Consider the following 72,089-nt stretch of genomic DNA (forward strand, 5'->3'; position numbering starts at 1 on the left):
AGGACAACAGTGAAGATACAGCCCTGGTAGAGTGGTGGGTCTGCCAGGATCACACAGGAGCAAACTAGGGGAGAGAGAGAGAGAGAGAGAGAGAGAGAGAGAGAGAGAGAGAGAGAGAGAGAGAGAGAGAGAGAGAGAGAGAGATCCTAAACATGGCCCACCAAACCTCTAGGACATCATCCCTGCTCTGAGCAGCCAGTACACTAAAAGGACTGTAGGGCTGGGCCCACTATGAAACACAATGCCCCCTTATTGATCCACAGGGCTACGGGGGACAGCACTGGAGACAGAGTGGGAATTGTGCCCAGTCTGACACCCCATCCACCACCGCCACCAGAGCGAAAAATGAAGGGAGCACAGCAGAAAAACAAGGGGAGCAAAACAAAGAAGGACCCGAGGAATCCCAAAAATGGACATTGGAATCAATGGGCAAGTGTGGCATTTCACCAGGTCAGATTGGAAATCATTCGGAAGGGTCAGCAGACAGACTTGGAACTATCCATAGGATTAGAGGTTTTATGGTTCTGTTTTTTAATCATTTTATTGGGGGCTCTACAGCTCTTATCACAATCCATACATACATACGTTGTGTCAAGCACATTTGTATGTTGTCATCATTATTTTCAAAACATCTTTCTACTTGAGCCCTTGGTATCAGCCCCTCGTTTATTCCCTCCCTCCCCAGCCCCACTTCCCTCATTAACCCTTAATAATTTATAAATTATTATTATTTTCATATCTTACACTGACTGCTGTCTCACTTCATCCACTTTTCTGTTGTCCGTCCTCCTAGGAGGGGGTTATATGTAGACCATTGTGATAGGTACCCTTTTTATCCCCCCACCTTTTCCTTACCCTTCTGGTATCACTACTCTCATTTTTGGTTCCGAGGGGTTTTTCTGTCCGGGATTCCCTGTGTTGCAAGTTCTTATTTGTACCAGTATCCATGCTCTGGTGTAGCTAGATTTATAAGGTAGATTGGGTTCATGATATTGGGGGTGGGGAGAGTGACATTAAAGGACTAGAGGAAATTTGTATATTTTATCGGTGCTATACTGCAACCTGACTAACCCATCTCTTTCTTATCACCCCTCTGTGAGGGGATGTCTAATTGTCTACAGATGGACTTTGGGTTTTCACTCCACACTCTCCCTCATTCATAATGATATGATTTTTTGTTCTGGATCTTTGATGCCTGAAACCTGTTCCCATCAACACCTCATAAACACACAGCCTGGTGTGCTTCTTCTAGGTGAGCTTTTATTTTCTCAACTAGATGCCTACTTGTTTTTCTTCAAGTCTTGAAGACCCCAGATGCTATAACTTTTGATAGCTGGGCACCATCAGCTTTCTTCACCGCATTTGCGTATACACCCATTTTATCTTCAGCGAGCATGTCAGGAAGGTGAGTATCACAGAATGCCGCATTATTAGAGGGAGTACTTAAGTAGAGCTCCAATGTCCATCTGCTATCTTACCACAATATATAAATATATGTGCATAGATATATTTTCCCATCGTCCTATATAAATATATTTACATATGTACATGCCTATATTTAGACCTCTATAAATGTCCTTTGCCTCCTAGTTTTTTCCCTCTATTACCTTTTACTTTCCTCTGGTCCTACTATCATGTTTCACCTTGATTCGGCTTTTATTAATTCCTCTTGGCTACATTGCACTTGATCAAACCCCATAGGCATCCTACACACCCTCACCATCGATTTTAGATCACTTGTTATTTCCTTGACCCTAGGTTTGTTAGCTCCCCCTTTCTTTTCCTTGTCTTCCCCTCTCCTGTGTCCTCCCAGAACTGTCTGTGCATTGATTTCCTCTCTGGATTGTTTATCATGCCTATATTATCTAGACAGACATGGAAAAACAAAAATAACCGCAAAAACAGAACAAGAACAACAAATTTAAAAACATCAACAAAAAATAAAAACTATATAAATAGTTTCAGTACTGTTTGTTGACATTTATGAATGTTTTCCAGTCGAGTCTGATAGGGTGCTCAACCTTCCCCATGGTCTATTTTTGGGATTCCTCTGAGACTTCATTTCTTTGCTTCCCTTGAAGCTCTGTTGCCATTCCCTTAGTGTTTTGCAGGTGTAGTAGGGTCAGATCAGGTACAATTCCCAGACTGTGTCTCCAGTGTTGTACCCTGTAGCACTATGGGTCTGTTAAGGACATCGTGTATCATGGTAAGATGGGCCCTATGGTCCTCTGTACATTGGCTGCTCACAGTCAAAATATCGTTTTCAGGGATTGTCAGGCCAGGCTATGTTCCATTCTCTCTTTCTCTCTCCTTATTTTTAGTTTGCTCCTGTGTGCTCTGGTCTGATGTACTCACCTACCCAAGCTGTAACTTCTGTGCTGTCTTTGGGGATAGGGGTGGGGACACAATCCACATAGCTTGGATTGGGACCTGCCTCACAGACCTCTCTGTTGGTTCACTGCTTCATGCCAGTATGTTGTATTCACATATTGGTGCACCAGTTGAGGTCTGGTTCTTCTCTACCTCACCTGTGGAGATATAAACAAAACCCTCCCCGAGGGTGGGTAAGTGCCCTGTTCCCCACTACCCATGTATATTCCCCCTCTTTCTTTTCCCCCTCCTTTTTAGTTGGCTGCCATATAAATCCCTGGATTGGGTTTGGCTTCTGCTGTACTACCTGGACCTCACCCCAGAAATGTATGCATATAGTAGCTTTTCCCCAATGTCCGCTCTGCTTTTTAAGCATACCTCACTGGACGCATGTGTACTTGTTCTTTTGTGCTTAGCTTACTTCACTTAGTATAATTTCCTCCGATTCTTCCCATGAGGCATTGTGCGTCATGTGTTCATCACTGCTTTTTAGGGATGCATAGTGATCCATTGTAAATATGTACCAGTTTTTTAATCCATATGTCCATTGATGGAAATTTAGGTTGTTTCCAACTCCTTGTGATTGTGAACTGTGCCATGATGAACAATGGAGCACAGATGTCTGGCCATGGTTTGTTTTTATCCCTTCTGGATATATGCCCAAAGGGGCATTGCTGGGTCCTATAATAGTTTGATTTTCATCCGTTTTAGATATTGCCAAATTTATTTCCATAATGGCTGTACATACCTAAAGGTCTACAAACAGTGGGTGAGAGTTCATATCTCACCACAGCCCCTCCAAAATTTGTTACTTTCTGATATATTTTTTTAAACATTTTATTAGAGGCTCATACAACTCTTATTACAATCCATACATATACATACATCAAGTGTATAAAGCACATCTGTACATTCTTTGCCCTAATCATTTTCAAAGCATTTGCTCTCCACTTAAGCCCTTTGCATCAGGTCCTCTTTTTTTTTTTTCCCTCCCTCGCCGTTCCCCACTCCCTCATGAGCCCTTGATAATTTATAGATTATTATTTTGTCATATCTTATCCTATCCAGCGTCTCCCTTCACCCCTTTTCTGTTGTCCGTCCCCCAGGGAGGAGGTCACATGTGACATGTGACTTTCTGGTATTTTTAATTGGGCTATCTTTGAGGGTGTTGGGTGATATTCCATAGTTGTCTTAATTTGCATTTCTCTTCTGGCTAATGATTAGGAACCTATTCTCATATGTTTATTGGCCATTCGGATTTCATACTCTGTGAAACCTATATTCAGGTCTTTTGCCCACCTCCTCAATGGGCAATTAGTTTTTTTCTTTTTAGAAGCTAGCAGACTACTGTAGATTTTAGTAATAAGGCTTTTATCTGATGTGTCATTGTAAAAGATGTTTTCCAAGCCTGTGGGCTCTCTTATTACTCTCTTGGCAAATTCTTTCAATGCACACAGGTGTCTTATCTTCAGTATATCCCACTTGTTAATTTATGCCTCCTCTGTGTTTGTGTCCTTTCTTATTTCTGATAGCTTATGCATTCCTCTGCCAAAGTACTCAGATTTGTCTCCATTCCCTCATTGATGACTGTAATATTTTGGGGTTTTACTTCAAGGTCTGTGATCCACCTTGAATTTATTCTTGTGCATGGGGTGAGGTAAGGGTCTTGCTTCATTTTATCTGCAGGTAGATATCCATCTTTTCCAGCACCACTTGTGGAAGATGGCATCCACTTCCCACATATTTTTGTGGTACTTATCAAAGATCAGTTCCCTGTATGCTGATGATTTTATTTCTGAGGTTTCAGTTATTTTCCATTGATCTGAGTATTTACCACTATACCGGTACCACACTGTTTTGACCATGGTGGCTGTATCTGTGGAGGTGCTTGGGGTCCATCTGGGATAGTCTGGAGAGGAATTGTTTATCCAAGTATTTGTCCATGTCTTCCAAGTTGTCTAATTCATTGGAGTACAGGTCTTTGTAATTCTATATAATTATACTTCTAATTTCATTAGAGTCTGTTGTAATATCCTGTTTCATCCCTCTTCCTTGCTATTGAAAAATTTTCCTACCTTTCTTTGGTTAGGATTGCCTGTGATTTGTCAATTAGGTTAATTCTCTCAAAGAACAAACTTTTGGCTACATTTATGTTTTCAATGGTTTCCCTCTAATGGATCTCAGCCCTGATTTTTATTATTTCTTTTATTTTTTCTATTAGTAGGATGGCCCTGTTGACTCTGCTTTAATTGCTGTTAGGTTTCTGCCATTATATCATCATCAGTCTCTATTCATTTTTAATATGTGCTTATATTGCTATCAAACATCCTCTGATAACTGCCTATGTTGTGTCCCAAAGGTTTGGTAAGCTGTATTCTCATTCTCTTTGGTTTCTAAAAACTTCTGAATTTCATCTCTGATCTGTGTCAGTACGCACTCCATTTTCAATAGAGTTATTTATCCTCCAATTGTTTGCCCTTATTTTCTTAATTGTCCTTTTATTAATTTCCAGCCTTATGGAAGAGTGGTTGGGGAGGGAAGTCTGTATACTTTCCATGTGCTTGAATTTACACAGACTCGATTGTGTCCCAGCATGTGGTCTGTTTTCGAGTATGTGCCATGTAGGCTTGAAAAGAATGTGAATACTTTGCATTTGGGTGGAGAACTCTGAAAGTATCTATCAGGTAAATTTGTCTCATTGTCAAGTTTAGATTTGTAGCCTTTTTGCTAAGTTTCTTTTACTTTTGTCTACCTTTCTCAGAGAGCAGTCTATTGAAGTAGCATACTATGATTGTTGAGTCTGTGGTTTCTTTTTTCATCATTCGGAGCATTTGATGGATAAATTTGCATGTCTCTTGTTGGGTGCGTACATATGTATTGTGCTCACTGATTTTTGGTCTATTGTTCCCATGAGCATTATATAGTGCCCGTCTTTATCTCTTTTATTGTTTGCACCTTGAGATCAGTATTGTCTGAGATTAGGATTGCAACCCTGCAGTGTTTTTTAATTGCCATTGGATTGGTATAATTTTATCCAGCCTTTGATTCGCTGCCTATTTTTGTCTATAATCTTGAGATGTCTCCTGTAAGCAGATCAATGGGTTGTGTTTACTAAGCCAGTTTTGTAGCCCATGTCTTTTAATGCCTGAGTCCAGTCCATTGATTTTCAGGGTTATTACATCCATCTGTGACTCTATAATGTCATCTTGTATCTTTGTGTGGGGTGTTTTCACACCTCCCTTTATTAATGGCTTGTGCAGGTGTGTGTTTGTGTGTGGCTCATTCTTGCCTTCTTCCCACTGTTTAACCAATGCTATTTTGGGGGCTGTTTTAGTGTTTTTGACCTCTCAGTGGTTAATTTCTATGTGGCAGTTTCTTATTTGTGCTCAGTGAGTATTGTTCTTCTGCCCATACTGGGTTGGCAAGGATTTTTTTGTAGGGCTGGGTTTCTTTTATTTTAGTCTTTGAGTGTTCTCTTGTCTGGCAAGACTCTTACATATCCATCTATCTTTATAGATAATTTGGCTGGATAGAGTATTCTTGGGTTTGCATTATTTTCTTTCAAATTTTGGAATATGTTACTTCACTCTCTCCTCTTCTTCATAGTGTTTGCTGATAAGTCTGACCATATTCTTATTTGGGTGTTTTATAGTTGACTGCTATATTTCCTCTAGTTGTTCTTATTATTTTCTCATTTTCCTCACAGTCGTATACTTTTAACTATTATTGACTTTGGAGACCTCTTTTTGGGATTCAGTCTAGCTGATGTACTCTCGGCCTCCTTAATTGTTGTCTGGTTTTCAATCATTAAACTGGGGAACTTTTCCTCTGTGAATTCTCTCGCTTTTTTTGCAGTTGATTTCTTTGTTGTATTTTGTTCTGATAGTCCAATTATTTTCATGTTGTTCTCTCCATAGCACCAGGCATGGTTATCAGACTTTCTTCAACTTCTCTGATTATCTAATTTGATTGGTTTTCCCATCTGTTGAAGTCTCCCTGGTTATCCTATAGGTCATTTGTGTTATTTTCTTCCTCCTCAAATCCGTTGGCAATGTCTGTGAATTTGCTACTGGCTTTTGTTACCTTGTCCTTTAACCCTTGTATTTTCCTTTTGGCGCAATGCCTTTATATCTTCTATCATGTCATCCTTTCTCTATATTGCTTTCCTCATATACTGTATGAATCTAAGCAGCATTCTGAAGATTTCCTTTTGTGTCAGGTCAACATCTGCCTCTTCCATGCCTGCCATTAGGTTTAGGTCATCCCCTGACATTGGATTTGGTTTCTCCTGTTTTCTTTTCAAGGTGGTTGAGGCAGATTTCTGTTTGCATGTCATTTTGGAGGAAGTTGGTATAATTTTCCCAGGAAGTCAAAGAGCCCTGGCCTCTCTTTTTGGGAGGTTGGTATGAATGCTTCTGTGGGCTGCCTGTAGATAACTGCCCTTAGGGGTTGTTCTTCACCTTTGTCACACTGGGTTTTCCCTCTCACCCTAGTCTATTGGGAATCTAGTTTTTGGAGGGAGCTTAGATGGCCATTTCAATTTTCAGGCTCTGAATTCAGCCTTCATTGTGCTCTAATAGCTCTCAGGCTTCCGTAGGGGCCAGTTCACAGCTGGGCAGGCCGTGGTCTGAAAGAAAGTGCTGCTGGGGCACCTAGTTTGAGGGTTGGGTTGTGGGGGTATGTTCCTAGCTAGGGGAATGTGGACAGAAGAGCAGGTGGAAATAAGGGTCCAGCTACATTTGTTAGCATGCAACTCCACTGCACAAAGCTCAAAGAGATGGGGGATTATGAAGGGAAAATGTAGAAGGAAGAATGCTGGTCTACCAATTGGCAGTGGAAGGACCCTATGTGACCTTTGGGTCACCAAACCACAGCTACACAAACCTCTTCAGGATGGCTGGTGGTCCTGGCACACTGTGGCCAGGCATGAGCCCCTGCGGGATGGCTGGTGGTCCTGGCACACTGTGGCCAGGCATGAGCCCCTGCGGGATGGCTGGTGGTCCTGGGTGCTTTGAAAGGGGACCAAGCCTCTGCCAGGGAGCAGGCATGCCTGGGGTGCTGCAGCTGGGAGAGGAGTTTCTGCTCAGGACCTGGCTGGCCTGGGGCACTGCTAAAGAGTTGCAATTCTCTGCTGGGCATCTGCCGGTCCTGAGGCACTGCAAAAGGGGTGTGAGCCTGTGTCATGTGGCTGGAGGACCTGGGGCCTCAGGAATCCACAGTGAGTGCAGGTGATAGGGTTGAAGTCAGCTCCTGGTTCAGGAACATTCTCTGGGCTACTGCAGGAAACAACCAATAACCTCAGAAACCCCACTTGGCACTCAAAATACTCCTCTCACTGATCTCCATAGAGCTTCCAGCATGAGCTGCCTATAAGTTTGCCATCTTGCCTCAACTCCAGGGTTGGGTTTTTAAAATTTTTATTTAATTTTTATTTTTTCTCCTTTTTCCCTTTTTCCCCTTTTCTCATGTATATTCATATAGAATAGGTAGGACAACAAATCCCCAGGTGAAGCAACAGTCTGATGGCTCTGAGAGCACATGGGAGAGGAAAAGGGAGGGGAAAAGGAATGAGGAGACAAGCCCAGAGACAAAGGAACAATAAGAAATCTAAAAATTATGGCAAGGATGGCATAGAATTTCTAATGGAATCTGATCAAATGCAATGTAGCTAAAAGAAAGTACTAAGAGTCTAATAAAGGTCAAACCTGATAGTCAGACAGGATCAAAGGAAAATAAATAGATGAAAGAACTAGGAGGAAAAAGACATTACAGAGACATATAATTAGGCATGTATATATGCAATTACATTAACATATAATGATAGAGATATATGTCTCTCTCTGTGTTTTAAATGTTAAGCATTAAGGTAGCAGATGGTTATTGGGTCTCTACGCAAGTACTCCTTCCATGCAATAACACTTTGTTCTAATAACCTGGCATTCTGTGATGCTCGCCTTCCTGACATGATCACTGAAGTCCCAATGGGTGCCTACGCAAATGTGGTGAAGTAAGCTGATGTTGCCTAGTTATTTAAAAATATAGCATCTGGGGTCTTAAATGCTTGAAGCTAAAGAAGCGGCCATGTAGCCAGGAACAAATGAAGCCCATATAAAAAAGCACGCCAGCCTGTGTGATCATGAGGTTTTGACAGGATAATATACTAGGTATCAGAAGACCCAAAATGAACAAATATATCAATGCAAATGATAGGGGTCAGTGTGGAGACCCAAAGCCAATTTGTAGACAATTAGACATTTCCTTACAGAAGGGTCACAGGAAAGAATGCGACAGCCAGGGCACAACACAGCACCGATGGAACACACATTTTTCTAATTTTGTAATGCTTCCTCCTACCCCCTATCATGACCTTAGGTCTACCTTAAAAAGCTGGCTTTTTAAGTACAGAGTGTGTACCCAAGATATAGATAAGGGCTCTGGACAAATGGAGTCCAGCAGAGATAAACCCCTCAGGAACAGCAATGGGAGTAGCAATACCATGAGGGTAGGGGAAGGTGGGGGCAGAATGGAGAGAAATGGAGAACCAACTACAATGATACACCCCAACTCCACCCCAACCACAATAACATGGATAAACAGAGTCAATGTACAGTGTAGGATATGAAAATAATCATAATTTATCAGGGGTTCATGAGGTTTGGAGGGTGGTGAAGGGAGGAAAAAGAGCAGCTGATACCAAGGGTTCAAGCAGAAAGAAAATATTTTGAAAATGATGAAGGTAACATATGCAAAGGTACTTGATACAATTGATGTATGGATTGTTATAAAAGCTGTAAGAGCCCCAGTAAAATGATTTATTTATAATAAAAAAGGAAATACAATTGCATATCAATAATTAAGGAACAACACAAATAAGAAATCAGCATCCAGATTGGAGAAAGTCCCAATAACAACTGCCCCATGCAAATGACACAGATATTTTGAAAAATTTACTGTGTTTTCTGGGGATACTAGAGAAAAACCCAGAAACACCCATGGGCACTCTCACTTATATAGGAAAGAACTTTATATAGAAGAGCAGTTTAATATTGAGAAAACATCCCAACCCAGTCCAGATCAAGTCCATAAGTCCAATATTAGCCCATATGTCCAATACCAATTTATAAAGTCTTCTTGAGACTCATGAAACACATGCAATGATGCCGAATGCAGAAAGATTACAGGCCAATGGGTGGAAAATCTTATTAATTCAGTGGCATTGTAAGCATCTCAGCACTGGCAGGGGGTTCCACGTGGATTCTCCAGGTCCAGGACTCTCACTGCCATGAGCATAGTTCCATGTGATTGTCAGTAGCGAGTCTCTCAGGGAGAGAGTAGAAAAGTGTCTCCTGCCTGCAAGGAGGAATTTTTGAATTCCCAGAATCCTCAGGGAAAGGCCATGGCCACATAGAGGGCTCATTGCCTATATTTTGATTGACAGGCTAGACTCTACCCCTACACTCTTAATCCTCAAAGCAACACCAGATTATGTAACTACCACACTTACTGACTAAGAACAAATACCACAGATTTAATATGAATTACAGTTCAAAGTAAAGAAAAAAAATTCTCACAATTGGACCAATAGACAACGTCAGTCTGGATAGACAAGGAAACATATTCATAAACACTTGTATGTGATAAGAATGAATTTTAAATAAAAGAGCAGTTGAATATTAAGAAAACACACCAGCCCAGTCCAGATCAAGTCCATAAGTCCGATATTAGCCCATATGTCTGATACCAACCTATAAAGTCCTCTTCAGACTCACAAAACACATGCAATGATGCTGAACACAGGATGATCACAGGCCAGTGGGTGCAAAATTTTGTGGATCCAGTGGCAGTAGAAGCATCCCAGTGCTGACAGGGGTCTCCACTTAGCTCATCCAGTTCCTAGGGCATGGGGTATATCAGCATAGTGCCTTGTGTCTTGTCAATAGAGCATCTCTCCAGAGAGTCAGTATGTGAGTCTGGGTACTTTAGAGAAACAAAGCCACAGAAACTCATGTATAAGACAGAGTTTTATATAAAGGTTAAGTGCACATCAAGAAAACATCCCAACCCAATGCTGCCCAAGCCCACAAATGCAACAATAACCCATATGTCCGATACCAATCCACCAAGTTCTTCTCCATCTCACAAAACACACGCAGTGATGCTGACTCCAGGAGGAAAGTCAAATCAGTGAACATGTAAGCATCTCAGTGCTGGGAGGGGTTTCCACAAGACTACTCTAGCACCCATCCCACTGTGCCTTTGATATTCTTCACTCTGGGCATTTCTCAATTTAGGACAGTTGTCTGTTCCTGACGTATTCTTCCATAAATAGTCCTATATTTTATCATGTAATTAATTCAATTCTTCACTAGCCTATGGAAGAAATATTGATCTGCCCATGTCAAGCTTTGACCCTCTTTTCTGCTTTATCTTTTATATAGTGTGCATAACGATATCACACTGTGCCCTTTTCTTTGTATAATCTTATTGATCCCATCATCCTCTCTCACTAGGATGGATATTCTTGAGGGAGAGTTCAGGTCAAAGATTTGTTTCTTGTCCTTAAAAGCTAACACAAAGCCAGCACTCAAAAATATTTGCTAAATTCTAATAATCCAAAATGAGTTGCAAATTAAGTTTTTTAAAAATAAATCATTTTATTGGGGCTTTTACAACTCATATCAATCCACACATAAATTGCATCAAGGATACTTGTGCATACGTTGCTGTGGGAAGCCGCAGCTCTCGCTGCCATTACAAGATGGTGTGGGGCAGTCAGGGCGGTGGCCCAGTTAAGTGGTAAACAACCACTTAGAGCATGCGCACTGCTTAGATGACGTAGTCATAACTCCACCCTGGAGTATGCTAATAAGGGTTCTGGCGAACGCACCAATCAATGCACAGCACGTCCCCATAGAGCGCATATAAGCAGCAGTAGTTTGGGGCTTCGGGGTCTTTTTCCGCATCTGCAAATCGAACCCGCATTAAACGCCTGTGGAAGAATCCTGTTGTGGCGCGTCCTTCTTGCTGGTGAGACTGAGCGCGCGACACGTTGCCATGATCATTTTCAAAACATTTTCTTTCTACTTGAGTCTTTGATATCAGCAACTCCTTTTCCCCTTCCTCCCTACCTCCCACCTACACAAACCCTTGATAAATTTTAAGTTATTATTATTTTCATATCTTACACACTCCGCTGTCTCCCTTCACCCATGTTTCTATATTTTGCTCTCCTCAGGGTGGAGGGCAGTTATAGGTAAATCATTGCAATCAGTTCCCCTTTTCGCCTTCTTCTCCTCTCACCTTCTCCCTACCCTCATGACATCACTATCTATTCCCAGTACTGTTCCTTAAGGGATTCTGTGTGTGGGGAGCTCCACTCTAACTGGATTTTTAAGGTGGAACTGGTGTAAGATAGTAGGGGGAGGAAGCATTAAAGAACTAGACGAATGTGTGTTTTGTTCTCGGTGCTATACTGCACCCTGTCTAAGTTATCTCTTCTTTGTGACCCTTCTGTGAGGGATGTCCAATTGTCTACAGATGGGCTTTGGGTCTCCACTCTGTTAACCCTTGTTCACATTGATATGATTGTTTGCTTTGGGCTCTCTGATGCCTGATCTGATCAATTCCTTGTGATCACACAGGCTGGTATACTTTTTCCATGTAGACTTTGTTGCTTCCCTGCTAGAAGGCAGCTTGTTTAACTTCAAGCCTTTAAGATCCCAAACATTATATCTTGTAATAGCTGGGCACCAAGGCTTTCTTCACCACATTAGCTTAAGCACTCATTTGTCAAATTCAGTTTTAAAACCAATTTTTTGTGCACTACTTTACCTAAAACTCTTCTTAAAAGAAAAAATATCCAAGCTATGCTTCTAATCTTTTTTATATTTAATTACTATATTAATTTATTATGGATTTTATGCTTAATATAGAAAATATAATGAATAATTTACATTTCAAGTGAATAAGAATTAATATCTGGAAGAAGACTTTAAATATATATTACTTAATGACAACACATTATCTATAATTCCTCTAAAACAAAATAGAAACATTCTCTTCATCTTTGAAAATGTATCCATTTTATCCATCATTGTAAAAACAGTCTGAATTGTTGGTTCTTTATTTGTAAGGACATGTTCATGCTAGTGAATATCTGCTAATCATTGGGTGCTTGAATATGAAGTTGAGCAAGTATAAATTTGGGAAACATATTCTGGAAGTCTAACCTAGAAACAACCCCCCAAAAAAATCTTTAGACTATGGAGAAAATATTTTATTTATATGAGGAATACCAGGGTGGGGGGCAGGTATACTGGAATTTTTGTTCAAAGCTCAGTGTTTATTTTTATTTTTTACAAAACAGCCTTATCACCTTCAAACCTCTCTCCATTACACTTAATACATATGTAAAATCTGCAATTCCATTCTTGGAAATAATTTTCAAACTCATTTGTTTGGATGGCTTTGGGGGAAAGGTCAGTCCCCACAACTAATAGTGGGTTCGATAGGCGTAATTGTATGGTTTCGATATATAAAGATTATAAAAAACGTCATAGAGAGCATGAGATAGAAGAGCGAATAAAGTAATTGAGTCAGACACATTTCATGGTACTCACCTCAGCCTCACTTAGTAGTCCATGTGGAGAGGGGGGAGACCAATGGGCAGGAGAGATGGGGAGGGGAAGGAGGACAAGGGGAAAGGAAAAAAGGGAGCGAGATCTGAGGGAAAGTGGATGGGAAGAGCAGAGGGGGAGGATTGGGAGCCGGAGGAGGGAGTTTAAGGCTTATATGTCTTTGGGAGGTGTACAAGGCCCCTAATTACTAAAGACATACGTCACAGGAAGGGACTGCACTATAGGTTATAGAGCAATGAGAAGCGGGACTATCTGGGGGTGCACATGCAATAGGAAGGGGAAGGATTAAGGGTACACATGTGACAAGAAGGGAAGAGCCTAGATTCAGGATGGCAGCCTAACTTTGGATGTCACTGAGCATGTTTGACCTGCTCTCTGGCTCACTATAGAAACCAATATCAGTAGGATGTAAACTAAGGTGACCGGATTTTAACATTGGTAAAGCGGGACACCATTGATGGGGGGTGGGGGTGGTGGTGTTCTTGATGAAAAATTTGGTCTATATGGAGCAACAAAAATTTTCATAGAACACAAAAATAGTATTGTAATATTTTTTAAAATTTCGACATAAGTAGAATTTACAAATATAATATAATAAAAGTTATATATAGTATTATTTTATTCTTTGGCATATTTCTCATTTGAGTGAATATTTTAGTAGATTACTGTTGATGTTTAAAAGGTCATGAAATTTTTCAGAAGAATTTGTTAAATTATATTTCACACACAAAATGGCTTTCAAAGTCTCAACGCTTAATTGTGATTTTTCTGATGTCCACACTTCATTTGCCATAGAAAAAAATGCGTTCAGTTGCAACATTAGTTCCTGGTAAGGACAGCATGTATTCCACAATTTTAGTGCATTATTGTATGGAACGTGGTTTGTTTAAAAATGATGAAATAGTTTTAACCATTTGTTCTCTATTGTGATTTTTGTTGATGCCCAAGATTTAACCTTTTCCTTATCAATATGTATTTTTTAATAATGATACATCATTAAAAAGAAATATTATATGGGAAATTGTAAGTAATATGATCAAATGATTTTTGCACATCATTCCAATTAAGTTCTTGTTTTAATGTAACCCAATGAAAATATTCAATATCATTGTAATGTACCTACCATTCACTCTTCTAAATAATCCATACAGTTACTATAGAACTTTTTAATGTGATTCATGATATCTGCACGATTTATTGCACCTTGTTCTTCTAGCTGGCTTATACTATTATGGATAGTTAATGGAAGAAAATTATTTTCTAACCACTCTCAACACTGAAATTTTAAATTATTAACTTAATTTGCTACTTCAAGTACTGAAATTTTGTCACCTTCAATAAATTTTATAGCATTTTGGAAAAGAGTTGCTTGATTGTGTACAAACTCTAGCCAAATTTTTGAAGATTCGTTTTCAAAAACTCTTCTAAAATTCTAGGACATTTATCCTTTGGTAGAAAGTAGGATTTCAAAGGATTGTATGTTTTCAAAATTCTTTCGACATTTGGCAAAAGAGCTAACCAGCGCGTTTTACTGTATCCAAGTATTTTCTGATATTCTGCAGTTTCACAAAATTCTTTAAGCATTTCAATGCACACAGTGTATATATAGAAATAAGAATATATTTTAATAACAATATTTTCCACATCTACGGGCAACAAAGCAGCAGTTGTTTGAATGGCGTTATGTATTATGTGTGCTACACAACCAACACCAATAATGTTTTGATAAGGTTTTAGTTTAATTTATAAAAAATATTATTTGTAACTCTTCTCGCTTTTCCTCCAAAATGTGCGTTTGTGTTGTCTGTACAATATGCAATCATTTTATGTTTTAAATTGTTTTATTTCCCAACATATTATTAATGGAAATGAAAATTATTTCAGAAGTTTCACTGGACACAGAAACGAAATATAAAATTCTAATTTTTATTCCAGTTACCGAATAAAAAATTCTAATAATAGTAGGAAATAACTTTATATCCTTATGATTAGATGCATCAGAATATACGGATATAATATTAATTTTTCGAGTTTTTTATTTAATTCTGAAAATGCATATGGAAAGCACATTACACACAATTGCCTCGGATTTTGTTCTAGCACAGGCAAATTTTTTGTTGATTAACTTTTTGACAACTTGTGATGCAAAGTCCATAGATCTGAAGGAATGATTGTGATTAATAGCATGAAAAGACATAAGTCCTTCTGCTAATGCTAATTTCTTTTCTTCGTTTCCATAAGTTGTTTTCTGAAAAAAAAATCATGTATTTTTGAGAAAGATGCAGCAGTATTTAAATATCTTTTATGTTCCTGTGTCTCCAAGTGCTTTGAAATATCATTCTTCCCGTCATGCGAGATAGAAAATTCACCATTACATTTCTCACATTTTACCATGTAATTGCTTTTTTTTTTTTAATAAAAGGAAATTCGCTTCTTTGATCATCATTGAATTTGCATCCTCTTTTCTGACTCATTATGTTAAAAATCTAAAAAAATAATTTTAAATTATATGATAAATTATGTACATATTGCTTAAAAACACAGCAAGTAGGAACATAATTACATGAATATATTTTATTGTTAGTTTAGAAATTAAATTAATTTGATTGCTATAAAGTAACTATATTTTAAAAATTATTTTAATTTAAATCCTATATTTCTTTCTAAATAATAACAATAATAATTTGTATTAATTTTTCTCTGAATTTGCCATTAATGTAAGTTGTGTCACTTTCAAGGCTGGCACTATACTTTTTGCGGCCACTATAAAATCTAAATAATATGAGCACTGTCTGCTAAATTCAAGAAAATTTATGTATTTATGAGATAAATACATAAATTACTTACCTAACTTATCTGAAGCTGATATGTTGATATCACTTGTTTAACTAGCACTAGCAAGCAGTATGATGTGTATCATCTGACAGATGGTTACAAAATGTTATCGTCGTTGTCAATGCCAAAAAATGCCATTCTTCATTAAGTCCAAACAATGGTGGTCGAATTCTAACAACTGATCAGCAATACAAATTTTGATAAGCAGTTCTCAATAATCAGTTATCAACAATTATTTGTAATTATTAAAGTTTAACATTATAAAATTAACAAAAATAATATAAAACTCATATCCTGGCGAAAAAGCCACATGGCAGCCGAAAACCGTATATTCTGTTCCCGTTCTCCCACCGTTCTCTAGCTTGTTGTACATTCATTCCAAAAATCGGGACTTTGTTAAAATGCCGCGAGACGCGGGACAAATTGTTAAAACGCAGGACTGTCCCGCCCAAAGCGGAACATTTGATCACTTTAGTGTAAATCCCACCTACAGAGACCAAACTGATGGTCGTGAGCCTTTAGGAAGAAGTAGCCCATTGTCCTTAACAGCTGGGAGTGGACTCCACTTGTGGTGGGACCAGACAGAAGTCTGTCAACTGATGTCTTCAGGGAGGATACTTGACAATCATTTACCGTTAATTGCAAGCAGTGTCCTAAGGCTAACATATATTTCAGGGAGATGACTTGGGAGAAATCTTTCTGTTTCCTACAGATGGCTGACAGCACCTCCCTCATTTTTTATTTCTTCTTCTTCACCTCTTCTACATCATCAAATCGCTGTCCTTTCATGTCTCTCTTCATTTCTCATCCTGGCTTATAAAGTCATATATAATTAAACTCTACCTGAATTTTCAACTTTGTCTTCATTCTTCTTTGTTAATCATTATCAAGACCCAATTCAAGAACCATCTTCTAAAAAACCTTCTTCAGATTTCCCTAATGAGAATCAATTGGATGGGACCAACCAAACTTTCTCCTGTGAGAATTAAGTATTCTCATCTTTCTCCATCACAACCATATGATCTATAAAACCTTTCCCTTGAGAGTGGAGACAGGATTTTTATTTGTCTTCTCATAATGCTATGCACAATGAATTCATACACAACACTTGATTAATATATTATACAGCTAATAAAATAGACTTGTCAACTACTTTCTCATTAATGTGGGGTAACAACATGTCATTCTTATTTATACACTGTAGTACCTGTCAAGCAAAGAGACATGTTGTTGCAGTGAAGTCCCATTGAGTCAGTTCCAACTCATAATGATGCAACAAATAACAGAACATTGCCAGATCCAGCTCCATTCTCATAATTTTTATTATATTTTAGCCAATGCTACATTCATTTTGTCAATCCATCTTGTTGCTGCCCTTCTACTCTTCCAAGGATGATATACTTTTCCACAGATGGTCTTTCCTGATAACATATCAAAATGTGAGCCAAATATCACCATGTTCTCTAGAAGAGAACATTTTAACTGTACTTCTTCCAAGACAGATGTATTTGTTTTTCTGTGTGATGGTTAGGATTATTGTGCCAACATGGCTCCTGTACGAACATAGGGGCAGTGGATAGCCTATAAATCAGGTTGCAGCTTGATTGGAGAGCAATTGAGATGAATGATTCTCTAGAGGCTGACCCCTCTCTCTGCTTGCTTTACCTTCCTGTTGGAGAGTCACACAGCTGAGCACTACCAGAGTTTTGTAATAGATCCAAAGACTCTGCACCCACCAGCCTGTGATCTTCTTGCATTCTCCATCATTGCATGTAGCTGTGTGAGTCTGAAGAGGGATTTATGGACTAGTTTCATACTTATGGACTTGATTTGGACTGGGCTGGGATGTTTTCTTGATATCCAAATACTCCTTGATATCAAGCTCTTTTTTTACATATACACGAGTGTCACTGGATTTGTTTTTCTAGGCAACCCAGCCTAAAACATTCTTGCAGTCGATGGAACTTTCAAAAATTTTCACCAACATCATAATTCATAGGAAGCAAAGCTATGGATAAAGGTAAAATCATAGCTGTGTACGTATGTAAATACATTGATTCATAAAAATAGAAGTATTGACCTAGTAACATATATTTATATGGCAATACACCGAGGCAGTGGATGGACTTTGTGCCTCTGCTCATACCCTCCCTCAATGCAAGAACACTTTGTTCTAACTGGCAATCTGTGATGCTCACCTTCCAGGCACAATTGCTGAAGACAAAAGTGGTGCATAAGCAAAAGTGGTGAAGAAAGTGGATGGTGCTCGACTATAAAAAGATACAGCCTCTGGAGTCTTAAAGACTTGAAGTTAAACAGGCAGAGAAGCAACAAGCCCACATGGAAGAAGTACATCAGCCTGTGCAATCATGAGGTGTCATTGGGAGCAGGTAACAGGCATCACAAGACCACAAATAAACAAACAAAAAGCATATTGTTGAGAACGAGGGAGGTCTAAGCAGAGTCCCAAAACCCATCTGTAGACAATGGGACATCCCTTCCCAAAGGGGTCACAAGGAAGGGAAGAATCAACCAGGGCACAGTAAAGCACTGATGAAACACCCAATATTACTCTGGTTCCTTGAGCTCCCTCATGCCCCACTATCATGACCCCAGTACCACATTTCACTGGGGGCTAGACGGGAGCATGTGCACAGGTACACAGGAATGGTACTAGTGATACAAGAACAGTAGGGGAAAGATGGGGAGGGGAGGGGAGAAAGGGGGTGCCGATCACAATGATAGACACATAACCACACATACGCCCTCCAGGGGGATGAACAACACAAACCGTGGGAAAAACGAGAGAGCAGTCAGTGTAAGATATGAAAATAATCATAATTTATAATTAATCAAGGAGTCACAAGGGTGGGGAGCTGAGGGAGGTAAAAAAAAGAGGAGATGATACCAAGTGCTCAATAGAAAATAAATGTCTAGAAAATAATAATGGCAACATATGTAAAAATATACTTGATACAATTGATTTATGGATTGTTATAAGAGCCCCCAATAAAATTATCTTGTAATGAAAAAATCATCATAATTCATATGTATCATTCCCCTTCTTATCTCCCTTATTCATTGTTCAGCCATCTCATGTGCATGAGGCTTTTGATAATGTGGTGGCCTTGTCCTAGCACACCTAGAACTCAAATGCATTTTGTTCTTTAACACTTCAAAGAGGATTGTATAGCAGATTTGTCCAAGAAGTCATTTTCTTTCTGTACTGCTATTTCTATTAGCATTGATTGTGGATTTAAGCCACACAAATATTTGTTAACTTTAATCTTTATTCTTTTTCATCATATTGTCTCTTGGTCCATTTATGAGGATATTTGCCTTTTTTAATATTAATTTGTAATTCATGTTGAAAGATATAGTCTTTTATCTTTATTACTAAGTGTTACAAGTCCTCTTGTTAAGCAAGGTTATGCCATTTGCATACTCGGGTTGTTATAAGCCTTTTTTCCAATTTTAATACTTTTTTCCACCAAGTTAAAAGGTTTTTTATTAGAGGTGGATGGGGGTTCGAGTAAGGAGTGGTCCTGGGAGTGGATGGATCCCACACGGCAGAGGTTGAGAGTTGAGGATATCACAGTAAAAAGGAGCAGGTCATGAACCAAGCCACCATCCCCAAGGGGGCTCAACACCGAAGAAACACTGGGCTAAATTATGAAAACTGTGCATTGACAAAGTACAGCAAGATGTGGGTAATTCAGCCTATGGACCAGCACACACTGAGCAAGGCTCCTTTGTTGAAAGAAGGCTGGAAAGTGATGAGCTGGGCACATGTCCCGGGTTCTCTCTCGCTAATGGTGCAGGGCTGTTCCCAGTGCGAAAAAGCAGAACAGCTAATTTACCAACCTGCACTGTGAATTTCCTTTCATGGGCACAGCCAGATGCTCTCCACTGATGTCCAAGACCAGAGACTGTGCCTCTCCCCGAATCTTTTCTCTACTTCTTGTATCTCTATTCTTTTCTCAGACAGCTCTACCAAAATTGTGGCCGACTTGGCACCTAGAACACATCCCTTTCACTCAATGTTCTGGAAAGGATAAGGAGTTAATCATTGGTTCCCTTAACACAGTGAATAGCAACCAGTTGAAGCTCCATCAGAGTTCCAGCAGCCAGCTGAAGGGATCCCGGCAACACGTCCATCTCTCATAGGGCAATATTTGGGTCTCCCGGACTTGAAAGAGCTGAAGGTAGCCATGTTTTTGCTGCTATCTGAGTCCAAAGCAGCTTGGAAATCCCACCTCTTCAGAAACAGTGAAGAGAGACACAAGTCTCTGTTGATACAAGAATGACACAGGAATAGCAGCAAACACAGGTGAAGCAGAGAGCAGCTACCTTTAAGTGGAAGCTCAAGTCAAGCTGGTGACAGGTTTGTGCCCAGGATGACAGAAAATTTGGGCACAACCAAAAGACAGGAAGCGGGGTCAAGAGTCCAGATAGGAATGCAGTCTGGCAGCCACAGCCAGTTCAGAGGCACTGACGGGCGTCCAGTCCAGGGCCACCACATTTTGCTGGGGCTGGTACTTCACTGCTTACTTTCTCAACTTACAAATTGTTTAAGTATGGCGAAAGTATACAATCCTGATGTACACATTTCTTGATTTTAAACTATGTGTAATTATCTGATTCTATTCAAAGAGCAGTCTTTTTGTATATGTACAGCTTCCACAAGAGCCCAGTTAAGTGTTCTGGATTTCCCATTTTTACAATGCCATCCATGGTTTTTTATGGTCCACACAGTCCAATCTGTCATCAGCAATGCTATCTCTGGGTCCATGTCTTCTTCTGAATCAAGAGTGAACATTTGGGCACGTCTCTGCTGAAGTTTTGCTGCAAACATTTTAAATTACTTTCAATATTTTATTTACCTGGCGGCCCTCAAGACTTGAAGGACTTCCAGTGTCTCACAACTCTCTCACGGGAGTGAGTTGCACTGAGCCATTTGTACTGCTTCATAATTTAACTGTTCATTTTTTTGCGTTATATATTTATCCGTATAAATTATATCTATATCTATAATTATCAGCAATCTGGTTTTGCCTCTCTAGAGAACCCTGTCTAACACATTACCTATTTGTCCAGTTGTGAAAAGTTTGGTTTTCTTTACATTGAATGTAATCCATACTGAAGGCTGTAATCCTTGATCTTCATCAGCAAGTGTTTCAAAACACTGGAAAGCAAGTTTGTTTCATCTGCATAGTGAAGGTTGTTAATGAGTCTTTCTCTAATCCTGATGCCACATTCTTCTTCATATAAACCAGCTTCTCTGGTTATTTGCTCAGTATAGAGATCAAATAAGTATGGTGAGTGGGTACAACCCTGATGCACACATTTCCTGATTTTAAACCATGAAATTCTGTTCTCTTGTTATGTTCTCTTTAGTCCCTCATTGTCTTCTCAAAACTGATTGTTGATCCATGCAGAAATTCCACGAGCATAAGGAAGTATTCTGGAATTTCCATGATTCTCAAGGTTACTCATACTTTGTTATGATCCACACAGTCAAATGCCTTGACATAATTAATGAAATAAAAGCAAATGTCTTTCTGGTATTCTCTACTTTGAGGCAGGATTTATCTGACATCAGTAATGGTATCCCTTATTCCATATTCTCTACTGAATCCAGCCTTTAATTCTGGCTAGTACCTGTCAATGTAGGCTGAAACCATTGTTACATGATCTTCAGTAGAATTTACTTGCATATAAACAAGTAAACCACATCAGTCATATTGTTCTATAATTTGAGCATTCTGTTAGTCACCTTTCTTCAGAAAGTGTACAAATATGGATCTCTTCTAGTCAGTCAACGCAGTGGCTGTCTTCCTAATTTCCTGGCATAGACAAGTGAGTGCTTTTTCAGCTTGTTGCAACATTTCAATTGGTATTCCATGTGGAAGGAAAGAATAGGACAGGATATAAATGGAAATGAAGAAAGAAAGAAGAGAAAAAGAGAGAGAGAGAATAAAGAAAAGAATCAGAAAGAAAGGGGAAAAAAACCACAACTGTGCTCGTCAAGATTGACTGTGATGGGAAAGAGTGAAAAAAAAAAAAGGGTAAAGAGATAGCTGATCCCTGATAGCCTGAATGTGGGGATGGAGGGGTTTAAACCCTACCCCAAGGTGGCAAGTTAGTGTGCCCTTTTAGTGCAGGGTCCCAGTGGTACTGGGAGAAATTGCCCTAGTTGGCAGAATAACCTTAGAGGCCAGACTCAGGTTTCCTCGGCAGCTGGGAGCACTATAGATGGCTGCCACAGCTGCCTTGTGTGTGTTAAGTGTGGGTTGAGTTTCCCTAGGCAGAGGGTAGTGGCCCAGAAAACTGCAGAGGCATATGAAAGGACAGAGAGAGAAGAGAAAAAAGAGGGAAAGAAAGAAAAAGAGGAGGAAAAAGCTGGGCCCTTTGAGATTGACTGCTGTGGGTAAGATAGAAGGGTGAGAGACTAAAGAGAGAAGATAAAGAGTTGTAAGAAAGAGATAACTGAGTACTGGTTTGGGGGCCAGAGGAGTTATAACCCTGCCTCAAGGTCATGGGTTGGTGTGCCTGCTTGGTGTAGGATTCCACAGATGCTGGGCAAAATTGCCCTCAAAGGAAACATCACAGCAGAGGCCAAGCAGCGGTTCCCACAGTGGTATTAAGCACTGGAGTTCACTGGTATAGCTGCCTTGTGCTGCATGAAGCACTGTAGCAGGGTGGGCTGTGTTCCCTCAGCCTTGTAGGGCCCCAAGATAGACAGTACCTCCACAACTGTGTGTAGGATCACTGAGAGTGGAGCTGGGTTTGTTGTTCTAGCTTGCACCAGGACCACTGATGCCCTAATAATTCAGAGGTTGTTCTTTTCCCCCCTGGCCAGGAGGAATTGAATTAAATTATCCTGAAATTTAGGCTTGCTCCAGGCTGTCTTTGTTATGTTGAAAGCCTCTGGGCTCTGTAGCTAACTTCTGGCCTTCCTTAGCAGGGCCTCCAGTCTTAAGCAAATGTCTGTTAAAGGACTCATTCTACCAGTTACCTTAGAGTTAAACAAGCATGGGATTTGCAGTTTTTACTGAGAAAATACTTCTCTTTCTTTTTTATATTGTGCTTATGGAGTGCCCTGATTTGGGGGCTGTCATGCTGACCCCCAGAGGAGGAAATCCTGCTAATCAGAGAGGTTTTCATCTCAGCCAACTATAATTGAATTTCCCCCCAGGACTATGACTATCCACTTATTTTCTGCCATACCATGACCTGACTCAGGTAAATGTCCTTACTTTTTTTCAATTGCTCCAAATCTATGGCTACCCGTCGACCCCAGGCTATGAGCTTACGGCAGCTAACAGGCAGGGAGCTCTGGTCTGGGATAATGTCCCCTTTAGGGCTTCGTCCTAAGGAAATGACTACTCACTGCCACACTAGGGCACAGATAGCTGCTCAGCTGGAGCCCATGAGCTCAGTGTGCCAAACCTAGAGCAATTTAGTGTGTTCTTGGTTCACATTGTGAATGCAAATTAAAAAAAAAAAGTTCAGGACAGATGTTAGTACCCTGATTCTAATTTCAGGACTCCACCTCCCAGTCTCCTTCACCTTACTGTCCGGTCTTGGCACAACAGACTCCATTTTGAGTCCTGCACCTCCATCTTAGCTCTCAAGATTGACCCCTAACCGACCTCCCCTCCCCTGCTCAATGCCAAATTTCCGGAACCAGCTCGTCACAAAGCCAGAATGTTTTCTGAAGTTTTGTTCACTCTACCCGTCCCTGACATATAGAGAAGATTAACGACCTTTTCCCTTCTGAAGCACCTGTCTGCACAGATCCTCCCCAGGCTATGATCCTCCTCAGCTGTGCCTGCCAGCAGTGGGCATAAAAATGCCACCAGGACACTAATCCACCCAAGGGGGGGGGGTATTGTTTATATCTCCACAGGGAAAATGGGACCAGACTTCAACCCAGTGCCGCAAGGTGTGGATGCAATATCCCGGCGTGGAGTAGGGAACCAGTGGAGAGGTCTGGGAGGCTGGCCCCAGCACCATAAATTAAGTGGATTCCTGCCCCTCCCCCGAAAAGAATTTGTTCCAAAGGACGACATTGACTCTGCAGCTCCAGGAGATGGACATATCTGATCAGAGCACACTGGAGCAGATGAAGGGGCAGGAGGAGACAGTGGAACACAGCCTGGCCCACCAGGCCGTGAGGATGATGTTCCTGAGTAGAGCAGCCAGTCCACAGAGAGAACAACATGGCTGGCCCCACTATGAGAAATGATGCCCCTCAGTGACTAAGGGCGATACAGGGGACAGCACCAGAGACACAGTGTGGGAATTGCACCTGACCTGATTCCACCACACCTAAGCAAAGCACTGTGGGAGTGCAGCGGAACAGCAAGGGAATGGAGTGGCAAGGTCCCCGGGGAATGCTGAAAGTGGACTTTGGGGCCAGGGCGAGGTGCCCCAACAGACTGGACTGGAAAAAGCTCCTAAGGGCCAGCAAACGATCCCTGAACTAACTACAAGCTTTTCTCTTGTGAACTGTTTTGTTCTGTTCTTTGTCAGTGGTTTGTTTTTGTTGTTTTGTTGTCTGGTTGTAAACTGTTGCTTTATTTTCCTCTGTCTTGTTTTCGTTCATGTTAGTGTCTCCACAGGTCTGTCTGAATAGGACAGGCTGGATAAACTATCGGGAGGAAAAACAACGGGACTGACAGTTCCGGGGGGACTTGGGATGGGGGGGTAGAGGGGGTAGGGAAGTGGTGTTAACAAACACAGGGACAAGGGAAAAACATGGGACCCCAAATGGTAGAGAGGGGGAGTGGCAGGCCTGGAGGGAAATGATCAAGGGTAAGGTTGCTTAGAGAAGAGGTATACTCTAGCCCAGGTGGCGACGAAGCATGGTAGTGGGGCAGGAGGAAAGTCAAGGGAGATGGAGGAAAGAGCTAGGAGTCAAAGGGCATTTATGGAGGTCTAGACAAAGACATGTACATGCAAATATATATAGGAGGATGGGGAAGTAGATCTATGTGTCTATATTTATAGGTTAAGTATTAAGGTGGCGGAAGGACCTTGGGCCTCTACTCAAACACTCCCTCAATGCATGAATACTTTCTTGTATTAAATTGGAACTCTATGATGCTCACTCTCCCGACACAACTGCTGAAGCCAAAGTGGGTGAACAAGTAAATGTGGTGAAGAAAGCTGATGGTGCCCGGCTATCAAAAGAGATAGTAACTGGGGTCTTAAAGGCTTGAAGATAAACAAGCGGCCATCTAGCTCAGAAGCAACAAAGCCCACATGGAAGAACACACCAGCCTGTGTGATCGAGTGGTCCCAAAGGGATCAGTTATCAGGCATCAAAGAACAAAAATTCATATCATTGGCTGCACACCTCCATGATAGGATCGCTGAAGACAAATTGGTGCATAAGCAAATGTGGTGAACACAGCTGATGGTGCCCGGCTATCAAAAGAGATAGTGACTGGGGTCTTAAAATCTTGAAGATAAACAAGCGGCCATATAGCTCAGAAGCAACAAAGCCCACATGGAAGAAGCACAACAGCCAGTGCGATCACAAGGTGCCAAAGGGACCAGGATAAGGCATCAAGCACACAAAAAAATAGATATATATATATATATGTATATATGTGTGTGTATATCTATATCTATACATAGATATATATATCACATTGAATGAAGGGGGAAGTGCAGAGTGGAGACCCAAGGCCCAGTGTCGGCCAATGGAGATCCCCTCATAGAGGGGTTTAGGAGAGGAGATGGGTCAGTCAGAGGGCAAAGTAGTACTGATGAAGAACACAGCTTTCCCCCCAGATCCTGGATGCTTCCTCCTCACAATTACCATGATCTGAATTCTACCTTGCAGGGCTGGATAGGGCAGAGGTTGTACACTGGTACATATGGGGGCTGGAGGCACAGGGAATCCAGGGTGAATGATACCTTCAGGACCAAGGGTGTAAGGGGCGATGCTGGGAGAGTGTAGGGTGAGTGGGTTGGAAAGGTGGAACTGATTACAAGGATCCACATGTGACCTCCTCCCTGGGAGATGGACGGCAGAGAAGGGGGGGGGGGCGGAAGGGAGACTCCGGATAGGGCAAGATATGACAAAATAACAATGTATAAATTACCAAGGGCACATGAGGGAGGGGGGAGCGGGTGGGAGGGGGGAAAAAAGAGGCCCTGATGCAAAGGGCTTAAGTGGAGAGCAAATGCTTTGAGAATGATTGGGGCAGGGAATGTGCAGATGTGCTTTATACAAATGATGTATGTGTATATATATATGTATGAATTGTGATAAGAGTTGTATGAGCCCCTAATAAAATGTTTAAAAAAAATGCCGCCAGGATTTTTCCCCAGCGTGGCTTCAATTGTTCAATACTCTGGGTTCCTGAATCCGCCCACAAGCTTCTCAGTAAAGCCTGCTTCTAAAACTTCATTAATTGGGTCTTTGATTCTGTTTTCGCGTCCAAATAAGCCTTATACTTACCTCCCAGTTTTCTAGTCTGGCAGCAGGAGCTCTGGGTTGGTGAATCTAACTAGACACCATCTTCTTGTGTCTCTCAGAGCCTTGTCTTTGACTAATGCTTTCAATGCAGCTTGAACACCTTCCTTCTGCACCATTGGTTCTTGCCCATATGCTCCTAAAATGCTGTCATGTCAACTAGCTTGTTTTATTTTTTACAATCCTTTTTTGGCACAGTGGTTCTGTGTTCTTTCAATCATTTTTAATGCTTCTTGCATCATCATTCAATATTTTGCCCATTGAATGTTCAATACTGAAACTCAAGGCTTTCTTTTTTTCTTGAGTTCTTTCATTTTAAGATATGCTGAGCATGTTCTTCCCTTTTGGGTTTCGAATTTCAGGTTTTTTTTTTCACATTTCATTATAATATATGGCTTTGTCTTCTCAAACTGCTCTTTGAAATGTTCTATTAAACTATGACTCCATCCTTTATTCCATTTGCTTTAGCTACTACACAATAAAGAGCAAGCTTCAGAGTCTCATTTGACATCCACTTTGATTTTTTATTTCTTTTCTGTCTTTTTAGTAACCTTTTCCTTTTTTCATGAATGAGGTTTTTGATGTCATCCTACAGTGGGCAGGTCTTCTGTCATTAGTGTTCAATGAGTCAATTCTGTTCTTAAAATTCAGGTGGGATGATTGAAGTTCATATTTTGACTTTTGTGGACTTGTTTTAAATTTCTTAAGCTTTAAGCTAACCATATATATGAGCAATTTATGGTCTGTTCCACAGTTAGCCCCTGGCTTCATTTTAATGGCTGATATGTAGCATTTTAAGTGTCTTTTCCCAAAGACGTAGTCAATTTGATTTTTGTGTATTCCATCTGAAGAAGGCCATGTCTCCAATTGCCTTTTGTTTTATTGAAAAATTTTTCTATGATATTTCTACTTTCTTAGGTTTTGCAAAATTCTAACATGTAATCTCTAGCTTCATTTCCATCACCAAGTCTATATTTCCCCACTGCTATTTCTTCCTTCTTGTTTCCAAATTTTGCATCCTAATTGCCAATAACTATCAATGCATCTTTATTGCACATTAGATCTTTTTATGACAGAGGTTGTTAGTAGTATTCTTCAATTTCACTAGTTTTATGGTTAGTACATAAATTTTACTAATTGATTTCATTTCCTTGATGATGGAAGATCTTTAAACCCTTTTTTCAAATGATAAATTTATAACATTCCTCCTGAATTTGTCATTCCTGCATAACAAATCATATTATCTAGCTCAAAATATCCAATACTATTCCATTTCAACTCTAATGCCTAGGATATCAACCTTTATGCATTGTATTACATGTTTATGATTTCCCATTTTTCCTAAAATCATACATTTTGTGTATCACATTCTGATTATTAATGGATGTTTTCAACTTAAATCTTGCCCTATCAGTAAATAAGTTATTAAAATCTTTGCCCTATCCATGTCCTCAAGGTTGAGTCTACTTTCAGGAGATAGTTATTCTCCCACACAGTATTTTAAGGGGCTAATACTTTCAAAGGCTCATCTTCCAGCACTATATAAGACAATAATCTGTTGTTCTTCATGAAGTTTACAGTGGCTAATACCCTTAGAAGTAGACTTTAAATTCCTTCTTCCCAGACTGCTTTTATTGTAAAAGCACCCCTAAAGCCTAGCCACCAAGGGTCACCCTGTTGTTATTTAACATACCAGCAGTATAGCAGCAGGTGGCATACCAGCAGGTAGAAAGTTTTCAGAATCACATTAATATGCAAGTCTCCAGAGTATGACACACTAGCAAACTGGAAGACAAATTGAGAAGAAGATTGACAGAGGGATTTTTTATTTAAAGAGGTCTGTAATCGTGAGGCAATTTTTATTAGAAAATGAAAAACAATGTCAATAAAAAATTCAATATGGGAATGCCTGTGATTTCTTAAGTTTCAGTCATTTGATGTATAAAATCTAGATACATGAAAAAGGTTGTTCTTTTAAAATAATAAAAGTGATTTATACTGTGATAAAAGTGATAAAATATATACACTATAGTATTTTATAACTTACCAAATTACTTTGTATCTTGTCTCATTCAAAGTTTCATGATATATTGCTGTGGTTGGAATACAAGCTTCCATTGACAGTAGCTTCCTGGGACTGCCTGTCACCCTCACTGACATTGTCAATTCTGACTCATAGTGACCCTGTAGCATCAGGGAAAGCTACCTTGTCTTTCAAAGACTGTAACTCTTTTTTCCTTCCTCATAAGTTTGGTGTGTATGAGAGAAGTTAATAAGTAAAAACAAGTCAAGTTCAGAAACTATTAAGGATATAGTCTTTTTGCCTATAGCAGCACATCTCCTCAGCCATGCTGGCAGGCATATCTCTTTCTGATCCTGCATTCCTCTCTTGCTAGTGTTCTCTCACCCACACGGGGCCTTGGTTTCTTACCTACTCAGGCAAATATTAAAAAGCTTCCTTAGCTCTGATAAATGCTTAAAGGGTACCCTATTCTAAAAGCCACCACATGGCCAAAAGCACTCAGTTTTACTCATCTTCTGGGCTGGGAAGCTTGCTGCTCATCCTCAGGATCTCAGTGCTGTGGCCTCTGTTGCCTTTACTCTTGCCTCCACTTCCTGTAGGGCTGCCATCACTTTATACAAGGATCTCCCACACACTCTACTGGCGGCTCTTCTTTCTTTGTGGTTATAAGATTTTGTCTTGGAACACGCAAGAGAAACTTGCACCTAGAAGAAATTCAGGTTGAGTCAATAGGGAGGTCAGCTGAACAGGTATCAAGTTGAATCCACCATAATCAAGATTACAACAATCTCTATCTGATACTAATACTGCTTGAAATTTTTTTCTTTTGACTAACTGGGTCTATAGCAGCTTACTCTAACTAGTTTGACAAAAAATTTCCCCCTCCAATACTCTGTATATGTCACTCCATTGTCTTCTTGCATGCATGGTTTATGCCGAGAAATCTGAGGTTATTTTAAATGCTGGCCCTTTATATGCAATTGATCTTTCTTCTCTAGCTGCTCATAGAATTTTTTCCTTGCTGTTCATATTAGGCATTTTGACTACAATATGCTAGGGAGTTTTCCTTTTGGGATCACTTCTGGATGGGTTTTTTTGGCTTCTTGTCCTCTTTAGAGATTGAGGAAAGTTCTCTTGCAGGAGCTCTTGGACTGTTTGCTGTGTGGATATTTTTCTTCCTCCTTTTCTGGAATCCCTATAAGAAACACATAATTCCTTGTTTCTGTTTCTTCTTTTTTTGGTCCTTCATTTGTCTCAAACTTTCTCATTCTCTTTTACATTTTTGGGGGGTTATTTCTTCATACTTTGGGTTTGAATTTATAGTTTTTCTTCTAGCTCACTAATTTGTGTTTCTATCTCTTGGATTCTGTTTCTCTGTTCATTTATAGCACTGTCCTATTCCTTTATAGTGTTGTTTAATTCTGGTTTTGGAGTGTTTGATTTTTGTGTTTCTGTTTGGAGTTTCTCTAGTGAGGTTACTAGTTTTTCTTTTGGTTCACTTTTCTGTCAGGCTCTTCCTTCAACTGTTGTATGAGCACTATCATAGCCTGTTCAATTGCAACCATTGCATTTAGGTCTGGTTGGTAATCAGTTATTTGTCTCTGTTTCTCTTTGTGTGTGTGTGTGTGTGTGTGTGTGTGTGTGTGTGCCAATAGCTTCTTTTGTTTTCCAGACATCTTGGAGTCACTAGTAGGGATGTTAGGTAGGTGGTATTTTGTGGGAGTGGTTTACTCTGTTAGGTTGTGCAGTAGAGGGGTGATGGGCAATTTGTATTAAGTATCCGGGGGGATGTGTTAGATTAGGTGTTAGGGGAGCTATCCCAAAGTGGCTAAGTGTTAGTGAGGGAGAGCAAAAGAGCTGTAGGTAAAATAATGAGAGGGGTTGATATTGTTTTTTAGTAGGTTAAAGGAAGGGAGATTAGGCCCCCCCAAAATGCCGGATTTGCAGTGATGGGGACTGGGTATTTGATAGAAAAGAAAACTATGTTTCAAAAATATAAAAATAGTGTCAGATTTTGGTTTTATGAGGATGAGTAGGAAAGAAATGGTTTGATGAGAAGAAAAATAAAAATAAGAGATAGGTTAATAGTGCCATGAAGTAACACTTTACATATTTAGATTAAAGAAAGGAAAATTAAAGGAAGGGGCAAGAGATTAAAGTTTTAAGAATAATAATAGGAAAAAGAACAGCAGCATAAGATAGAGAACTGTTCATATGGATGGGCTCTAAGCTTTGATCAGGAGCTTGTAAAACCGGCTACAGTTTCTTCTTGTTTTGTTTATGCTAATACTTTGTTAATGAAATAGGTGTGTGGTAGCTGCATTCCAGAGAAGTTTGAAAGTAAAAAGTAAAAGTCCTAGTGTGACTGTGTTTTTTAAGGGTTAAAGCTTTTGGATGTTTTTGGATCAGAGGTTGTTTTTAGCTGTACCTCAGGGAATGGGGATTAGATGTGCTGAGTAGGGTTTTAGTTCTCTGGTCTTATGTTCTCTACTTACACCTGCTCTCAGCTGCACTGCTGACTCGCCCTACACAGCTCCATAAGAGATGACCAAGGGATTCTAACTGGCAGATTTTGATGCTCTCTAATTTTGGTAAATTTGTATCTACCTATTTTTATGCTGAAAACACTGTGGTGTGGAAGTGGAGGACATACCTCTCAGTAGCTCCTTTGATATACCTCTCAGTGGCTCCTGTTCTCCATGAAATCCCTGACATGTGTGCTACTCAGTTGCCATCTTGATACTATAACTCTTTATTGACTGTAATATTTCATAGGAGTAGAGAGCCTCATATTCCTCCCAAGGAGCAGCTGCTATTTTCAAAGTGCTGATCTTTTGGTTACCACCCTAGCTCATCACCCTCTAGGGACTGTAGCTACTGTATTAAACGCCAATCACTGCAGTAAAAATCAGTTTGTAAAAACATGCTTTCTCTCTCTGATCATCAAAGTATTCAGGAAGTTAATTGAAGCTCAAAGGCCTTAAATTTAAAAACAATATAAATAATGTGATTTTAATATTCATATCCAATGAGATTCAATGCAATGGTTAAAATACAAGCATACATATGTCTCAGCATTATTTGTTACATTTGGTTTGGTTAGTTAATTTGTTAGAGAAGCTCTGTGCCAGACTTCTTCCTAAATTATGTAATATAAAATCAATGATAGCATAAAAACAATAGCTAGTATTAAATTCTTAGAGCCATTTTGATTTCAAAAGCTGTAGCCTTATAGTTTAAGAATATTTACTTTGCTTCATTTAGAGGACTATGATGGAGTTAGGTAGGCAGCTTATCGTTAGGTGGGTTTTCCCTCCCATGTCTGCACAGACTCCCTAAGCCAGTGGTTCTCAAACTTCCTAACGCTGCGACCCTTGAATAGAGTTCCTCATGTTGTGGGGACACCACCCCCACCCCCCGCCAACACACACCATAAAATTATTTTCGTTGCTACTTCATAACTGTAATTTTGCTACTGTTATGAATCGGGGACCCCTGTGAAAGGGTTGTTTGACCCTCAAAGGGGTTGTGACCCACAGGTTGAGAACGGCTGCCCTAGGGGAAGTTGGAAGGGAAACAGGCAAACATTAGACACCCATGAAAAACCCCGGGTTTGGCATGGTTAAATTCAGGCCCCAAGCCAGGTGGGCAGTACACATGGGTGGCCAAAACTAGGCCCAGCACATCACTCAGGTGGGCTTAACGCAGCCAGTGGGGTCAACCAATACCTTCAAACGTGCCTGCCTGAGCCAGCAGGTGGGCTAGAATAAAGGCAGAAAGCACACTCTGGTATTTCCTCTTTTATCCTCTTCTCGCTTACTCTCCCACACAAGCTCTTGTTTGCGCAGTGCTGGCTCTCTCTGGCCTCAGTTCTGCATGTGTGGGTGCGCTATTCCACAAACTTGCTCTTGTCCAGTTGGGAACTTCTGCGCGGCTTCTGCATGGTTTGGAACACTTCCCTGAAATAGCGTGTATTCTTTGAGACTGTAAACCTGAAACTTCTCCCATTCTTCATAAAAATGCACTTGGGTTACAAACGGGTTTTGCAGTGAATTCTTTCTTGTGCAAATCCCCAGAACGGAGGTATTTTCCACTAGGAAAAACCTCACAATGACTCACCTTGTTTTCTTTCATAGAGTGTATGAGACCCACCCTGGAATCATGAGCATTGATTAATTACCGTCTATAGCTATGAGTCAACATTGACTAGATAGAAATGAGAGAAATTGTTGGGGATACTTCCATTTCTTCTAAACAGAGTCCACAGAGGATGCAGAACATCAGTAAAATTTGCTGTAATTTCACCTTTTCGTTTTTATTGTTGTTTTGAAACTATCTCCCATATCCTGTTTCAGCATATCATTTGCTATTTCAACATTTTTCATGTGTAAAATTCCATGATACCAACTACATCGTGTTGTACATCTGCCTAATTTTCTATCCCCGTTCGCGATAACTCAACACTTCCTACAATGGTTTATCTTTTTTCTGTTCCATTCTGCTCTGCTAATTACTATTAAACATGCATTTCTATACATTCACCTATCCTTGGTATTTTGTTTAAATAAGTCAATACACCATTTGTCCTTTTGTGATTGGCTTAACTTCACTGAGCATAGTATTTTCAAGATTCATCTCTATGTCTGAATTTTAGTTTTCTTTATGTCTTCTCCTTCTCTGTGTAATGACATTGTCAAAAAGGTAGAGGGGAGAGGACTTAATTCGGTAGTTCCTCCCATGAAATTTGAATGTTTTAAATTAATCATGCTAATTTATGTTGCATATACAGCGCTCAAAAATGTTTAATATATATAAAGCCAGCTTTTCTTCACTTACACACAGACATCCACGTATATGTGTATACACCATTTGCTATGAAAAATTACACTAATATCTCAGAAAAGGAGATTTTAAAATGGATTGATAATATGGGTCAGGTAACACAATGCACTAGAGATAGTTTCATCTTGACCTTATATTAAATGCTTCTCTCCAGTCATTACAGCATGGCCACTTAGGAAATTTATTTGTTCCAAATTATCTTCAATTCTCATAAATTCAGTGTAACTGATGTGGAATTAGGACTCTGGCACTGTGTGTCTTTTCCAGGAAAACAACTAGTTATCAGAGTTGACAGCAAGTTCATCTTTTTTTATCATCTCCATAATTTTTCTAATTTTAGAAAACTGTAATCATACATTATGATAACATAAATGAACATTTTACTCATATAGTTTTAATTTTAGCTTAGTGTTTAGTTCTTTATACAACAACAAATTTCTAAGATTAGTCTTTTTTTCAGATCTGAAAAATGAGCTAGGATTAAATGTTAAATTTTTAATAAGAATACAGAACTGCAAATGTATATAGCATATTATTTTTAATTAATAAAATATTGATTTCTCAAAAGATCATGACTAAGCTACACATGTGTAGAAATAGAATAGTAGTAATAATTAACTTTACGGTATAGTGAGTTATACTTTGGGCTAAGAGCCAAACGTCAGCTGTTTGAAACTACACTCCATCCCATTAGAGAAAGACGAGGTTTCTCCTCCTGCAATGACTTATTGTCTCAAAACCAACAGGGGCAGTTCTTCTCTGTCCTGCAGGGTTGCTATGATTCAGAATTAACTTAATGGCAGTGATTTATACACACACACAACTTTCTACAAATTTAATTCTATATATTTGTTTGAGGTAATGTCTATGTCATTCACTTTTATAATGGAGATGATTCAAATAAGTTAAATATCATCCAAATTTGGAAACTGTTGATAATATGCATTGTGGAAAACAGAAAAATTTCTCCCAAGTCATCTCCCCAAAACATATGTTAGACTTAGGACAATGCTTGCAGCTAATGGTAAATGATTGTCAAGTAACCTCCCTGAAGGCAGTCAGTCACCAGACAACTGTCTGGGCCCACCACAAGAGGGGCCCACGCCCTGCTGTTAAGGACAATGGAGTACTTCTCCCTAAAGGCTTTCAGTCATTGATTTGGTTCCTGTAGGTAGGATTTATACCCTACTGATAATGGTTTCTATAGTGAGCCAGAGAATCAACTGAGGCTGAGGTGAGCATGCTACAATGAAATGTGTCTGACTCCATTATTTCAATCTCTTCTATCTTTCAGGTTCTATATGATTTTACTACAATCTTTACTTATTTTCACTGTAGTATTGCACCTACCAGACATGTGATAATGTGTGAGGGGCTGGTCAACTCTAACAATGCACATATATTTGCATAATTAAACTTTAATATAGGGAATTATATATTTTAATAAACAAGTCCAATATTTAAAATTTACCTAAGTATACCCTTAAAAATATCTATAAGACATAATGCTAATTTTAACCAATCTTCAGAGATTTCTGAGGTAGTTAGCTTATTGTGCCAACTTGGCTGATAAACACATGTGGGGCTAATTGAAGGGTGGAAGGATAAATGGTCTGGTTAACCTCACCTTTCTAATTCTCAGGTCTCTTGCTTTGTGATGGTCATACCCGGGTGCAGCTGCCTTAGCCAGTTTCCTGTGTTAGCTGGCAAAGTTCACTTCCTGCAAGACATTCCTGAGGAGAAGTCACATGGACCTACCCCGATGCAGCCCTGGGTGTTGGAGCAGTCATGTGGAAACCCCTGCCAGTGCTGAGATGCTTACACATTCACTGACTCGGCTTTCTGCCTGCAGTTGGCATCATTGCGTCTGTTTTGTGAGACAGTGGAAGACTTTATAGTTTGGTGTTGAACATATGGCTTAATGGGTTAATGTTGGACTTATGGGCTTGGGCAGCACTGGGTTGGGATATTTTCTTGATGCACACTTAACCTTTATATAAAACTCTCTCTTATGCATAAGTTTCTGTGGATTTATTTCTCTAAAGTACCCAGACTAACACAATTACTCACTGCTCTTGAATGGATTCTAAATCTTAGTTACCTCATAAAGTAGAATAGAAATGCTTCATGGGAATTTCAGGGTTGTAAATATGTATGGAAGTCGATTGAATCAGCATTCTCTTTGCTACCAGGACTCAGAGATTACTAAACATGGAATAACAGTAACAAGATAAACAGGGGTTCCCAGTACATTTTTAGTTTCATCATATAAAAATCAACTCACTAAGAGGCAGGTCAGCAAGACAAATGAAGACAGTGAGGCAGGTTAATATATGTATAATTGTAATAAAATAATTAATGAGTGAATACATAGAAAGACACACAAGCTGAACATGTGTTGGAAGGAGAATGGGATCAGAAGCATGAAACTATATATGAAAAAGAATACAGCATCAGGATTAGAGCAAGACTCATTAACAACTTGAGATAAGCAGATGGCATAATCTTGCTTATTAAAGATGAGGACTTTGAATACTAAGATGCCTGATACAACCATGGTATTTTAAATTATCCAACTTGCATGTGAAAGATGACCACTGAATAAGGAAGACCAGAGAAGAATCAATGAATTTGAATTATGTTACTGGTGGAAAGTATTGTTAGCCCCATAACTGTCTGTGGAACAAACAACTTTGTCTTGGAAGAGATACACCCATAATGCTCCACAGTAGTGAAGATGATGAGACTTTTTCTTACATGTGTGGACATGTGATCAGGAGAAACCTGTCTCTAAAAAAAGGACACCATGTTTGATCAAATAGAAAGGCATTAAAGAAGTGGAAGGAAGATCCTTAATGAGGTGGATTGAAAGAGTGACTGAAAAACTGGGCTCAAGTATAGCAATTGCGAGGATAACACAGAACTGGGTTATGCTTCATTCTGGTATATATAGGATCACTATAAGTAAAGGACACTCACCAACAAAATATATAGGTTGGACAGGGAATATGTCTATATGTGTTTACATGCTGTAAATATATCTATGAATATAGTGGAGCAGAAAGGGGGTGAAGTTATGAAAACTTCTTAGCCATAACCAAATAATTTGAAGGAATGAGCCACCTGGTCTGGAGGCTCAGGACCACAGTCTGGAGGCACATCAATCTCAATGGGCACAACAAACAAGATGTCCTAAATTCCACTTTAGTGAGTAAAAGAATGGGGTCTTCAAATCTCATGAAAGGCCATCTAAGATACAAATATTCATTTATTTCCATATAAAGCAAAGTAGAGTGAAGAAGATCAAAGACATGGAAACAATTAGTCCAAAAGTACTAATAGGCCACAGGAAACTTAGTCTCAATGGCCCTGAGTGTCAGAAGAACTAGATGGTGCTTAGCTACTATTACTTTAGGGATAACATTAGAAGGTTCTGACTAGAGTAGAATATAAAGGTGGAATAAAGCTATATATGATAAAAAATGGTTACGCTTACTGATCAGCTAGATAATACTGGAACTAATTACTCTATGTCCCTTAGTTACCTTTGAGATCTATAACTGTACCCTCATGACTCAATTTTCAACTAAATGATAGAAAAAATCTGTAAAGTGATAAATAATGCCAGGGAGGTATAAACTCTTTAGAAAAATTAAACATTTAAAATCAAAAGGGCCTCAATCACTCAAGGACAGAGGTCAGAAACAGGAAAGATTAAAAAAAGAGGAAATATAAGTGGGAAATACAGGGTAGAATGAGATGAATGATTTTACATTGTGTGGACTGAATCAATGAGGTGAAACAAAGTATGTATGTACTGTTGAATGGAACTTGATTGATCTGTAAATCTTCACCCAATTCACAGTTAAACTATAAATATCAAAAATAAAAATATAAAATGTTGCCAAAAATATACAAACAAACAAATCAATCAATCAATAATGTTGCTCAGGTGATGTGGGGGAAAAAAAGAGAAGAAACACTGACCAATGATTTTTAGCTAAATATAATAGAAAAGCTAATTTATTGAATGTATTTCAACTCCTTTACCAAAAAGTATTTGGGTGTGAAAATAATATTTACCCAGCTGTCAGTTGCACATACTTTTAGAAATAAGAGTTTATTCTCACTGAGTACTTTAAACAGCATTTTTTAAATTCAGGGGATAGACATATCACTTAAAGACACAAAGTGGGCTTCAGGGGTTAGGCTGAAGTCTGGCCACCCAGAGTGGAAACCCAGGACAAGACAAAAGTGCTGTTCTCTCTGCAGCACCGTGGGCAACTCAAAGGAATTGACAGCATCTGCCCACAGGTCAAGATATAGGAAACTGGCATTGCAGGGCAGACAAAGTTACACAGCAGCTGTCTTTACTACATCTGGCACAAACTGGTTGTTCATCAGTGAGAAATTACAGTGGCATTCCTGGAGAATTACATATGATAAGAACTTCATGAAACTAAATGAATTAATTTGATCAGTGTGGTGACAAAGGACAGCCAAACTGTGGCAAGCCTCAGCCATTTTGTTTCTCCCATGAAACAAAGAGCAGTGTTCAAGCCCCATTTATTTTATCCTATTTTAATCCACCACAGAACCCACCACATTATAAAATCACTTTTAGAAGAACTAGAAGGAGCAGTGACGTTTGTTTCAGTAGCTGATATTGTCTTCATGCAAGAATTATGCATGCATATCATTTTGGAAGCTGATTAAAAGAAAATGGACTGATTGTTTTGAGAAGGAGTTTAGGAAATGCACACTTGAAACAAATTAATTCAATACAATTTAATGGATTTTTTGGATGTGTTTGTTGGGGCAAAGGGGGTGCGTAGTTCGAGGAGTGAGCCAGTGAAAGTCTGTAATTCTCTACTGAGAGGTAAGAATGAAACAACACACTGTGCTATTACTACAAAAACTATTTACTTTGGGATAATTTAGTTAACATAGACTTTATATTTTAATACCATATCTAAAAGTAATGTGATTTATTAAATAAATGAGTAATTCTCCATGAAATGTCTGCTTTTTAAGGAAAGATGGTTGATGCTCATAATACCATGATGCATACACCAAATCATGGTAATTCAATGCATGAAGATTGAAAAGCTGTCTGTCTCTTGATCCCTTGAGGAATAGAAAATTGTGATCCATAAAATTTTCATAGACTGATTTTTGGAATTAGATTGCCAGGATGTCCCTTCAGTTTATCTTAGTCTGAAAGCTTTGCTAGAACATCATAGCAACATATAAGCATCACTTGACAAATGGATGCAGGTCGTGCATGAAGGGCACTGGGTGTATATGAAGTATGGAGAGAGAGAGGTCTGTAATCACATTCTCTCAGCAGGAAAATCTTAGTCCGGCCATGCTCTTCTGGAAGCTAGGGGTCACTCTATAACATTAGTATCACATTAAAAGAAGGAATATCCATTTGTATTGGCCTTCCTTCTTTACCACCATCCTATAAAACACATGCATGTGGTCATTTCAAGCTTAAATTCAGAACACATGTATTTGAATAATTAATTCATAATCATGTGTGTATAGATACATACTTATGAAATAAAGATATATGAACGACATCTATATCTACACACAAACACACACACACGTAAGAGACGAGGCTTTCTCAGCTGCAGTCTCAGGTGCTTGCAGAGGCAGTTCTACCTTGAGCTGCTAAGAGTGGGAATCAACTCAATGGTAGTGAGTTTTGTTTACATGTTTGTATACACACCTAACAAGTATGTTAATACTAAGGAAGCTAGACACAGATATAGTTTTTCCTTATGCTTTGATAATCTGGGATAATTAGTCAGTCTTGGAAAGTCATCTTCTCCACACTTTCATTATTTGTAAGTATAAATAATGATAATAAAAGGCATCTTGGCAACTTTTATAACTTTGACATAGGAAATTGATTGGCAATTGAAAAACAACAACAAATGATTTCTTGCCTTCCCTCTGCTCTTCTTAGTTGTGTTATTTTGAGCCAACCCAGGATCCTTCTTGGGTTTCAGCATCCCTGTATGTAAAATGAAGAAGTTTGATGAGACCACTAACATCCTCTTCACAAATGATTTGAAGTCTTCAATTACTTCTGTTTCATGGAGTTTTGTAATGAGCCCTGGTTTAATGAACAATTGAAGCCAATTTTTTAATAGACCTAGTGTTCCCAAAGGGGGGAAAACAATAAGAAATTAACAAATAGTTTGCTACCCATATATACTATCTTTGAAAATATCAAGTACTATGACAAAAATTTCATATGCCCAACTTCCATTTTAATTGATGGCTTAAAGTAGACATACTATTTTTCACTTTCCTTTTTGTTTTCTGGCGATGAAATCTATACATTGTCATTATAAGTAATATCTTACAAAGCATACACTAAGAGCATATAAAAGAGGAGAAAAGCAATTGATTTTAATCTCACAATCCTGGAGATCCATTATCAAAGTTAATCCTCTGTGTGAGGAAACATGTATGTGTACACGAACACATATAATATATTGTTGCAGGATTAGTATTTTTAGTGTTGCCTTTTTATTTGCTTCTATCACATATAAATATTTCAATCATATTTTTGTACTAATGAGGGTGAAATTGATGTCATTATTTTAAGAGTAGCATGTAATATTAATGCCATGATTTATATACTAAGCAATTTGCTGTTGGGCAATGTGGCTTTTTCTGCTGTCTGCTACTATAAGAAAGTCTGCTTTATCTTTCTACTGCTCTCATTCTTTCCTTGGATAAAATAGAATTTTTCATTTATAGGATAAATTCATTTTATTTTGATACATGTTACTAAAATTAATCTCCAAAATTCTATCAATATATACTCACACCAGTAACAAATAAGAGGCTGCTCATTTTTTAACATGCTAGCTCTCAGCAGATGTTATCAGTCTTTTAATTGCAGAAAAACCCCAATTTTTCATTGTGTTTAAATATCATCTATAGAATTACATGAATGATCACATTTGTAATCATATGTTTATCTCTGATTTGGGAAATCTTTCATGAAATTATAAAAACTAAGACTCTACTTGACCAGCTTGCAAATAATTGATGAAGACAAAGCAACATTGAAGTGATTGACTAGTAACTGAAAGGTCAACTGAGTAGGTCAAACCTACTCAGAAATGCCTTGGAAGTTAGGCTTGATGATCTGCTACCAAAAAAAGGTCACAGTCCTGAAAAGCCAATGGAGTATTTCTACTCTGTACACCTGTGGGCTCCATGAGTTGGAATCACCTGCAGGGATAGTGCATTATTATTGTTCTTGTTCAGGTTTTGTTTGTTTGTTTTTGGTTTGGGTTTCAATTTTTTTAAGTTATTTTATTGGTGGCTTGTACAATGCTTATCACAATCCATATATCCATCCATTGTGTCAAGCACATTTGTACATTTGTTGCCATCATCATTCTCAAAACATTTGCTTTCTACTTGAGCCCCTGGCATCAGTTCCTCATTTCACTCCTCCTTCCCCATCCCCCAATCCCTCATCAACCCTCAAAAAATTTTAAGTCGTTATTATTTTTTTGATGTCTTACACTGTCCGACGTCTCCCTTCACCTACTTTTCTGTTGTCCATATTCCAGATAGGAGCTTATGTGTAGATCCTTCTAATCAGTTCCCCTTTCTAACCCACCATCCTCCACCCTCCCAGTATCACCACTCTTACCACTTGTCTTGAAGGGGTCATCTGTCCTGGATTCCCTGTTTTCAGTTCCTATCTGTACCAGTGTACATCCTCCAGTTCAGCCGGATTTGTAAGGTAGAATTAAGGTAATGATAGTTGGGGGGAGGAAGCATTTAAGAACTAGAGGAAAGTTGTATGTTTCATCATTGCTACACTGCATCCTGACCGGCTGGTCTCCTTCCCCTGACCCTTCTAAAAGGGGATGTCCAGTTGCTCACAAATTGCCTTTGGGTTCCCACTCTGAACTCCCTCTCATTCACAATGATGTGATTTTTGCTCCTTGAAGCTTGATACCTAATCCAATTTGACACCTCGTGATCTTCTATGTGGGCTTTGATGCTTCTCTACTAGGTGACCACTTGTATACTCTTAAGCCTTTAAGACCCCAGACGCTATATCTTTTGATAGCCCAGCACCATCAGCTTTCTTCAGAGTACTTGTTTATGCCCCCATTTGTCCTCAGCGATCGTATTGGGAAGACAAGCACACAATGATCTGATTTTACCTGTATTTGATGTGGCTCTTCTAGCCAAAGCCTCTAAATCCCACCAGAAGATCCTTCCCTGTATAGGTCTAATAAGGATGTGGGGAAAGGTACTGATAGGTGTGGTAGTTACATAATCTGGTGTCAATTTCAGAGGATTATGAGTGAAGGGATGGAGTCTGGCCTGTCAATCAAGATATAACCAACGAGTCCTCGGTATGGGCATCGTCTTCTCCTGAGAATTTTGGGAACACCTGTGTTTTCCTCCATGGGGGTGGGAGACACTTTTCTCTCTCTGTTCACTCCTTGGGAGACACTCTACTGACAAGACACATGGAACTATGCTAGTGCCCTGAGCAGGAGAAACTACGTGGAGACCCCTGCCAGCGCTGAGATACGTCCACTGGATTCACTAGACTTCTCACACACTGGCCTTTAGATCTTGCATTGGCATCATTGCATGTGCTTCATGAGTCTGAAGAGGACTTTATGGACTGGTATCAGACATATGGGTTAATATCGGATTTATGGACTTGACCTGGGCTGGGCTGGGATGTCTTCTCAATAGCCAACTGCTCTCATATATAAACCTCTTTCTCATGCACAGATGAGTGTGTATGAAATTGTTTCTCTAGTCTACCCAGACTAACACAATAGGATTCACCTGTGAGAAATTGTGACCAGGATTCCCTGGAATGCCATCCCACTGTGTATAACATGAACTCTTTGAGAAGCAGGAGGAGGGACCTCATTACCAGCAAGAGCCAGGAGTAGATTGTGTCCCCTGTTCTCAAGATTTCTGTGCAGTGAACCTCCTGGATCCTGAAGACAGCTATAACAACAGAGGAGCTGGAACAGAACCAGAAGCCAGAGCATGGGCACTTCATTTAGCGGAGCTGAGGTTGCTGACTCAAAGAGATTAAACTGAAGGCTTTCATGTTAAGGCTGACAGTGGAGTTGTGTGCCCCTTTGAGGATTTATTAGAAGACCTGAAGGAACTTTGTAACATGTTCTGATAAACAACTCAACCCTGAGCATTTCTCACTGGTCTAAAATTGTGTTAACTTAATAAACCCTCTCCATGAATTCTATGAGTTCTGTGTAGCCATTTCAATGTATATTAGAACCCAGAGAGTTTAAATAGCGAATACTTTATTAACACAACACACTGTCAGCTGACAATCCAAAAGACATCACATAATAGAGTACTAATTGAAAAGGATATTAGAAAAGTTAATTGATGACTTCAGCCCTGGTGGTGCTGTGCAGTGGACTGCAAAACCCAAGGTTTTGCAGGCAGTTCAAACTCACCAGCAGCACCTTAGGAAAATGATGGGGTTGTCTGTTCCCATGAAGACTCAAACTCTCAGAAAACCAATATAGATTGCATTATCTGCATCCCATAAGATGCCTGGAATCTTTTGTGCTAGAATATGTATAAATAAAATATAAAATTGAAATATATGTTTTAAAGCATACAGTTACTATGAGTCAGAATCAATTAGATAGCAGTGGGGGGTTTTGGTTTGTTTTTTTTTACTTTGGATGGTGGGTGTGCAATGTGAAGCTTTGGCTGTTTGGTACTTTTATTCTTTACATTATATGTACATTTGCTGAAGTAACTGAAACAGGGGAATTAAAATGTAGTATTTCATTATAAGAATAACAGATTTTATAATAAATAAATATTGGAGCATAGTTCTAATTTTTTATCCCTATAGACAGAACAAACATTACTACAGGCACTAGAATATGCTGTAGTGCAGGAGAATATTAAAAAAGAGTAAGGATGCAAATTTGTGACTTCCACATTGGTGGCTGCCCAATTGTCCACCTTAGAACCCTGAGTACAAGTGTCGTTTTAACCCTGAGTACAAGTGTCGTTTTAACAACTGGTTCCAGGAAATTAGGCATCAGTTCTGCCAAATTGGTGCGAATGGCTGAATCCTACCACTGGTTCCAGCTCATAGCAACTTTACAACTTTATGCACAGCAGAAGGAAACACTCCTGTGAAATCCTCACAACTTTTTATACCTGTATCTGGTTCTACATGAATGATTTTGTCACCATATCATTCAACTTATGATCTCTAATTCCCGAGATGCTTGAGATCTTCAACCTTCACCATCTGCTGCACCCACAACCATGCCTTTATCATGAGCGCAACCTCTCTGTTTGATTAACTGTCTTGGTTTTTAATTCCCTTTTATTCTCTGTATACTTGCTGTGTTCTGTCTCATACATTATTCTCTACATTTTTCTATCTACATTTTATACTCCACTGCAAGGGCCACACAAAAATCAAAATATTCATGGTTAAAAGCTTGATTAAGAAAGTTAAAAGGTTATAATGTTCAGGAGAATGTTCACTAGGGCATATTACAACGGTCTTTCATGGCTCTTAAAGGGCATGTGATTCTGCTGTAAACTTAAATTCAGACAGTCAGCTCAAGCTCTGTGGATCCCCAAAGCCAGTGCCCACTAGAACCTTACTCCAGTAAGGCTCAGACAGTGGGTGCTCAGCTCCTCCTCAGTGAGCCAGCAAATCCAGCCCCATAATAAGCATCCAGGGACACTCACATCCCCAAGCCAGCATGCTTTGCAAGAGCACTCAATTTTACTTGCGTCATGAGCTGGAAGTCCACCACTCTGTTTCATGTTCTTGTTCCTGATTCCACTCTAGCTCGTCTAGTATCACAGCTCTTTTCTGGATCCAGAAGGTTCACTGTTCCCCTCTTGCTGGTAATGAAATCCCCACTCCTGCTTCTCAGAGGGCTCATTATAGGAGGGTGTACCCTCACCCCTCAAAAATATAAAGGAAAAAAGCTCCTCTGGATGGAGCTTTCATAGTATGCATTTTTCCCACTATGCAAATATCTAACAACTCACTCTGAGTTAGTACACTGAGTGGTGCCACCTGGGAAGGTTCTTTCTGGTTACAATAAGGTGTTTTGTTTTTTTGTTGTTGTTTTTGTAAAAGCAGTTTCACTAGAACCTTGTTTTTGTGATGGCCGATTTAATAGAACAGTGTGCGGCTGAGAAATTTTCTTTTCTGCTTGGCAGAAATGCAGCAGAAACTGTTGGGATGTTGAACAGAGCTTTCAAGGACAGCGCTATGGGAAAAACTGAAGTGTACAAGTGATTTTCTCATTTCACAAAAGGTGAAATGTCATTTATAGAAAAACCTCGTTATGAGCATTCCTCAACTTCCTAAACGGACACATATGTCAACTTGCGGTGCATTTTGCGCTCGTTCCACTAGGTCAGACTGTTAATCACTCTTTTTAGGGTTACTGAAAACATAGCATACCAGTGTGCGACAAAAAAAACCCTGCGTTGTGGCAGACGGGGAACTGGTTTTACCACCACTGCAGTGCACCTGCTCAAGCAACCATCTCAGTGCACCGGTTTATGATGAAAAAAAAAAAAAACAGCATGCCTGTCTTGACCTACACACCTTACTCACCTGTCCTCACTCTGTGAGAATTCTTTTTCTGTGAATTAAGAGGGAAATGAAAGGACAGCAATTTGATGACATAGAAGAGGTAAAGAAAATCAAGAGGGAGGTGCTGTTAGCCATCCAAACAGGTGAGTTTGAAAAATGTTTTCAAGAATGGAATTATAGATATGACAAATGTATTAAGTGTAATGGAGAGTACTTTGGAGGTGATAAGGTTGCTTTGTAAAAAATTGCAATACATAGCTTTAAAAAAAATTCTTTTTTGGGGGGTACCCCCTCATATCAGCCAACAGGATGGCATTCCAATGAATCTTGTTCACAGGTACTCACAGATGAATCCTATCCATATCTTCCCCCATTTTATCCAGATCCCTGAAGGAAAATGTCACTTGCTGGGAGTTCAGAGTCGGGCGGTGATCCACATGGTTGGCAGTATGAAATCACCAGCATTTCTGAGGTAAAAAGACTGGGCTTTCTACTCTAGTATAAAGTTACCATATATATTCGTGTATAAGTTGAGTTTCCAGCACATTTTTTTTGTTTTAAACGTTTTATTAGGGGCTCATACAACTCTTATCACAGTCCATACATATACATACATCAATTGTATAAAGCACATCTGTACATTCTTTGCCCTAATCATTTTCTTTTCTTTCTTTCTTTTTTTTCCTTTTCTTTTTTTACATTTTATTAGGGACTCATACGACTCTTATCACAATCCATACATATACATACATCAATTGTACAAAGCACATCCATACATTCCCTGCCCCAATCATTCTCAAAGCATTTGCTCTCCACTTAAGCCCTTTGCATCAGGTCCTCTTTTTTTTTCCCCTCCTGCCCCGCTCCCCCCTCCCTCATGTGTCCTTCGTAATTTATACATAGTTATTTTGTCATATCTTGCTCTATCCGGAGTCTCCCTTCCACCCCTTCTCTGCCGTCCCTCTCCTAGGGAGGAGGTCACATATGGATCCCTGTAGTCACTTCCCCCTTTCCAACCCACTCACCCTACATTCTCCTAGCATCGCCCCTCACACCCTTGGTCCTGAAGGTATCATCTACCCTGGATTCCCTGTGCCTCCAGCCATCATATGTACCAGTGTACAACTTCTGCCCTATCCAGCCCTGCAAGGTAGAATTCGGATCATGGTAGTTGTGGGGAGGAAGCATCCAGAATCTGGGGGAAAGCTGTGCTCTTCATTGGTACTACCTCGCACCCTGACTGACCCATGTCCTCTCCTAAACCCCTCTATGAGGGGATCTCCAGTGGCCGACACTTGGGCCTTGGGTCTCCACTCTGCACTTCCCCCCTCTTTCAATATGGTATATATATATATATATATATATATATATATATATATATATATATATATATATATATATGGTATATATATATACACACATATTTTTTTTTTGCTTGATGCCTTATACCTGGTCCCTTTGGCACCTCGTGATCGCAAAGGCTGGTGTGCTTCTTCCATGTGGCCTCTTTTGCTTCTGAACTAGATGGCCGCTTGTTTCTCTTCAAGCCTTTAAGACCCCAGACACTATCTCTTTTGATAGCCGGGCACCATCAGCTTTCTTCGCCACATTTGCTTATGCACCCATTTGTCTTCAGCGATCCTATCATGGAGGTGTGCAGCCAATGATATGATGATTTTTTGTTCTTTGATGCCTGATAACTGATCCCTTTGGGATCACTCGCTCACACAGGCTGGTGTGTTCTTCCATGTGGGCTTTGTTGCTTCTGAGCTAGATGGCCACTTGTTTATCTTCAAGCTTTTAAGACTCCAGTCACTATCTCTTTTGATAGCCGGGCACCATCAGCTTTCTTCACCACATTTACTTGTTCACCCACTTTGGCTTCAGCAGTTGTGTCGGGAGAGTGAGCATCATAGAGTACCAATTTAATAAAAGAAAGTATTCATGCATTGAGGGAGTGCTTGAGTAGAGGCCCAAGGTCCTTCCGCCACCTTAATATTAAACCTATAAATGTAGACAATTAGATCTATTTCCCCATCCTCATATATATGTTTGCATGTACATGTCTTTGTCTAGACCTCCATAAATGCCCCTTGACTCCCAGCTCCTTCCTCCATCTCCCTTGACTTTCCTCCTACCCCACCGCCATGCTCCGGCCCCACCTGGGCTACAGCTATACCTCTTCTCTACGCAACCTTACCCTTGATCGCTAGCCATCAGGCCTGCCACTCACCCCTCACTACCATTTTGGGTCCCATGTTGTTCCCTTGTCCCTGTGTTTATTAACACCACTTCCTTACCCTCCCCCCCTCCCCCACCTTGAATTGTCTGTCCCCCCGGAACTGTCTGTCCTATTGTTTTTCCTCCAGATAGTTCATCCAGCCTGTCCTATTCAGACAGACCTGTGGAGACACTAACATTCACGAAAACAAGACAGAGGAAAACAAAGCAACTGTATACAACCAGACAATAAAACAACAAAAACAAACCACTGACAAAGAACAAAACAAAACACTTCACAAAACAAAGGCTTGTAGTTCGTTCAAGGATCGTTTGCTGGCCCTTAGGAGCGTTTTCCAGTACAGTCTGTTGGGGCACCTCGCCCTGGCCTCAAAATCCACTTTCAGCATTCCCTGGGGACCTTGCCACTCCATTCCCAGCACATTTTTAATGCAATTTTTGCGGTAAAATTAGGTGCCGTGGCTGATAGTGAGGTAGGCTTATACTTGAGTATATACGGTAATCCCAGCATTGACTCAATGGTAGTGAGTGTGGGGTTTTTTTTGGATAAAGTGATTTTGGATACAAGAGCCACAATAACTAATTTACTGACCCTGCAACAATTTATCTTACCAAAATCCTGTATGCCTTCTCCATAAAGTATCTTGTATTTTGATTCCAAATTTTAGACAGAATTTATATGTCATCATGTAAACCAAAAAAAATTTGTTTCCTCCATCCCTTGTATGACAAATAGATTTTGGTTCATTGTATTAGTACTTGAATGTTAAGAAAAAAATTGTTATGGGTATAAATTATATTATTGTGAAAAACTAAAAAAAGTTGATCCTTAAATCCCTAGGTTTCACACTTAGTCTGTATGCATTTAAAGAATTTTAGCTTTGGGACTTCTGGGAAGATGGCGACGGAGTGACACACGCCGGAGGGACTCCAAAGAATCCAGCCCAGGAGAGTTGCTCAGAGTGAAATTCAACGCCACTGGATCACAGGAGGTGCATCATAAAGATAAGTAGGGACAGATCCACGGGGTTTTGAGGGGCTGGGGGCTTTTGGCTTACCTCAGTGGAAGCCGGCTGGGGCTCGACCCTAGTCCAGCTGCCAGATGTGCCCAAGTCGGGACCATTTGGAGCATGTAGCAGGGCTTGGTATCAGCACAGCCACAGTTTCCCCCTACCTGCCTCAGGACAGGGACAGGACGCTTGGGGCTCCATTGGCAGGGATCGGGGTTCAGCTACATTGCTGCTTCTGTATGCGTCTCTGCTCTATATTCCCACACAGTTTTGGAGGGCTGCACAGGGGCTTTTTCAAGGCACAGCCGCAGCCGCGCTGCGTGGTCTGAGCAGGGACTAAACCCAAAACCCCACAGCTCCATAGGCAGGGACCAAGCTTCAGCTACACTGCGGCATCTGTTAACATCTCTGCTCTCTATCCACCCACTTCTCTGGGGGCTACTCAGCAGTTTTCTTGCAACCCTTCTTGGGGCTCAGCTGCGGATTACCGCTGGGGCTTGGGGCAGGGAGTAAGCCCTTGCAGATCCACAGGCAGGGAGCTACATAGTTTCTTTTGCTTCCCTGTACCCCTGCACAGTCTAGTCTCACTTTTTGATATTTCTCCCCCTGCTTGTTCCTGCCCTGCTCTCTCATTCTCCATTGGGGACTTACGGGGCACAGCCATTGCCCTAGGGCATTTGCGCCTGGGTCACACCCAGCTAGGTGAGCTCAACCCTGCATAGATAGTCCAAGGCTAGGGTAAGGCCTGCTTGCTCTCCAGGGGATACTCCTCAGACTTCTCACCAGGGAGTTCCTGCCTGTGTACCTGGGGACATAAGGCAGCTCAGCTAACACTTATCAATATTCAAACCAATAGCGGGAACTTCAGCCCAGCCTCTGCAACCCTGGGGCAGGCAGTCGACCTGCCATCTGGGGCACTCCCCTGATAGGGAAGCCACAGGAAGATAAAGTGGTAGGTTAACCCCATAGCAAAATTACCTGTAGGTTAATCCCATAGCAAAATCAGCTGTAGGTTAATCCCGTAGCAAAATCAGCTGTAGGCAGATCGAAGAAGCATTCCTATAAGTCTTCCAGAGAGAGACAAGAAAATGGCACCCAGTCCCTCAAAAACAACTCAACGCAAACAGCCATCACCCCCAACGACCTCAACGAAAAAAATAGGAGAAACAAAAGACAAAGGCAGAATGTGTCCTGAACATGGCAACATACATAGAAGAAGCAGACATTGAGATGCCATTCAAAGAAACTCTCAGAATGCTGCTTGGAGCCATGCAGGATATGAGGGAAACAATACAGAAAAAGGAAGAAATGATAGAGGAGATAAAAGACATACACCAAAGGAAAATACAGGAGCTTAAGGAGCAGATAACGAAAAACAATAGCAGAGTCATGTTCCTTGAGAATCGATTGGAGGAATCAGAGAACCGCATCAGAGTCGTGGAGGACAGCCAAGCAGACTTTAATAAACGTGAACAAAAATCTAATAACAGCATCAGAGAAGCCGAAGAAAACCTAAGAGCTATGAAGCGGAACAACATTAGAATTATTGGCCTACCGGAGGAAGACACAACAAAGAAGTCATCTGCAACAATAGCGAGAGAATTCTTGGAGGAAAACTTCCCCAGCCTAATGAATGAAAACCAAGCAACCATCCAGGAGGCTGAAAGAACACCAGCACGACGGGACCCCAAGAAGAAATCACCAAGGCACATAATAGTTAAACTATCCAACTTTGAGGAAAAGGAGAAAATCATGAGAGCAGCTAGGGCAAAAAAAGCAATCACATATAAAGGTCACCACATAAGGATATGTTCAGACCTATCAGCAGAAACTATGAAAAAAAGGAGAGAGTGGAGTAACATATTCCAAAAATTGAAAGAAAACAACGCAAATCCAAGAATACTCTACCCAGCCAAATTATCGATCAAGATCGATGGGGAAGTAAAAGTCTTCCCAGACAAGGAAAAACTCAAAAAATACGTTACAACAAACCCAGCCTTACAAAAGATCCTTGCCGACTCAGTATGGGCAGAAGAACAACACTCACCAAGCACAAATAAGAGAACAACACATAGAACAACCTCACCCAGAGCACAACAAAGAGAAAACAGACCCCAAGATAGCAATGGCATAAGGATGGAAAGAAGTCAAGAATGATACACACACAAAACACACACTAATGAGAAAGGAAAGTAGGAAAACTCCCAACACAAAAGGTATAAAATGGCAGCACAGAGTCCGCACATGGAGATAATATCCCTGGATATCAATGGCCTGAACTCATGCATTAAAAGACTGAGACTAGCAGAATGGCTTAGAAAACACAACCCATCAATTTGCTGCCTACAGGAGACACATCTCAAGGCTACAGACAAAAATAGGCTGAGAATCAAAGGCTGGAGAAGGACCTACCAAGCAAACAGTAATACAAAAAAAGCAGGGGTTGCAATCCTTATCTGGGATAAAATTGACCTCAAAGTGCAAACCATAAAAAGATATAAGGAGGGACACTATATAATGCTCAAGGGAATGATAGACAATGAACCACTAAGCATTGTAAACATATATTCCCCGAATCAGAGACCAGCTTAATACGTAAACCAAACACTCCAAAAGATTAAGAAAGAAATCACAGACTCGACAATTATAGTGGGCGACTTCAACACACCACTCACTGAGAAAGATAGATCACAGGGAAAGAAACTCAACAAGGAGACTAGAGAACTAAACTCAACAATTAGACAATTTGACCTAATAGATATTTACAGAGCTTTTCATCCAAATACAAAAAATTTCACATTCTTTTCAAGTCCCCATGGCACATATTCGAAGATAGACCACATGCTGGGGCATAAGACAAATCTACATAAATTTAAGCACGTTGAAATAATACAGACCTCTCTCCCTGACCACTGTGCCATAAGACTGGAAATCAACAAAAAGACGACAAAGAAAATAAGAGCAAATAATTGGAGAATGAATAACTCTCTACTGCAAAAGGAGTGCATACTGGTGCAGATCAGAGACGAAATAATGAAATTTCTAGAAACCAACGAAAATGAGCACACGACGTACCAAAATTTATGGGACACAGCAAAGGCAGTCATCAGAGAAAGGTTCAAAGCAATACAAGCACACCTAAGAAAGGAAGAGAGACTCATGACGGATACGCTGACACAAAATTTACAAAAACTAGAGCTGAGTCAGCAGGACAACCCTACTAATAGCAAAAGAAAAGAAATTATAAAAATCAGGGCTGAGATTCAGGAGAGGGAAAATAAAAATACTATGGAAAAAATTAATATCGCTAAAAGTTGGTTCTTTGAAAGGATAAACAGAATCGATAGACCATTGGCAAATCTAACCAAAGAAAGGAGGGAACAAATATCAATAGCAAGAATAAGGGATGAAAGAGGGGTCATTACAACAGACCCTAATGAAATCAAAAGGATAGTTACACAATACTATGAAGGATTGTACTCCAATGAATTCAACGATTTGGAAGACATGGACAAATTCCTGGAAAAACAATCCCTCCCTAGACTCTTCTCGGTGGACATCAAGAATCGCAACAGACCCATAGCAATAGAAGAAATAGAAAAGGTTATCAAGGGATTACCAACAAAAAAATCCCCTGGACCAGATGGATACACTGGAGAATTCTATCAAGCATTCAGGGAAGAACTAATACCAATCCTACACAAACTTTTCCAGAACATAGAAAAAGATGGCAAACTCCTTCTATGAAGCTAGTATAACTCTGATACCCAAACCGGGGAAGGATCCCACAAAAATCGAGAACTACAGACCGATATCCCTAATGAACATTGATGCAAAAATCCTTAACAAAATACTAGCCAACACAATACAAGAGTATATAAAACAAATAATTCACCATGACCAAGTGGGATTCATACCAGGGATGCAGAGATGGTTCAACATACGAAAGACCATTAGTATTATTCGTCACATTGACATGAAAAAGTATAAGAATCACATGATAATATCAATAGATGCAGAAAAAGCATTCGACAACATACAACACCAATTCCTGTTTAAGACACTAGCGAAGATAGCAATGGAAGGAAAGTGCCTCAACACAATACAAGCTATATATGAAAAACCAACAGTCGAAGTCGTAGTCAATGGAGAAAAGACTAACACAATCCCACTGAAAAAGGGGACCAGACAAGGATGCCCCTTGTCTCCACTCCTACTTAATATCGTGCTGGAGGTTTTAGCTAACAGCATAAGGCAAAGAAGTGACATCAAAGGTATTTGTCTGGGGAAGGAAGAGGTGAAACTATCATTATTTGCAGATGATATGATTTTATATATGGAAAATCCCAAAAGTTCCACAAGGGGAGTACTGGAAGCAATAGAGGAGTTTGGCAGAATGGCAGGATACAAGATCAACAAACAGAAGTCCATCGGACTGTTATACACATCAGATAAGACCACAGAAGAAGAGATCAAAAAGGTGGTACCCTTCACAATAGCCAAACACAAATTGAAATATCTAGGGATACACCTGACTGAAAAGAACAAAAGATCTATATAGGGAAAACTATAGAACACTATTACAAGACACCAAGAGCGACCTCAACAAATGGAAGAATATTCCATGCTCTTGGATTGGGAGACTTAATATAGTTAAGATATCAGTTCTGCCAAAAGCACTATATAAGTTTAATACTATCCCGATACAATTAGCATCATCTTTCTTCAAAGAAATGTAAAAACTGATTACCAACTTCATATGGAGAGGGAAGAAGCCCAGAATTAGCAGGGAACTCAAGGAGAAGGACACCGTGGGAGGGCTTCCTTTAACTGACTTTGGCACATACTATGCAGCCACAGTTCTCAGAACTGCATGGTATTGGTACAATGACAGATACTCAGACCAATGGAAAAGAACTGAAAACCCAGAAATAAAAGCATCAGCATACACACAGCTAATCTTTGACAAGGACCCCCAAAATATCAAATAGGAAGCAGATGCCCTCTTTAACAAGTGGTGCTGGTAAAAATGGATATCAACATGCAGAAAAATGAAGCAAGACCCTTATCTCACTCCATGCACAAGAATAAACTCAAGGTGGATCACAGACCTTGAAGTTAAACCCCAAACTATTAGGGCCATCAATGAGGGAATTGGGACCAACTTGAGAACTTTGGCGCAGGGAATACACAGGCTATCAGAAATAAGGAAGGACACAAACACAGATGAGGCACATATTGACAAATGGGATATACTGAAGGTAAAACACTTGTGTACATCTAAAGAATTCACCAAGAGAGTAATAAGAGAGTCCACAGACTGGGAAAACATCTTTAGCAATGACATATCAGACAAAGGCTTTATTACTAAAATTTACAATACTCTACTAGATTCCCAAAAGAAAAAAGCCAATAGCCCTCTTGAAAGGTGGGCAAAGGACTTGAACAGAAATTTTACAGGGACAGAAATCCGAATGGCCAACAAACATATGAGAAAATGTTCCCGATCTTTAGCCATAAGAGAAATGCAAATTAAAACAACAATGAGGTACCACCTGACACCCTCAAAGGTAGCCCAATTCAAAAAATCAGAAAGCAATAAGTGTTGGAGGGGCTGTGGGGAGACAGGAACTCTCATCCACTGCTGGTGGGACTGTAAGTATGTACAGCCACTATGGAAATCAATTTGGCGATACCTAAAACAGATGGAAATAGAGTTACCATATGACCCAGCAATCCCCCTGCTGGGCATATACCCAGAAGAGGCAAGAAACAAACCAAGACCAGAAATCTGTGCTCCAATGTTCATTGCGGAACAGTTCACAATTGCAAGGAGTTGAAAGCAACCCAAATTTCCATCAACTGACGATTGGATTAAAAAACTGTGGTATATACATACAATGGAATACTACGCATCACTAAAAAGCAGTGATGAACATATGAGGCACATAGCAGCATGGGAAGAACTGGACGAAATCATGCTAAGTGAGGTAAGTCAGGCACAAAAGGACAAGTACAACATGAGCCCACTGAGGTAAGAATTAAACAATTTTTTAAAAAGCAAAAGTGGTATAGGGTAAAAAGCTACTGTATACAAATATATTTGGGGTGAAGACTGTGTAGTATGGAAGAGACCAGACCAAAACCAGGGTGTACATGGTAGACAATGGTGGAGGAGTGGGGAAAAGGAAAACAAAAGGATGAATATAAGGAAGAAAAGGGGAGCAGGTGCATGGGGCATTAATCCACCAAAGGGGAGGGTTTTGTTTATATCTCCACAGCGAAAATGGGACCAGACTTCAACCCAGTGCCGCAAGGTGTGAATGCAATATCCCGGTGTGGAGTAGGGAACCAGTGGAGAGTTCTGGGAGGCTGGCCCCAGCACCATAAATTAAGTGGATTCCTGCCCCTCCCCCGAAAAGAATTTGTTCCAAAGGACGACATTGACTCTGCAGCTCCGGGAAATGGACATATCTGATCAGAGCACACGGGAGCAGATGAAGGGGCAGGAGGAGAGAGTGGAGCACAGCCTGGCCCACCAGGCCGTGAGGATGATGTTCCTGAGTAGAGCAGCCAGTCCACAGAGAGAACAACATGGCTCGCCCCATTATGAGAAATGATGCCAATCAGTGACTAAGGGCGATACACGGGACTGCACCGGGCCACAGTGTGGGTATTGCACCTGACCTGATCCCACCACACCGAAGCAAAGCACTGGTGGAGTGCAGCGGAACAGCAAGGGAATGGAGTGGCAAGGTCCCCAGGGAATGCTGAAAGTGGACTTTGGGGCCAGGGCGTGGTGCCCCAACAGACTGGACTGGAAAACGCTCCTAAGGGCCAGCAAACGATCCCTGAACTAACTACAAGCTTTTCTCTTGTGAACTTTTTTGTTCTGTTCTTTGTCAGTGGTTTGTTTTTGTTGTTTTGCTGTCTGGTTATATATTGTTGCTTTGTTTTCCTCTGTCTTGTTTTCGTTCATGTTAGTGTCTCCACAGGTCTGTCTGAATAGGACAGGCTGGATGAACTATCTGGGGGGAAAAAACGGGACCGACAATTCTGGGGGGACTTGAGGTGGTGGGGGTAAGGAAGTGGTGTTAACAAACACAGGGACAAGGGAAAAACATGGGACCCTAAATGGTAGAGAGGGGGAGTGGCAGGCCTGGAGAGAAATGATCAAGGGTAAGGTTGCTTAGAGAAGAGGTATACTCTTGCCCAGGTGGTGATGAAGCATGGTGGTGGGGCAGGAGGAAAGTCAAGGGAGATGGAGGAAAGAGCTAGGAGTCAAAGGGCATTTATGGAGGTCTAGACAAAGACATGTACATGCAAATATATATAGGAGGATGGGGAAGTAGATCTATGTGTCTATATTTATAGGCTAAGTATTAAGATGGCAGAAGGACCTTGGGCCTCTACTCAAACACTCCCTCAGTGCATGAATACTTTCATTTATTAAATTGGAACTCTATGATGCTCACTCTCCCGACACAACGGCTGGAACCTAAGTGGGTGAACAAGTAAATGTGGTGAAGAAAGCTGATGGTGCCCGGCTATCAAAAGAGATAGTAACTGGGGTCTTAAAGTCTTGAAGATAAAAAAGCAACCATCTAGCTCAGAAGCAACAAAGTCCACATGGAAGAACACACCAGCCTGTGTGATCTAGTGGTCCCGAAGGGTTCAGTTACCAGGCATCAAAGAACAAAAATATCATATCATTGCACACCTCCATGATAGGATCGCTGAAGACAAATGGGTGCATGAGCAAATGTGAAGAAAGCTGATGGTGCCCGGCTATCAAAAGAGATAGTGTCTGGGGTCTTAAAGGCTTGAAGATAAACAAGCGGCCATCTAGCTCAGAAGCAGAAAAGCCCACATGGAAGAAGCACACTTGTCAGTGCGATCACGAGGTGCCAAAGAGACCAGGTATAAGGCATCATGCAAAAGAAAGAAAAAAGATATATGTGTGTGTATGTATATATATATGTGTGTGTATATGTGTGTATATGTACATATATGTATATATATATATATATATATATATATATATATATATACCATATTAAATGAATGGGGAAGTGCAGAGTGGAGACCCAACGCCCAAGTGTCGGCCACTGGAGATCCCCTCATAGAGGGGTTTAGGAGAGGAGGTGGGTCAGTCAGGGTGCGAGGTAGTACCGATGAAGAACACAGCTTTCCCCCAGATCCTGGATGCTTCCTCCCCACAAAATACCATGATCCGAATGCTAACTTGCAGGGCTGGATAGGGCAGAGGCTGTACACTGGTACATATGAGGGCTGGAGGCACCGGGAATCCAGGGTGGATGATACCTTCAGGACCAAGGGTGTGAGGGGTGATGCTGGGAGAGTGTTGGGTGAGTGGGTTGGAAAGGGGGAACTGATTACAAGGATCCACATGTGACCTCTTCCCTGGGAGAGGGACAGCAGAGAAGGGGGGTAAGGGAGACTCCGGATAGAGCAAGATATGACAAAATAACGATGTATAAATTACCAAGGGCACATGAGGGAGGGAAAAAAAAGAGGACCTGATGCAAAGGGCTTAAGTGGAGAGCAAGTGCTTTGAGAATGATTGGGGCAGGGAATGTATGGATGTGCTTTATACAATTGATGTATGTATATGTATGGATTGTGATAAGAGTTGTCTGAGTCCCTAATAAAGTGTAAAAAAAGAAAAGAGGAGGAAAAAAATGATTAGGGCAAAGAATGTACAGATGTGCTTTATACAATTGATGTGTGTATTTGTATGAACTGTTATAAGAATTGTATGAGCCCCTAATAAATTGTTTAAAAAAATAAAATAAATTGCATAGAATTAAAAAAAAAGGATTAGCTTCATAAATTGCAACATGAATAAGATCAATGTGATTCATTCATCTGATATTAACTATTATGTTTGGACAAAGGGCATATGCATTTGTAGTTTTGCAATGTCTCCAGAAGAAAAATATATAAATAGGCATATTCACTACTCAGTGGGCTCCATATTATCTCTACTACATTTTAGTTACATTTAATTTTTCATTAATTCTATGTAAAAATAGGCAGTTTTTTAGAGCATTTTATTGGAGGCTCATACATACATTTGTACATTTGTTGCCATCATCATTTTCAAAACATTTTCTTTCTACTTGAGCCCTTGGTTTCAGATACTCATTTTTTCTCCTCCTTCACTCACCCTCCTTCCCTCATGAACCCTTGATAATTAATAATTTTTTTTCATGTCTTGCACTAACCAATGACTCTCTTCACGGACTTTTCTGTTGTCCATCCCCCAGGAAGGGTGCTATATGTAGATTGTTGTGATTGGTTCCCCTTTTCTCCCCCCACCTTCCCCTCCCTCCTGGTATTGCTATTCTCATTCTTGGTCCTGAAGAGATTATCTGTCCTGGATTCCCTGTGTTTCAAGGACTTATCTGTACCTGTATACATTCTCTGGTCTAGACAGCTTTCTAAGGGATAATTGGGATCATGATAGTTGCAGGGAGGAAGCATTAAAGAGCTCAAGGAAAGTTGTATGTCTCATTGATGCTGTACTGCATCCTGACTGGCTCATCTCTTCCTTGTCACCCTTCTATAAAGGGATGTCCAATTGTCTACAGATGGGCTTTGGGTCTTAACTCTGTACTCCCCCTAATTCACATTGATATGATTTGTTGTTCTGAGTCTTTGGTGCCTGATACCTGATCCCATTGACACCTCATGATCACACATGCTGGTGTGCTTCTTCCATGTGGGTTTTGTTTCTTCTCAATAATACTTGTTACATAAAAATATAGAAATATACTTTTTCTCTAATATATCTATTTCCTTTAATTTAATTCCAACTCATAACATCCATGCATCAGAGAAAGTAGAACTGCTGCATATGATTTCTAAGTCTTAAATTTTTCTTTTTCTGCTGGTGAGTTTAAACCCCTTTCCTTTCAGTTACCAGCTGAGTGCTTCATTGTTGTGCCACCATAGATTACTCTTATGTAATGCAGCAATAATTTTGTGTGAGAGTCCCATTCAATTCGCAGGATCAGGTGCTGACTTTTTCAAGTCTATGAACCCTTAGAGCTAAGGATAACAATAGCAACATCCACCCCAACCAAAGCAATAATAGACCTTCCATACCCACCACCACTAGTTGCCTGTTGAGTTATTCCTAGGCAGGATGACAATATATCTACCAAATTAGAAATGTGCTTCAGATGATTTCCAAATGATTTTTTTCAGCATTATATCTGAAAAAACTGTCTGAGAAAACTCTGGGTGGACTCAAACGTCCTCTTTCTTAGTGAACCATGTTTATCACCCAGGGACCCACAGCGTCCATAGAAGTGCCTTATGCAGACTGCATGACAGTCACTCTGTTCCTTATTCTCAGAGGCAGTCATTGCATAAGTCTCAGTAAAAAGAAAGATTCATTCTGAGTTATTCAGAAATTTCTGGTGAGACAGGAATTAAGGAAAATAATAAGATATCCCAGTAAGTCTTAACGATGATATATCACCAGAAAGGTGAAAGAGAGCTTAAAAATGCCTGCAAGCTAGAAGCAGAGGGAAAACAATAAAGTAAAAAATAGACAGGACAAGACAAAAAGCAAATGCAAGAGTTGGCAAGTCGAGAGACAGATTTGAACAATAAATGGCTTATAGCCAGAATGTGTCACAAATTTGCTAGTCACAAATCTCTAGTACAATATTTAAATTGAATGTTTAAATTATGCATAGCAAGTTCAATTTATTGACCTGAGGTACTCTGTTCTGCTGAGGTCAATATTTCGGTTTCTAAATTCACATGCACCCATACACATCCATGAGCACACATGGCGGCACACCCCAACACCCTTGCATATTGTCCACCACAGCATGTGTCAACCTTCCTCTTCACATTCAGGAGGAGAGAAGTGGTTATTAAAATTCAAAATTAGAAAAGAAAGGGAAAGGAATGGAGCTGATGAAGTATCTCTCTTCATGAATCACTAAAAACAGAGTATTATTCTAGAAACTGATAAATGCATGCTTATTTTAGCCATGAGATTCTGTGGAGAGCTATAATCTGAGAAAAATTGATTCTGTCAGGGTCTTCATAAGGCAATTCAGTCCATGTGGTAAAATAGGATATTATCCCTTCATTGTATAGATTGCAACACATTTCTTCTACCAGGGTGAAGAGGGTTAGCAGGAGATTGCATCACAAGGCAATCCTCAGCTAAGAATAAGGTTCCTGCCAGCAGCTTTGCAGGTAACTGCGCTCACTTATAAAGAGCTTCAGGATGAAGAAAATGACTTGGCATGTATTTGTGTGCTCATTCCATCTGACACAGTGACTCAATGACACATGGGACACATGACCTTATAAATTATATCACTAAATTTCACCCTGAAAAGGGATTTTTTTTGGCTTGAGAAGCAATGAAGTTTAGAACTATTGTAATGTGTGTAGCTGTGAAATCAATTTTTAGCTATAGGCATACACAAAGGTAGGCAATCTTTGGATTGCATGTAGCAATAAACCAAAGAGAATTCAGAGGTGCCTCACATGTTGTGTGAGGGAGGTATGGTTCTAGAGAATTTCCCAGTTTGGGAGTTTCTTTGTTGTATAGATGAACTCAAAGTCCTCTGACTAACTTTGTATGGATAATCTCAGAGTCCAAATGGGCCAAACGCTCCTGATTTCAGACACTAACGGATGATTGTGGAATGAGTCCATATTCTTTTCACAAAATTTCTGAGATATATTCAAAGATGAAAGAGAGTCAACCATTAACTTAATTTCCCCCAGGTCATGTAAATCCAAATCCTAGCCCTCTGGAGGAGACCAGCTAGCTCTCTAATGATATTGAGTGTTTTCAGGCTACACTCTGTGGAATAAGCAATATTTGCTCCAGTAAACATTTAAAACATAACTAAAATGCCTTGATATCAAACTCAGAGTTGAGTAAATAGGTTGCTATTTTTTGTGTTAAGACAGTCACTTGCCTGTGTCTTATGTGCATGTCGTTCCTGTAGGTAGAGGCCAAGGATCACTGGGGGTTCAGTGAGAACAAGACAACTGTTTGTTGTCGACGGGTCTGTAGCAGGTGTTCTTTTGGGATTTATAGTAGTTGTTGGGGAATGTGTTTATCTGTGCTTTTGGATATGAATTATGGTAGTATTTAGTCCAAGCATTATCTATACACAAAAAGACTGTGAGACCACAGGTAAAATAAGATTTTTATTTACTTTAAATTTAGAGAGCCTCAAACTCTGTTATAAATTCTAGTTTTCTGTGGAACAGTTTTTCCAAGCCCTCAATATAATATTCCCCTTCAAACCCATATCAAATCCCATATTTTTCCAGATGGCATAACTCAAGAGATTGCAAATAACCGCCACAGAACACTGTCCTGGTGGAAGGGATAGTGGAGCGTGCCTACAAGAGAAGAGGTACTGTTGGGGGAGGGGCAGGCGGGAGCGGTGTTTCCGAATGAGGTGCACCTGCGCACAGTGAAGGAGAGAGGGGTGTTTCTTCAAGGAAGACTTCAGAAAGGAAAATAAAATCATAAACAAGGGAACCTTCAACAGATGTTTCATTTTTTTTCCCTTAGACTCTAAAAAAGTCATGTAAATATCTAATATCCAGGCCTACCTCTAAACCCCTGCCAGTGTTGTAATTCCCTGTGGTTACCCACCAAGCATCTGTAAGTTATGTTACACATTTCAACCTGTAGTCAAAAACTTTGTAGTGGCAAAGGTATTATTGAAGGGAAAATGTTAACTAGTGTTGGTGGTGTGGTTAATGATCAACACGGAGGCCTTGACTCATAGTGACCTCATGCCCACTGTCTTCTTCTTAAGTCTGTAGTATCACTCTAAAGGCATTAGCAAATAAAACAAACAAGACGGGAGAGGGATTGTTAGGAGTCTGTGAGAATGGCAGAAAAAATTGTAGTATGGCCCAGATCAAGAGAGAAACACATGCTCATTATACAAATGTTCTGTCTTTGGGAATGGTTCTTAACCTGTGGGCCGCGATCCCTTTGAGGTGGGGGGTGGGGGGGGGTTGAATGACCTTTTCACAGGGGTCGCTTGATTCATAACAGTAGCAAAATTACAGTTATGAAGTAGCAAGGGAAATAATTAGATGGCGGAGGGGGGGGTCACCACAACATGAGGAAATCTATCAATGGGTCACAGCATTAGGAAGGTTGAGAACCACTGGCAGGGAATGGTGTGGGTGTGGGGTAGCTGTAATGAACAAAGTGCTTTTATTTGGTCAGTAAATGTTTTTCAATCATCAGATATTTGGGTTAGTCTTATAAATGAAAAAAATCTTATTTATTTCCAGGTAATTTGTAGCAAGTATATATATATATATATTTCAGTAAGATATTAATTTAAAAAGCAAAGCATTTTAGATTCCCATTTAAAACTTTAATTTTGAGGAGCATGCTTTGATAGTTATATGAGTCATTTTCCATTTTGAAAGTCATATCATATTAATGTTTAATAATTTGGTGTATTTTATTTCTCCTTAAAATTGTCAGCTCTTTCCTCAGGCCTATTGCAAAGCCAAGCGGTTGAATTTTGATCCTGTTTTACATTTAAATGATTTCTATAGACAGATATCAAGAAGGACTCAGTCTTAAGGTAAAATCAAACCAAATTCACTGCCACCAAATTGATTCCTGCCCCTAGTGACACTACAGGACAGAGCCGAACTGTACCTATGGGTTTCTGAGACTCTTTATAGGGGTAGAAAGCTTCGTATTTCTACTGTGAAGCAGCTGTTGGTTTCATACTGGAGACTTTTCAGTTAACAGCCTAACATGTAGACCACTACATCACCAGGGCTCCTCAGTTAATAGTGACAGAAATAAGTCAATCTAGCATTTTCACTTGGTGAGACATCAATGCTTGTCTAGTTTTATACGTATGTGCTGACTTTATGGTGTAGTCATGAGTAGATCATAAATGGGCACTGATTCAGTTTACTCAAAACTGTCTCAAACTACCCTAAGTGTGTATAGCCTATGAATTTTACGTGTACGTGAATTTTGTGCTCTAAGCCAGTGAAGACTTGGTGACACAGTGGATTATGCACTGGGCTGCTATCCATGAGGTCAGCAGTTTGAAACCACTAGCTGTGTCAGGGGAAGGAGATGAAGCTTTCTACTGTCCACAAAGACAGTTGTACCCGGTCCTATAGAGTCACCATGGTGGGAATCCACTTGAAGGCAGATCATTTGAGGGTTTTTTTTTCTTTGTTTGTTTTTGTGTTCCACTCCTAAAGCTAGGTTCTCCCAGCACAAAGGAGTTATAAAACTCTCCTTCTTCATGATCTAATGAAATTAAATTGGTTTCCATTTTAATATCTTCCTATACTTCCTGCTATGAAACCACTCCTGATGAAGTGCCTCTTAGGGTCTCTAAGGCTGTAGTCTTTACATGAGCAGACTACCACATTCTTATCCCTCACAGTAACTGGTTTTCACCTCCGATATTTAGGGGTAATAACGGCAAATAAGTATCTGCCATTGAAAATGCCAAATTTCAAGGTCTTTGGGGCTTATCATACATACTTCTAAAAATGTGTTTCTCAATTTTATGTCAATTCTTTCTATTCCAGTAAGGGTTTATGTCAACCTCTTTTGGATTATCTACCATCACACTTAAGATTCTGCTAGTCCTGTACCAGATTGTAATGAATGTCATTTTGTCAATATTTCCTTGTATTATAATTTAACCTATCATTTTGAAATTCTTTTGAAACTTTTTAATGAACTAGAAACCTCTTTGGCTTCTGGTTGCCAAGGAAACAACACAGGATCATGAGACTATTAACTATGGGTCATTGTCGTCAAGCTGTCCACCCTCTCCACATACAGTGTGTCAGAAATCTATCCTCCAAGGTAGAAGCTGGAGACTCTTTTTGATACAGCCAAATAAAAGAGTATTTGGAATAAAAGCAAAAATAATGATCTTTAACTCTTCAGATTTTAATGTGTTAAGATTTTCACTCAGGTATTTTTATCTTGACCAATCAACTGAATGAGAATAAAGTATGATGTCACTATTTGCTCATTATGAGAGATGAACAAAAGTGGAAAATTAATTAATTAGTTAATGAATTAGAAATCTGAACTAAAATCCCTTTGTTTCTGTTTTAAGATTTGCCTGGGTATGGCTACAATATTATGGCTATGTGTTTCTTTTTTGAATTCTGAAAGAAAATATATTGTATTTGAAAAGAGAAAGATTATTCCCTGCCCCCCTTCTCCACCTGCTCCACCCCCAACCCCGCACTACTGTCGCTAAGCACAGCAGTCACAGAGTAGGAAATTCTCCCTCCCTATAACAAACACACTTATTGAAAGAGAAGACAGCTCGTCTCCCTAGCAACATTAACAGTAAAAAAGTTCTCACACAATTCACCTACTTCCAAGATAATTAATAGGCAGATTGCAGATTTGAAGTTAGTAAGCTGATTGAGAAGGCAGCTTGCTAAGTTTTGTCTGACACCAAGGAGGATGTATTCTTACACAAATAACAAGGACATTCATGTTTTCTTGCAAACAGCACCATCCCCTCACTTCTTGGTTTCCAAGTGCTCTGAGTTATATCACCGTTCATGTTATTTATGTGGGCACGTAATTTGCAAAAATTGTTGTTAGTTTGAACTCTACCAGACAAATTCCAAATGATATTCATGTTAGTGAAAATTAATGTGTTGGAGACCATTAGATGCAAATATTTTGTATCTTATGTAGCAATGGCAGGTATTAGACCATACAGACAGTGTATATATGTATGCTTTTCACTGTACGAATATAAAATTTAAGTTTTCTTTATTCTTGTCTTTGCCTGGAATATCCTTGTCTTCAAACTAAATGATACTTTTATGGAAGGCCTTTCCGGACTTAGCTTTTCATCCTCCTGCCCCCAAATAAGACATTCTTCTGTAACTATAACCTTTTCACTTTCCATATTAAGCCTAATTATATGCTTGTGAAATCACAGCTTATAAACATATCTGCTTCTGTTTACCATATATTCTCTTTCTTTATCACCAGGCTGTGGTTTCAGTTCTCCAAAAATATGCACCAAATGAATGAGCAATTAATTACTATTGATTTTTAATGAATATGTACAAAGTCCAATATTTAACGTCATCACAGGAAAACTTGAAATAAATTGTTTACTAAAAACATGATTATTTCCCATAGTAAATGACTATGCACTTTCTGTATATTTCTCAAAAAACATAAAATTCACTGCCATTGAGTAAATTCTGATTCACAGAGATCCCATTGGACAGGGTAGAACTACCTCTGTGGGATTCCAAAACTGTAATTCTTTAAAGGAGTAAAAAGCCTCATCTTTCTCTTCAGAATTGTGGGTGGTTTTGAACTGTGACCTTGAGGTTAGCAGCTCAAGTGTAACCATTTGCAGATTATATATAATAAGCATGTAATGTATTTCTTGAAAATAATTCTTCTAGAAAAGACAAAAAGCAAAAACATAAACAAATGAGATGGCAAAAACTGAAAGATTCATTAAGTGGAAGTAAGTAAGCTTACTAGGCACAGTAAACATAAAGTAAAGTAGAAGGAGCTCTGGATGATGCAGTAGTGAAGCACTTGGCTGTAAGTCAAAGGTTGGTGGCTGTCTTGAACTCACCAGTGCTTCTTTGAAAGAAAGACCTGGTGCCTGATGGTCTGTTCCCATAAAGATTACAATACAACTTTGTAAAGCCTCCAGGGCAATTCTATCATATCGAGTTGCTATGATTTGGTATTGACTTGATAACACAGAACATCAACAAAGTAGAGCATATATGGTACTGAACGTAATTAAAAGGTAGAGAGATATAAATGTACAAGAGTTCAATACATATAAAGTCTTACATTCTTTAACCATTGGTGAATCCTATCCCAATTTTATACAAACACAAAATTCTTTTTCAGCTTAACTGAGAGTTACATCTATGAATCAGACATACTTGCCTCTTGCCTATCTCTGATAAAGCAATCTTACCTGATAACACCTACCTATCGGTTTTTTAATATGATATTTTTTCTTAAATGCTAACGGACCATTTTACCATCTGTTGCTATATCCTACGCTGAAGGCAGTAGAAAGGTAATGGTGAATGTTTAAAACTAAAATGAATTCCACTGTGATGTCCAGTTCATAATTACATAATCCTAGGGAATATGAATGATCACCATGAGAACAAATGACAGAAAAAGTACATTTCCAAATCCACTACATGCTGGAAATTCAGGACTGCAAGTCTCAATATAGCAGACCTATGTTGAAAAATGAACTCATAGTTGCTTTTTCAATGCGTGTATATTAACTTTCTGCTATTTTCCTATTTGTTTTATTTGAAATAAATGGCTAACAAAACCTCGAAAGAGGATTCTGAAACTATAGGAGAGAATTCGGAGCTCTGTTATACAAAGAATAATATTGGTGAATTTAAGGGGGATGCTTGTGGACTCTGTGAAATGAGTGCTTGACAATAAGTATCACCTCCATTTTTTATTCCTTGCCATAGATCCTCAAATTATATAATAATGAGAACACTCAAGAAGATATCTAGGTCACCTCTGGGGCAGGTCGGGGTGCCTGGAAGGGGCTGCACAGCTATTGCAGTAGATAGAGTAGGCCAGAGTTAAAGAAGTAATACAATAAGAATTGTTCTGAAGAACCACAAGTATTGGAAATATTTGATTCTATTCCTTTAAGTCTCTTCCCTGGTGAAAGGGTATACTTAAATAATAGAATAGGTCTCCCTTCAACATTATTGAACTTTGTATTTTTCTCAAATGTACTCCACATCCAAAATATTCTAACTTTACACTGTGAAGATTCTAATGAATTATTGTGTTACACAAACCTCATATTTATCTATCTGATGTTAAGTGATTCAGTCTCAAAATAAATTTTCTCTCCTATTGTCTTAAAACAACCAGCCATCTAAGTGATGATCAATTAAGTTCACATGGAAGAAGCACTGAAGACTGTGATCCAAGAATTGTTAATAGTAAAATCCAAATCCAAGAGAAGGCCTAATAACAGAGTCTAAGTTCTGAACACCTGTTTTTCAGAGACTATAGGTAACAGTGGCAGCCCCAAATCCACTTCTCTGATGAATTTCCTTTGAACACAGTCCAGGAATGTGAATAGTCTTACTAGTAGAGAGCACGATAGAGTCGACTTTGGCAAATGTAGTAGGATTAAAATATAATAACGTATCATTTGATCTCCCTTTTGACCAATTTTAAAGTTGTTTCACTTATAATTAAAGGGCTGTAAAGAGTGTAAAGCAGGCATTCAGCCATTACAAACATCTCTATCTCATAACCCCTCCCACCTTCCCTAGAGTGCCATAGAGTTCCTGTGCTCCTCAGAATTTACGTAACCCCCTCTACTTTCAAACATTCTAATCAAGAAGATAGATGTGACTTTTCCAGACTTAATGATTAATTACTGCCACGAAGGTAAAACATGGTTCTTTGTCTCTCGATATCTCATCTTCTTGGCCCCTGGTTCTGTCTCTTACTCCCAGCCCTGCTTCTCCACAATTCTAGGCTTCCCCTGCCTTGCCTCTCTCTGATCTCTATTTCAAGTTCCTTCCCCATCTGTCTTTTACTGTTTTCCTTCCCCTCTGGAGAAACTCCACAGCTAGCTTTTCTTAATAAAGCTTCTTAACTGACATTTGCGTCCTTTCCCAGTCTCTAATTTTCTATCAATAATATTTTTTGTTTTCTTTTAAATGGAAGTTTCTCTGTGTTTTGTCTAGATATTGTTGCTGGGTTTTGTTTGTTGGTTTGCCTGTCTGATTCCTCTGTGTCTTTTGTATGATTATCCATATATAAAATCCAGGGTAAGTAAGTCTATAGAGACTGTAACTGGATCGATATTACTAGGGGCATGGCAGGGAAGATGGAGGAATATGGGGGGACTAGCAAGAGTGAGTACAAAAAAATTCTGAAATTGATTGTGATGATCATACAATGTTCTTCATATAATTGAATGATTAAATTATATATGTGAAGTATATTCCAAAAAAACTATCTTTTAATTACTCTATTTTAAGATAGTAGCTGTTTTCTATAGTATTTTAATGAATCAGCAATTCATATTTCCATATATGGTACAACAAAGGATGAGTATTTATGAAACAAACATGATGCCCCGAATATACATACGAACACACCATAATTACTTTCAGAATTTTGGAACATCTTGGAATAAGCCCTTGTCTTGAACCAGAGAGAAAATCAAGCCTAATTATATGCTTGCTCGTTTTATTTAAAACTTTAAATGCCCCTAACTTCAATTATTGCTTAGATCTGGGAAGGCTCCAAAAGGAGCCTAAGTACTAGATTCTGTGTAAATAGCCAAGCCAGTGGGGATTTTAAGCAGCTACTCTGTGCTGTGCATGACTAATCAGGAATCTGCTAACAAAACAATAGCTCTAGCATTAAACTTTCCTATAATCTACTTTAGTGATTATTAATAATCTTACCAAAAATATACAAAAACTATCATGGCATTTTAGGATAGAAAGAGAATTTTCTTATAATTTGGTCCAAAGATTTTATTCTATAGCTGAAAAAAAGTTGGAACAGAAAAATCAGGAGAGAGGTGCACAGCCCCGAAACCATGGCTTTTTGATTCCTTTCCCAGGAATCTGACCACAATGGTAAAATTACCTCTAATTCACAGAGGTTATGGGAAGGACTGAGATGATGGCAAGAGGGTTAAAGAGAGGCTTTATATCCCTGACCACGCCCCACCACTGCCCCCTGCAGGAATTCCCTGGTTTCAGCAAGGAACGTCTTTAGTCACCAGAAAACTCAATCCCGACCCATGCTACACCATGCTTCAAGACAAAATTTCATTTATTTATCATTAGAAATAAATATTTCACAATAAGAAAAGAAAGAAAACTCAATCCCAGGCAAGCCAGGATGACCAGTCACCTTGGTTTTGGTTTCATAAGTCCAATTCATATAGAGCTTGTAAGTTTTACGTGTAGCTGCATGATACCTTGTTGTATCATAGTAAAAAAGGCCCCAAGCCCATAAACTTCTTGGTTACTGAGTGGGGCCTAAGGAGGGAAGGCTTTGAAAGGGGGAGCTCATTACTGAAGCTGGTAGTAATTGAATATTAAATGAATGAAATGTTAAATGAATGAGTCCAATGGTCATGTGGGAAATGACTTTACTTTATTGGTAGCCTCCAGGTACTCTAATATAATAGAAAACCAATGCACTATTCCAGAGGTGAATGAACAAATTGGACCAAATTAAAATGATCAAATTACATTTACATAAAAAATTAAAGCAAACAAAGGAAGCAATGGGAAAGACATGTAAATTAACACTTTGGGTCAATTAGATTATGTACATTATCTCTGGATAAAATAATAGCCTACTGAAGATGTCTACCTTCTTATCCTAAGAATCTGGATTATATTGTGTTACATGGAAAGGCCAAATTAAGGTAACTGATAGAATTACATTTTCTAATAGCTGATTTTATCATAATAAAGTTATGTCAATTTGTGTAACATAAGCCCCAAATTCCTTAAATGAGGATAATGGATGCAGAGGGCTAGAACCCAAAATTTGGCATTATGTATAAAATTCAATCTGCTATTGGTGGTTTTTAAACTTCCCAGTCACCAAGAATGTGGGAAAGCCTCTTGTACGCTCTTCCTCCTAGGGATTCTGATTCATTAGGTTGCAAATGGAGTCCAAGGACATGTAGTTTCACAAGATATCCAGATGATTCCAACTTTGAGAACCTAGGCTCTAGATGCTGGAAAAAGTTGGGAGATGAATTTCCCACTAGTGCCTCCAGAAAGAAATGCAGCCTATGAGCACTAGGCTTTAGCCCCATGAGACCCATTTTGGGTTTCTGATCTTCAAAACTGGAAGGTAATAAATTTGTATTGTTTTACACTGCTAAAATGTTGTTAATATGTTAAGATAGAAAACGAATGCATTATTCCAGAGGTGAAAGAGCAAAACGACTCACAGACAAAAGTAAAATGATCAAATCAAAACATTTGTTAAAGAAATCTAAAACACTACAAAGGAAGCAATGGGAAAGATTTAGGTAAATTAATGCAGTACATAAATTACACTATGTTCTGTGCTCTGTGCCTTTATCTACCATGTCATAGTTTCCTCAACGCTGTGGGTATGAGAACAAGAGCTAATATTTGAACAAAAATGCTGACCGATGGAAGTTGTCCTGGGCCAATAATAAAATTTGCTCAATTTGAAAAATTTGAGGACCATTGAACTGGCTATAGTTAGTTAACCAATTGGTCTATGAGTAGCCATGGGTTCTATTTGTTTCTTTTGCAAGATGCACATAGGCCTAGAATGGTGTTACCAGTCAGTGGCTAAATGAAAATCTCCTACATATTGAGAGTTGATGTGTACTTAACAAGAACAAACAAAAACAAACCCAAATCTATTGAGTTGGCTCCACCTCATAGTGACCATATAGTATTTATAAAGTTGCAATTATATAAAGGAACAGGATAGCCTCATCTCTCTCCTCGGGAGCAAGTAGCTAGTGAGTTTTAATAGCCAGCCCTGAGGTTAGCATTGAAGTAAGTACCTGACAGCATGTATTTAGTTTGTCTTTAATATTTATTATCACTTCCAAATAAAAGCCCTGGCTGCAACCTCATTAAGCACTTGACTGCTAGTAGAAAGTTTGGCAGTCTAACATACCAGGCATGCCATTGGAGACATATATGGCAACCTTATAACACCATGGTACAGTTCTGTTCAATCTATAAGGTCAAAATATTTTTGCTTTTTTCCCCTGTATTTTATATTTAGTGTATCACAAATATTTGGTGCCCACACACCTTGTGTACAATTACTAAGCATGAACATATATTATATCTTGGTCTTTTCTGCTTAATACTTACTTGATTTACTGCTTATCTATACTTAACACATATTATAAATTTTATTCAACTTCCTTGTTTTATGCTTTCTGAATTTGAAGCAGAAATGGTTCTCAGATAGTACAATAAATACACATTACACCTATGCACAGGATGAACAAAATTGTTAGGCATTTCAAGGCTGACCTAATGCAATGACATTCTGAGAATTTGTCTCAAGCTTTGAAAGCAGGCCTTGCACTGTCCATATTTTGTATTCCTCGCATGGCAAGATTGGAGGAATGTGTTTTTTAAAAACATGAAAGACATATTTTCTAGTCCAAATCTAAAAACTCACATATTATCACTCCTATATAAACAATTAGTTAACAGTTATCCTTGGCCCTCTAATTATCGCATGTCCCTATGTAGGAGAGTATCCAGTATACAGGAACACGTAACTTCTATTACTATGCATTTTTCAGGGGGAACAGATAGATAGTACAAACAAAGGGCCCTGACATTTTGTAAACAAGGATACTTGTTACCCTTCTATTCCTAAACAGGCCAGTGCCAACAGTCCACTCACTTGAACTTCTCCAGCTCCTGTGAATCCAGATTTCAGAATTTCTATTAGCAATTTTTATGAGTTGGAATCAGCTACTTTCGACCACATAAGTGAATTACCACCACTCACTCCCACCTCGAGATTTTCCCAAAAGCCTGTAGTGTCCTCTCAGACTGCATTTTTTTTCTGGGAGCCTTTAAAAGATTGAAATAAAATTCAAGGTAAAATGTAGGTATTGCAATGAAAATATAAAAATTTACATACACTGCAAGTAAGACATGAAAAATCATTTCCACAATTTTCCTCTTCTCTAGTTAAAATGGCTAACATCATTTTGGTTTGTGAAATCGTGATTTGGATAATAATACAAGTTACTATCAGATCTTCTAAATTCTATAAAGGAAAATTCCAAAACCAAATTAACTCACTTGCCATTAAGTTTATTTTGGCTCATCTCAAAGTTGTAGGACAGAGTGTAAGTGTTCCCCTTGGATTTCCAAGACCAGAGATCTCTATGGCAGTAGAAAACCTCATTTTACTCCCAAGGAGAAAAAATTGCATTGAAGTTAGCAACCTAATGCCTAACCCATTATATCAATAACTAATAAACAAAAATTGTTCAAGGATTATCCTCAGGCTTTAGTGCAAAACAGGTGCTTAATACCTTGAAGAGTAAACAATCTACTTGTTCAAGAAATGGGCATCGCAGCAGCTCCTCACAAAAGCATTTCTTCTAAAACTTTGTTTGTGGCTTTTATATCATTCTTGTTCATAGCTCTTAAACGATAGTTCAGACCCAGTTCTTTTTGTCTTCTTCCTGAGTATATATACTCACAATTTTCTACGAAAATAACTCAACCAGCAAGCTATGCGAGTGACTCACTTTAAAGCTAAAACTTCTCTTTTTCTCATCTGAAGAGATATTACTGATATTCCTTCAAAACTTTCCCTTTTTATTTATTTTTCTCTTTTATAAATAAGACTTCTAAATAGATAAAGGCCATATTGGAACAGAAAGGGGCAGCGTGCTCTCAGAAGAGTAAGTAATAGGCAAAATATGTGAGAACTGATGTCCTGCCTCAATGGGATCTCACTTGTTTTCTTTGCCAACTACTCACTACCCTCAACTTGGACCCACTACCCCAAACTACTGGAAGGACTAAAGTATTTTAAGTTTGAATTGATTCTTTTAAGTATTAAATTTCTCATAAGAAAACTCATTGCCTGAATCTTTTACTATTTCTGAAATGCAAGAAATAAAAAGTATTGCCAAGTAGTGACAAGTACAAGAGAAATAGCATTGCCACTGATTTACCCAATTTCTGCTTGTGTACACTTAATAGGTTAAATACGGTATGGTATGCCTAACTATCTCATTTTTTGTCATTCCCCAAATATCTTCAGAAGTCATTTTATAAGTGTCCAAAATAAAGTAAAATAAGGCACAAGAGGTTCTGTTTTTAATTTTATTGTATTAAATACAAAGATTTTAAAAGTGTCATTTGAACCAATTTCAAATGTATA

General features: G+C 39.4%; 1 pseudogene; it reads right to left on the bottom strand.

Moving 5' to 3' along the window:
- Nucleotides 1–19,512: 19,512 nt before the first annotated feature.
- On the bottom strand, nt 19,513–48,752 carry LOC142446048 (aladin pseudogene; annotated as a pseudogene).
- Nucleotides 48,753–72,089: the final 23,337 nt, after the last annotated feature.

The sequence above is a fragment of the Tenrec ecaudatus genome, chromosome 4 (assembly GCF_050624435.1).
Source record: "Tenrec ecaudatus isolate mTenEca1 chromosome 4, mTenEca1.hap1, whole genome shotgun sequence".
NCBI classification, from domain to species: domain Eukaryota; kingdom Metazoa; phylum Chordata; class Mammalia; order Afrosoricida; family Tenrecidae; genus Tenrec; species Tenrec ecaudatus.